The sequence below is a fragment of the Pyrus communis genome, chromosome 14 (genome assembly GCF_041283825.1).
Source record: "Pyrus communis isolate YQ-2024b chromosome 14, ASM4128382v1, whole genome shotgun sequence".
NCBI lineage: Eukaryota > Viridiplantae > Streptophyta > Magnoliopsida > Rosales > Rosaceae > Pyrus > Pyrus communis.
Genome location: NC_142578.1, coordinates 23,799,573 through 23,871,661, shown reverse-complemented (window position 1 = coordinate 23,871,661; position 72,089 = coordinate 23,799,573). Strand labels below are relative to the sequence as shown.

The 72,089-nt window shown below is 37.0% G+C and overlaps 5 protein-coding genes and 2 long non-coding RNA genes across 7 annotated transcripts; 3 read left to right on the top strand and 4 right to left on the bottom strand.

Annotated features, from left to right (window-relative positions):
* Window positions 1–35,177: 35,177 nt before the first annotated feature.
* Window positions 35,178–36,428, top strand: LOC137711878 (uncharacterized). The gene has a single exon (XM_068451035.2). The coding sequence runs from the start codon at window positions 35,593–35,595 to the stop codon at window positions 36,067–36,069; it is 477 nt and encodes a 158-aa protein (XP_068307136.2). The 5' UTR covers window positions 35,178–35,592; the 3' UTR covers window positions 36,070–36,428.
* A 1,309-nt stretch (window positions 36,429–37,737) lies between these two features.
* Window positions 37,738–38,853, top strand: LOC148691440 (uncharacterized). The gene is made up of 2 exons (XR_015956013.1): window positions 37,738–37,806; window positions 38,361–38,853. It is a non-coding gene; the product is annotated as an uncharacterized LOC148691440 (long non-coding RNA).
* A 2,462-nt stretch (window positions 38,854–41,315) lies between these two features.
* LOC137713137 (NDR1/HIN1-like protein 3) lies at window positions 41,316–42,309 on the bottom strand. The gene has a single exon (XM_068452397.2). It carries the CDS (start codon window positions 42,182–42,184, stop codon window positions 41,498–41,500), a length of 687 nt encoding a protein of 228 aa, XP_068308498.2. The 5' UTR covers window positions 42,185–42,309; the 3' UTR covers window positions 41,316–41,497.
* A 5,080-nt stretch (window positions 42,310–47,389) lies between these two features.
* On the bottom strand, window positions 47,390–48,537 carry LOC137712983 (NDR1/HIN1-like protein 1). Its single transcript, XM_068452204.2, has one exon. It carries the CDS (start codon window positions 48,300–48,302, stop codon window positions 47,670–47,672), a length of 633 nt encoding a protein of 210 aa, XP_068308305.1. The 5' UTR covers window positions 48,303–48,537; the 3' UTR covers window positions 47,390–47,669.
* An 8,453-nt stretch (window positions 48,538–56,990) lies between these two features.
* On the top strand, window positions 56,991–58,689 carry LOC137714000 (uncharacterized). Its single transcript, XR_011065351.2, has 3 exons — window positions 56,991–57,325; window positions 57,462–57,520; window positions 58,424–58,689. It is a non-coding gene; the product is annotated as an uncharacterized LOC137714000 (long non-coding RNA).
* A 5,397-nt stretch (window positions 58,690–64,086) lies between these two features.
* On the bottom strand, window positions 64,087–65,217 carry LOC137713525 (uncharacterized protein At1g08160). Its single transcript, XM_068452835.2, has one exon. It carries the CDS (start codon window positions 65,070–65,072, stop codon window positions 64,296–64,298), a length of 777 nt encoding a protein of 258 aa, XP_068308936.2. The 5' UTR covers window positions 65,073–65,217; the 3' UTR covers window positions 64,087–64,295.
* A 2,713-nt stretch (window positions 65,218–67,930) lies between these two features.
* Window positions 67,931–68,800, bottom strand: LOC137713383 (uncharacterized). The gene has a single exon (XM_068452673.2). The coding sequence runs from the start codon at window positions 68,798–68,800 to the stop codon at window positions 67,931–67,933; it is 870 nt and encodes a 289-aa protein (XP_068308774.1).
* Window positions 68,801–72,089: the final 3,289 nt, after the last annotated feature.

Genomic DNA, 72,089 nt, shown 5'->3' with positions numbered 1-72,089 from the left:
ATAACGTGTTTTCCAATACTTACAATTCGGATTGGAGTGATCATTCAACTTCTATGTGGTGGGAACCTCAAAATGTTCAACAAGAAGGATATTGGCAACCACCTCATATTCAATATGCCCAACCAAACTCAAGTTCGTCAATAGATTATAATCAAAAGCTTAATGAATTAATTTGTTTGGTGCAGGGCTCACAAAATCAAGTCAAGGAGGGCCAAAATCAAGACAAAAGGTTGGACCACTTGGAAATGCAAATTGGGCAGATCGCGGAGTTCGTAGGACAGTTTCGAGACCAAGGCGAACTCCCTAGTTCAACCATTGCAAATCCGAAGGGAGAATTTGAAACTGCCAAGGAAATCATGTTGAGAAGTGACAAAGAGGTTGGAACGGACCCTCAACCATCAAAATTAAATCACAAGGAAGAGGAATACACCCAACCCACGGAAAGGGTGGAAACACCTTTACCGGAGGCACCTATTGCTCCTATGCCATCTAATTCAGGTATGGTTGTTCCAAATTTCATTATTTTTAACCCCGTTCCAACAAATATCCCTATTCCTTGCAGATTCATGACTTCCAAGGAAGAAGAAGGTGAAAAAGACATCTTGGAACCCCTTCCAAAGGTGCAAAATAGGGAATTTCATGAAGTCATCAAAGAGGACATATTTGCAACCACAATTCCCAAGGAAGTTGGATTTTATGACACGGGACAAGTCATAACTTTCGAAGGGGTGTTTATTCTTAAGTTCTTATCGGAACACAAAGGTAAGACGCCTCCCCGAATTTCAATTTTCTTTTATACTAATATGTCGTTAATGATTCAGGCATCCACTCTAGAATTTAAACTATTACCGGATCATTTCAAGTATCACCGCCCATTCAAAGACCAATTCCATGCCGTTTGATTTGAAAAAAAAAAAAAAAAAAAAATAGAGATAAAAAGAAAAATAAAGCGGATGTAGCCTTCACAGAGGTTGTTTGCTTGAAGCCCCACTACGTGGCAATACTCTTGAAGCGGAAGGCGTAGGAGCAGAAGGCATCGGAACGGAAGGCATCGAAGCGGAAGGCATCGGAGCAGAAGACATAGGAGCGGAAGGCATCGGAGCGGGAGGCATCGGAGCTAGAGCATTCCAGGCCTCAATACTTGGCCAAACGCTGGATGACCCAGGAAAAAGGTGCCTCTGGAGATAAGCCGCAAGCCTTTGACGGTCACCTTGAATCCGACCTTCAGATTCTTGCAGCTCATCAAGCTTCCTCTTCATGCCCGACGAATAGTTATTTGCAAGCACATGCAAACTTCTATTCTCGCACTTAAGCTGCTGGATCTCTTGCTTAAGACTTTCCACCTCTGCCATCAATGATTCCACCTGACGGGAGCGGACAAGCAGGCGTTGGCCCATGTTGGACACAGAGCTCGCACACTGAACACTAAGAGCGAGGGACTCTTGAACGGCCAACTCATCGGACCGTCCTGACAGCAGCCTACTATCTTTTGGAGTGAGGAGGTTCCTAGCTACTATTGTAGCTGTTGTGGCGTCCTGCATCACGGAGTCTTCACCTGTAAGAGGACTGTTAGAAGATAAGAAAGAAGGGCGACATACGTTACCTTGACGCGGCGCGCCCGTATCACTGCTGAGACTCAATTCTAAGCTAAGGTTCGATGGGTTTGCCATTTTTCAAAAGTGTTCAAAGAGAAGGGGTGGATGGAGTTAAATTTCAAAGGGCCGGAGACGATGTTCAAGAATGGGAATTCTTCAGAGTGTGTTTGTTGGGGTGATCGATACCTCTATAAAAAGCCAAGGCGACGCGTCCACCGATTCAAAAAGCCGGAATTTCCGGCGTAATTTAGGCGACGCTTTCTCGGCTTTTCAGAAGATGCGTTCAACTTTGTCAAAAGATTTCTTCTTTTTAGACAACACGTGGAGGCCATCACCGCAACTACACATCTTTAGCCGACAAGCGCAAAGTTCGGCGACGCTTTCTCTGCTTTTCAGAATACGGGTGCAGCTTTGTCAAAAGGAGCCGCATCCGCACTACTGCGTGTCGTTCAGAAAGCGAAGGGGCGCCTGCTCAGAAATCGAAGAGGCGTCTTCAAAGATCGAAGAGGCGCCACTATTTCAAAAAGCCGGATTTGCGGGATCAAAACGTTTGTCGACGAGGGTAAAAGAACAGTACCACCACTTGATATTATCTCTATATATGTCGACCTTCATCTTTTATGGCAAGGCAAATCTGAAGAAAATGCCCAACTCTTCCTCACCTCTGAGGGCGCACTCCCAGCAAAGCCTTTCGAAATACACATTTTTTTCTTCTTCCCCAAAGATGATACCAGATGCCTGGAGTACAGATGACCCAGGAGGAAACAGCACAACAAATACATGTGCTGATTCATTCACCGCTTCTTCAAAAGCAAAGGTATCTCATATCATCAAGGTCAAAAGCAAAAGTATCTCATATCATGCTATTTCCCTGTCTTTTTCTTTGTCCTTGTTTTTACTCGCATGGCAAAGTAAAAGAAGCAATCAGCCGGCACTTGGAGTCAGTCTTCCGATCTAGAGCCAACTGCCTGGAACCTATTCCTGATTGCTTACCTAGCGTTGCTCTCGAGTAGTCATCTTCAACGGTTGATACACTTCCGGAGAAGGGACCACTTCTGCAAAGGGGAGCGAGTAAGGCAAGTGAAAATGATACATTGAAGCATGTGGAGACAAACATAGGCTGAGTTATCCTCCAACCCTTTTCAATACGAATTGGAAAGATTGAACAAAGAAACAGACCAAAGGGGTAAGCTCAGACCTTCGGGGAAGACCAAAAGAATCCTCCAGCCCAGTAGCACAAAGGAAAATCAACAAGTGGAGGAGACCAAAAGAATCATGCAGCCCAGTTCAAGAGTATGCCTGTGGAATCACCAAGATCAATGCCTCAATGCAATCACCAAGGAGAAGAGGGAATTTACACTCCATAACCAGATTTGCGTCCCTAAACTCTTCTCTTTGTTAATTACATTCTGCCATGTTTAGTATGTTTAAATGCTTTTTGTGTGTTTACTTATGTTTTGTGTGAATCTATGCTTAAAACATTGAGGACAATGTTTGATTTAAGTGTGGGGGGGGTAACTAAAGTGTTTTGATGCAAATTCGTAGGGTTTTATCCACCATAACTTCTAATGTTGTTCCTTGCTATTTTAAGGTGTTTTTAAGTTGTTTTAGAGTGTTTTAGTGTGTTTTGTTTTTATAACTCCGAAAATCACATAAAAATTTGAAAAACATGTTTTAAAAAGCCTAAAAAGAGTGTTTTGAGTCGTTTTTGTGTGTTTGTGTCTTAGGGTACCTTCCAACACAATAATAAGGATTTGGTTTGTAATTGCATGACTGTTAAAAAGAGTTATAAACATAGATGAAAGTTTGATTTACTCTTGGTATATGCTTGGTTATGGTTATAATGTATGACTTCACATGCAATCATAAAAGAAAAATTCGTTTTTGTAACATGCTTGAAGGAAGGAACTCAAACAAACGCTACGACCCTGTGAGACTCGAGCCATTACCTTCTTTGGAGAGTTATTTTCTGTGATTCTTTGTTTTCTAAAGTTGTTGCATGATCTCATTATTCCTTGCTTGGTTGCTACTTAGAATGCAATTGTATCATGATAGAACTAAATGCTAGAACTTATATCCGTTTCATTCAAAGCATGATATTGATTGCATAACATACAATAAGATGAAGTTGTTAGTCAAGCCAAAGCCAAAAGGCCTATCCCTTTTCACATGTATTGTAGGATTACCCCTTTTGAGCCTTTTCAAGCTTATTTTCTTTGTTAACCCCTTGTTCTTAAAGGATAGTGAAGCATGACTTAGAATGAACTCCTTTTGATCAATATACTGCAGAAAATAAGTGTGGGGGAAGATAATAGGGCACGGCCAAAGAATGAAATAAAAAATAAAAAAAAAAAATTTGTTGAAAAGAAAGAAAAAAAAAAGAGTTGAAAAATAAGTGAGAATGATCTCACAAGCATTGGTTATTGAAGGAAGGGTCCAAAAGAGTGAATTTGACCCTAGTTGTTGCATGAATCTTCCCTTGTGTTTAAAAGTTGATTTCTGCCATTAAAAGTGAGTTTAAGTGTCAATTTCATTACTTCGCTTCCTATTACTTTAAGAACCTTTGTTTTACTTTACCTTTCTTTGTTAAACCATTACCCTTAGCCCCGTTACAACCCTCAACTTCTATCTTGATGTTATGTGTTCAATATGTGGAGTTTGGAATTGATATGAGCTTATGGAATCATTGGTTCTCATTCTAAGTAGTAGCATTCCATTCATGAGATCATATTCATGTCATTATCGTAAATCCAGAAAATGCTTTCTTTGTTATAACATATGTGAGATGCTAGTCTTTCATGTTTACATCAATCTCTCACATATAACTAGTGTAGGGTGTGTAGTCAGAAAATCTGTGTGAAAATAGAGTGCATTCTAGTAAGGAATTGAGGAAATTCTCTAAGGCATGTTACTACATTCGAAATGTGTTTTAAATGCTTAATTGTGAACTAGTATGTGGTGACTATGATTAAGAATGTACTTAAGTGTAAAGATGGCTAAAATCTGTGGGAATAATGATTTTTAACTTGTCATGTGCATTGGAAATCCGTGAGACGATTGTTGGAAGGTGTAGGTTGTGTTTTGTTCGTTTTGTCTAGTTTCGTGTTCTTTTGTTGTTTTGTTTTGCTCGAGGACTAGCAAAAGATAAGTGTGGGGGTATTTGATAGGAGCATATTCATGCGACTTAAATGGCTTGTTCTCGTGCATTTACGTTATGTTTCTTTAATTATTTTAGTACTTTAAGCTATTTTCGTGTGTTTGTAGGTCCAAAGGGCTAAAGGAGCAAAAAGATGCATTTTGGAGACTTTTGGAGCACTTTTGGGCTAAGGATGGATAGCTTATGCTTGGCGCCAAAGTGTTGGACGAAATTGAAGACCTAATTGAAGACCAAAGTGTTAGAACCTTGTTCCCTTTAGTTTTAGGACATTTAAACCTTTCCAATTTCCTTAGCCGTGCATAACATTCCAACATTCCACTCCTTCATTTCAGCCACACTCCCACATATCATTACTTATCATCACCACTTATCATATCATAACCACATATCATATCACTTATCACTTATCACTTATCATCATCACTTATCACTTATCACTTATCATCATCACTTATCACTTATCACTTAACATGCATAACACACATCCATTCTAACACATTGTCATTGCACATGCATTTCCTTCATTAATTAACCCACATGCACCCTTTATTCTTTCATCATTGCAGCCACATTCCACATGCATTTGCACATGCATTCCCTCACCAAGAAATCATTCAACACATGCATTCACTCTTTAATCACATGCACCACCAATTCAGCCACTTTCACACACCAACAACACCACTCATTGCACATGCACTCCCACCCTTTAATCACATGCATAAATCAGCCACATGCATCTCCCATCACCATTTCAGAATTCCAGCATTTGCACATGCAACCTAGCTATCATGTTCCCTCTCCCATCCATCCATCTCCCTATAAAAACCATACACACTTCACACAATTCTCATTCATTCTTCCACATTTCAGAAAATCATCCATTCACACCAAGAAACATCCCCTTGGCCGTGAGTTTCCCTACAAATCCAAACACCACTCCTCTTCCATTTCCATCACTCCCCAAACCATTCACACCATCAAACTATCCTTAGACCTTGTGCTACAATAAAGAGGAAAAGAAGAAGGCCTAAACGTTCATACAATTCAAGTTTGAGTTGTTGGAATGTTTAGGTGTTTCTTTGATTTCAATGTTTAAATTCAATTCTCTTTGTTTTGTATGTTTGAGGAATGGAAGAAAAGAGTGCTTAAACGTTCATACAATTCAAGTTTGAGTTGTTGGAATGTTTAGGTGTTCTTTGATTTCAATGTTATGAAGAACTAAACCCCCCTTAGCTAGGGGGTGATTCGAAATATATGTTTATGCTTGCATTTTGATTTGATTACTTCTAATTGCGTTTCATAAGTTGTGGATTCAATTCGTTTAACTGTTTGATTGATAACTTATTTATGTATGTTTATTGAGAGTGCACACTTAATTTTCATGCATGAATTTGACGCTAGAATATAAGTGAGTTTCACCTAATAGTTACGAACTTATATTCACAAGTAGTGGAGGTTGCTTATAAACAATCGCGTTAAACGAATTCTTGGCATAAGTTTCATGCAATCATAGTAACGAATGCCCCGTCAACACTTATAATTTTCATAGAGCGTAATGATTCTTGCTTGTATCTCTATTATGCAATCATGTAGGGGACTTGTAGGGAATGTTTTGGGTTGTCGTATGCAATCATCCAATTCAATAACGTTAGGAAGATTTGAAGGTTAATTAGTGCATCACGGTTAACTTGGAGTGTTGAGAATTAATGATTTATTGAAATGCAATTGGAAATCGTTTTATTATGCAAGTATAACATGTATGGAGATGAACCCCTTAGCTAGCCTTCATTCCATTCAATTCTATTACACATTCACATTTACATTTTGCTTTTACTTACAATCTGTTCTTTTAGTTTAAATTCGTCAAAACCTAAATCCCCCTTTACTTTCTTGTCAATTTAGTTAGAAAGTGTCTTAGTTTATGTTTCTAAGTGTTTTGATTCAATTTATTACATAATTTCGTCCAAATTCATCAAAGTGCTCAAAACTGCCCAGAAAGTGTTTTTAAGGCAGTTTTGAGTGTTTTGGGTGATGTTTGAGTCTTTTGGTTTGTTTTAGTGTTTTAAAGTTTAGTTTTGCATTCTTTGAGTTTAGTTTAGTGTTTTAAACTTTATTTTACGTTTTTGAGTCAGTTTCCAAGTGATTTGCAATCCCTCCTAATCCCCGGTTAAGAACGATCCCTACTTATACATATACTACAATTGACAAAAAGAGGGTTTAATTTGTGTGCGTAAAATATTCGCATCACTGTACCAATGTTGGTCTCGTGGCTTGGGTGGTTTGAAGGTTTTTCGATCGACTGACGAACCTGCTGGAGTTGCGCGAGTAATAATCTTTATTATAGAATGGTGCGTCAAAGTCAAGACGTCGTTTGACTGGGGCCGGGTCTTTTGCTTGTACCTATGGGCCGAGTCTCTCAAACACTTGGTGTCGTAGACCGGTACTGAGTTCCTTTGGCGGTTTTGTAGCGGTCATGGATGGTGAGCCTGAAGTTGGTGCCGAAGATGCCCTCTTTTCAGGTTCAACTCGTGTTTTACAATGGTCGTATAAAACCATTGATTCATCGATGGCCTGCCCTGAGGGCTCCGTAGGTCGTGCATTTAAAAATAAATCAATCTTCAGTCTTGGTTGACTATTCTACTTACGGACATGCTGCACCGAGACGTATTCGGCCTTCCCTTTTCCTTTGTTTTTAGGGGGGATAAGCATCCACTATACCAATTGTTGTCGAGGGGAAGGGATTGACGTCGACCGCCATCTGTTTCTCCGGGAATTTTAGCTTACCCTTCTCGATCCAATTTTGAATCGTGTCTCGGAACACAACGCAGTTATTGGTAGCATGCTTGTTTGAATTATGGTACTTGCAATATGTTTTGCCCTTCAATTCTTCGGCCTTAGGGATGTTGTGTCCTGGGCGAAGTTTGATGATCTTTGCTACCAACAACTGGTCGAAAATTGCATCGGCTTTGGTGATATCGAAAGTATAAACTTTCAATGTTTTACTCATCTCCTCGGCGACCGAGCGGATCTTGGTGTCTTTAGGACTTACTTGAGCTAACGCCTTGCAAACGTATAGTTTATCAATCACTATTTCAGCTGCATCCACACTGGCATATTAGGGATCTTCGTTTTCGGCCAATGCGTAGCTAACCGTGGGATTCTTATATAATGTTCCCCGGGATGGGGACTTCGATATTTTTTCCTCTCGAAGAAAATAATCATACTGCTCAACGTGTTGAGCAAGTTCGTACATATCTCAAATATTTACCCCCAGAAACTTCTTTTTATATTCCACGTCCAGGCCGTTTAGGGCAATTCTGACGAATTCAACTTCAAGAAGAGGTACTCAGCACCAATTCCTAGCCGACTTGAACCTTGTTAAGTATTCCATTGGGGATTTGTCGGACGCTTGAGCCATCCTAGCCAACGATGAAACGGACATTTCCATCCCTGGTCAATATAACTGTTCATGGAATTTCTCGACCAACTCCTCCCAACTCTGGACGGAGTTTGGTGGGAGATTAATGTACCAAGCGAAAGCTGACCCTGTCAGTGAAAAGTTGAAGAGTCGTAGCTTATGGAAGTCACTATTGACGTCTCCACATTGCGCCATGAACCGAGCCACATATTCTAATGAGGATAAGGACGATTCTCTGGCGAACAGACTAAAATCGGGGATCTTGAAGCCTTTAGGGTATTCGAACATTTCTACTTAAGCTGGGTATGGGTGGATGAAATTTGGGAACTTCGGCCTTTTTTTTAGCGCCGAGTCGATCATTCTTTGGACCTTGGTCATATTGACGGATGCTGCTTCTTCTCCCTGGCTTGGTCCGTCATATCTATTGCCTGATCTGCCTCTTTTCTCTAAGTCAATTGGTTGTAGCCGAGCGTATCCTTTCTCGGCTTGTACTAGAACATTCGTAAAAGAAGGCTGCCGAGGTTGGCCGACATGGCCATCTCCGAAGACTTTACTGACCAACAGTTCAAGCATCATAGTCTATGTATCACTGTTGCTTCATATTGCGTCTAGTAAATCATTCATTTTCTGGCCAATCGACTGCTCGACCTGTCAATATTGTTCATCGAGTCATCTTCGAAGAAACGACCTAGTTGGCGAATCAGAACCCTCCCCACCATCTTCATCACAATCTTCCATTATTCCTTCAACAAAAATTCATGCCGTTTGGTTGGGAATTTCTGGGTTACGAGGCTGTCTACCGAGACAAATTTCCTTATCTTGGCGTGTTGCACTTGTAGCCTTGGGTTGTGCAACAATGATCGGATTTTGTGCCTGAGGCAAATTTTTCCTAAGGCTTTGCACTGGTAAGTCAGTTGTTGACTTTCCTATGATTGTTTTCTTCTTTACGGACCGTGTCTCAATGGTCATGAACTCCGAAGGTCTAGCACAAAGTCCCACTGGGCGTCCCAAAATGTTGACCCTAAAAATTACAAAGCCTAATCGGTGCGCAGGCCAAGTAACTAATAAGCTAACTAAGTCCTTTGGTTGAATGTGGGGCGTGCCAACTCGTCGGCCGAGCTCAGTTGAGGAGTAAAATTTGTTGATGTTGTGTTGAGCGCGTTGCTGACTTCTTTATCTTGCGACTACGGCCGAAGAAGGAACAAATCTCGACCTTTGGATTCTCTAGCTTGAAGACAAGGCTGCTAGTTCTGCGAAGTTCACAAATCGTCGGCGCCCGACTCGGTCACAGTGATTATATTCGTAAGAGTATAAGCACGTCGAATCGACACGAGACTGTACGGACACAAGTATTCAAAGGTGATGTATGTCTTGATGGTGAATGTGGTTCGGCCGTCAGAATGCCGAACTCTGAAACTCACTTGTGAGTATCCAATCATAAAATCACTCGGCGTCCAGTATGCCGAATGTCGTAACTCGTAACACCTTACTTCACCGGAAAGGCTAATAAGATGACATCTGCCAATAAGGATTCGAAAACCCTTCTCGACCGAGATTTGGATAGGTAACCAGTCAGCCTCGACGCAGTGTTGTTTATCCAAACTTAAGGTGCTCTTCAGTCGGCTGATTCTACGGCAACAGTGCTGTTTATCCAAACTGAAGGTGTGTTGGCGAGAAAAAGAAAATAAAAAAAATCTCAAGTTTTTTGAGAGGTTTGCGCAGGGCAATTGCGTGTTGAATTGGAGGTCCCGAATTGTTGCATGATGTCTTGTATTTATAGCACCAACTCCTTCTTAAGTTTGAATTAAACTCATATTCGGACTAGGATTTCATGTTTTGTTCCAACTTTGCTTCGAACAACCCTACTCCCACTAGGACTTTGAACTCACTCCTTTTTAGGGCTTTATTCATTGTTGGTTGAGAATCCTAATTGCATTAGGACTTCCTCGATCCCTTTGCTTATCTGAACTACTCCTTCTTGTGATAGGACTCGATCATCCCTGCTGAATGGCCCGGAATCACCAGACAGCCCATAGTACTTTGGGCCGCGCACAAACCTACTCTCGGCCCAACAATATTATTTTGGGTCCAAACAGTTGGTCACACACATTAAGCAAAGAAATGTAATTTGATGAAAAACTAGTTACTTTGTGAAGTTATATATATATATATATATATATATAACGATACTGGGAGTTAGGTGTTGGGTTACAAATAGAAAACAATGCTATTAAACCATAATAGTATTTTGTTCTCCATTTCCTTGTCTAGGTTTCGTTTGCTCTAACTATAATTCCAGATCGGCTAGATTAAAAGAAGAAAAAAAATATTCGTACCCCCAAAAATTTAATCACACATTTACAAACACACATACATGCAAATGAACTGATAATTTTATTATGCAAGTGAACTGATCATTTTATATTGATGAAACATGACCTACGAAAAGTACATGGGTAGGTTGCTCAAAACAAGCATTAACATTTTCATCATGATGATGAGAAGTACATATCAAGTCTAGAGCATCTACCAGCTCTCTATCTGAGATATAGAACATGAACAATCGATAAAGCATTTCATGATGCCAAACATGCTTTGCCCTTTATTCTACGTGATCTTTTGTGTCACTAGCAAAGCAATTTAATTTGGTAAATGGCAAATTTACTCCATCTGTATGTAGGTATCAATATGCTGCCAACAGTTGCCACCCTTTCCTTTCTTTCTTTTTTTATTTTATTTTATAAATTTAAAAAAGTTTCAGTACAACAGTGATTATTCTACCTTTGTTCAAGGAAAGTTGAGGGATAAAAATGTGGGTGAATGTTTACAAACACAGAGTTAATAAAAAGAATTCCAATAATGGATACTAGAAAGTTGGGGAGAGGCAAAATGGGATGAGTAATTCATGCTGGAAAAGTTAGTAAGTTAACAGTTCGGTATATTGGTGTTTTTATTACTTTACGTCTTAGGGTTTCCTAGTAGTATAAGAATCATGATTCATTTCTTATTTAAACTATGATTCAAGATTACTTTCTTATTTGTTTTAAATCAGGCCTTTATGAATTCACCTCTTGTAATTCAAAATTGAATTCTTTACGAGGTGTAGGCTTTGTTTAGAAATGATTTTAGAATGATTAAAAGTGTTTTTAATTAAATTGTTTTTGGAACCAGTCCTTAGTAAAAGGCAAATGAATCCTATAAAAGCATTTGAAGTGCTTCTTGTAAGAAGTACATAATTGGTGCTTCTTCTAAAATGTGTTTTTAAGTGCTTTTAGAACTTAAAAAACTTTAATCAAAAGCACTTTCAGTCATGTTGTAATCTTGACAATTATCATCAATTTTCGTCTTGGGATTTTCTAGTATGATACCAAGTCGGATTCCTTTCCTGTTTTTAATTAGGGTTCAACGTTATTTTCCTCCTTTTATTGCTTTGTTATTTACCTCCTTTTATTGTTTTGTTCTTTTCCTTATAACTATGTCTTGATAAATGCACCTCTTGTGACTCAGTAAGAAAAGTTGCCTTAGCAAGATATAACAATTTCCCTATGAGACGACTTAGCAATTTGTAATTTGCTTTTTTTCATTTTGTAAATGGAATAAGAAATAGTTTTTTCATTTAGTTTTTTTTTCTGTTTGATTTGCTAACAATTAAAACAGGGAATTGATGTTAGCACTTCAAAAATCTCATTCTACACTCCTCACAAGTGTATTTTTCTTTCTAATTAGAAAATTTGGAGTGCTAATTGAGATTTTTGAAGTGCCAATAGTAATTCCCTTAAAACATATGACGCATTTATTCATAAACCTTTTTCTCTTCGGAAAAGGATCCTCGCCAGATCCTTTTCCTAGGGATCCCGCGATCATGACCGTTTATCGTACATCGTGCGGTCAGTTTTCATTAGGTACTATTTATATTTAATTTTAAATTTTGAAATAATTTCTGACCGCATGATGTATGATGAACAATCACGATCGCGAAGTTCCTAGAATCCCTATGAAAAGGATCCGGTGAGAACTGAGAACTCCTTTTCCTTTCTCTTCATGCTACACAATCATTAGATTTTGGCGGGCCTTCTTACCATATTTGCTGTTTGGAAAGCGTGTACTATGTTTATTTTATAGAACCGGCTAATTTCATTACATCGTTGTTAATTCATGTATACTTAATCTAGATACGTAATGTTAGTGGGTTTAACCCTGAATACACTTAAGGTATGGATATTCATATAATTTTTTATTTCGGTATCCCACATATCTCTTGTAAAGCTAAGTTTATTTTTTTAGAACCGACTATTTCCTTTACATCGTCAATGCAAATCTATGTAACCTAGATTCATTAATGTTGGTAAGTTTAATCTTGGATACTCTAAAAATATGGATATTCGTATAATTTCTTATTTGGGTACATATCCCTTGAAAAGTCCTTCATATTAATTAGTCATGTGATTTGATATGCCTTGGTTTCCTTGGCTTAAGCTTACACTGATAGTTTATCAAAGTAAATACTAGTTACTTATGGGGAGCTTTCAGGAATTAGCATGGTTGGTTTCTTGGTGGGTTGTCAAGCTATTAGTCGTTACAATTTTATTTATTCGTGGCAGTAACAAGTGATTATTATTGGTGTTGATTTTTCATTTAGGGTGTTGGCTAACACTTTGATTGCAAAGTGATTGTTCTAGTGTTCTATCTCCATTCGAATGACTTTGTTCCTCCTTCACTGCACACAATAGTTTACATGCTTTGCCTGCATTTCGAGAGATGATTTTCTTTTTCCTCTCACATTTATACCTAATGTTGTCACACTCTTTATGATCAAATAAATATCATATCTATAAAAATCATTCAATTTGGAGACTGTTTAGTCATTCATATGCATCAAACAAATGGGAGCTTCATCATGAGGTATTACTTTGTTACCAAAATCGTCGATTGGTTGACATGCATAAATGACTAAACGATCTCCAAATTAAATGAGTTTTTGCAGATATGATCTTTAGACGATGATACAGAGTATGAACAGTTCCGATTATGAAGTTCGTATGGTGAAGACACGTTAATCATAAGTGGGGGACAAGTAAGTTCCCCCGTAAACAAAAAAACAAGTATTATCTTTCTTTCTTTTTTTAAAGCTAAACATCCTATAAATCAAAAAATCTTTTAAATATTATTTATTATGTGGTTGTTCATTTCTGGTCAATATGTGATATGTAATTAGTTAGGACATTTTCTATGTAAACGGTAACCTTTGTATGTAAACCCAAGTCTATAAATAAGCACTGTAATGATGAGAAGGAAAATATATTTTGGTTTATCCTCCCCTTCTCTCTTGTCTCTCTTGTTCTCAGTATTTCTTATATTTTACTTCTAACACAAAAGGTTTTGTATTCATTATTTATTTTTGCTACATTGAGTAAATCAAACAGTGTACCTTCACATCCTCTCCCCATAGTTTAATGTAGATATTCTATAATTTGTTTAAAAAAAATTACATCTCTAATATTGGTTTTATGAGAACAATATATAACTTATAGGGAATTGTTATTGGCACTTCACAATTCTCAATTTGCACTCAAATCTTTCTATATTTGAAAAGAAAAGTGCATTTGTGAGAAGTGCAAAATAAGATTTTTGGAGCGCAAATAACAGTTCCTAACTTATAAAGACCTGTAATATTGGAGATGTAATTTACAATATGCGATCACAATATCACGAAATATGGAATGAAATAAAGATTTTGTTTTGGGTAACAAAAATAACGATATATTTCATTCACAAGGAAGAATTCAACCTTTCAAGATGCACCTCCGGTACGACACATTTTTAGATAAGTTGCTCACATGAATATACAAGAACAGATTGTCACAAGAATATATGATTTCATCCGTGAATAAAATACATTCACAAGATATTAAGATCACTATGGAAAATGCTAACAATATTAGTCACCACAGTAAATTTCATGGCGCTAAATCGTTGAATAAGTCTTTCATACCCACAGATAAGTGGTTTGTAGGTAATCAGGCAAAGGCTAATTCCTTCCTTCTACTTTCCTGTTGTGATTGAGTTGCAACCAAACTAAATTAAAACATAGATTAAAAAAGCAAGTTGCACTATGATATATAGTTTTTTTTTTTTTTTTACAAATTATAAGATATTACAATTGATCTAAACAACGAAAAATACCAAATTTCGAATTGAAGTGAAGATAGAGCACATGATATATATATAGTTATAATATACGAAACAGGAATGTTGGGAACGCACATATTAGATTAAGGAATGATTCATAACGTAAGGGTTGTGCAAAGGAGAAGCAACTTTTTCTTCTTTGAAAGAGAAATTTAAAGTAAAATCTTCACTGAGAAATCAAAAGAGCACTACTTTTCATGCTTTGTGATTCTTTTTTTGTAAAAGAATAACTTTTCTTTCTTTGATTTTCGTAACCCCAACATTCTCATCTTTGGAAAGCAGAAAGTTGTGCTGGGAGGTTCAATATATATTAAGTAAAAAAAAAAAGTTTTAAAAAATTAAAGGAAAGGATTAAGAAAATATCGATAAGCATCTCCTCTTTAACTTCAAAGATGTTTTGCTACTTTGGAATCACGAAAAGATCATTATCTTCACAACTTTAAATTAAAACCCTTAAGCATACGTATGGAATTTGTCGCTTATGGCTTTTGAAAAGATTAGGGTTTTTGAGACATACTGCATTATGTGGAGGGCAAAAGACTGCCAGCTCTCTTTCTCCCCTTGTTTTTAACCAAATCCAGCTTAATATATAATTATATTCTCTTTAACTTTTTACTAATCTTTTGCAACTTTGTTCCATACTTGAAGGGAAGAAGCCTCCATCTTAGACTGCCTTTGGTTTATTTTTTTTTATTTTTTTTATTTTTATTTTTATTTTTTCGGTGTCACCAGTTTCCCATTTTCCATTTGTCTTCTTTGTCCAACTTTAATTCCACCGCATTTAATTTCCATTTTGGTGCTAATACATACAGTTTTCTATTGGTAGTAATGCACATATTTACTTCTTTAATTAACATGAATGAAGAACTGAAGCTATATAACCATATATATGTTAAATCCTTAAGCCACTGTTTTCGCAACTCTCTTATATGATGTAAATTACAGAACTGTTCATTACCAGGGCCGGCCTAGGCCCAGTATGGGCAAGACGACTGTTCGGGGCCCAAAAAAATTGGGGGCACCAAAATTATTAAGGCGGTATATTTATGTATGTTTTCATAAGAGTATAAATTTATAAAATTTAGTTCAATGACACAGAAATTTAACTAGAAGTGGTGGTTTTGTCATTTGAAAATAATGAGGAGGTTTTGGGTTCAAAACACCACCTGTGCTTATTTACTTTTCAATTTTTACAAATTTCTTTTCATAAGAGTATAAATTTATAAAATTTGGTTAAAGGACCAAGAAGTTTAATTAGAAGCAATGGTTTTTGTTGTTTAAAATTAACGAGAGATCCTAAGTTCGAAATGCTATGTGCATGTTTATTCTTTTCAATTTTTACAAATTTTTGTTTGGTTGTTAACTTATTTTTAGTTACTAACTAGTAGTTATGTGGGTTGTTATTTTTAAATATTCGTTTCAATTCAAGTCTAATCTTCAACAAATAGTAATACGTAGACCAAATTTGCAAATCATATGACGTGTCATCAAAAAGTTTAATTTAGTGCCCATTCATTACTAATACATATCAATGAAAGACTCGAAAACATTATTATTTTTTTAGTCCCACATTGACAAGGTTAGTAAATAAGAAAAAACACCTCACAATTTATACAAAAACACTTTCAAAGTTTAGATGGAAAACTGATAGGAGCATATTCATGCGACTTAAATGGCTTGTTCTCGTGCATTTACGTTATGTTTCTTTAGTTATTTTAGTACTTTAAGCTATTTTCGTGTGTTTGTAGGTCCAAAGGGCTAAAGGAGCAAAAAGATGCATTTTGGAGACTTTTGGAGCACTTTTGGGCTAAGGACGGATAGCTTATGCTTGAAGCCAAAGTGTTGGACGAAATTGAAGACCTAATTGGAGCCAAAGTGTTGGAACCTTGTTCTCTTTAGTTTTAGGACATTTAAACCTTTCCTAATCCCAATCATGCCATGCATAACACACATCCATTCTAACACATTGTCATTGCACATGCATTTCCTTCATTAGTTAACCCACATGCACTTATCACTTATCATCACCACATATCATATCACTTAATCACTTATCACTTATCATCACCACTTAACCACTTATCATATCATAACCACATATCATATCACTTATCACTTATCACTTAACATATCATCCACCTACTTCACCTACAACATCCACCTACTTCACCTACAACATCCACTTCACCTACAACATCCACCTACTTCACCTACAACATCCACCTACTTCACCTACAACATCCACTTCACCTACAACATCCACCTACTTCACCTACAACATCCACCTACTTCACCTACAAATGACATAGCCATATGTTCCCTCCACTACTCCTATAAATACCCTTGCATTCATTCATTCATAGACATCTCATTCACAACACAACACCCCTCAAACACATCCCTTTCTCTCTTAGCCGTGAGTCTCCCTTAGAATCCAAAAAACCATCTTTCCATTTCCATCACTCCTCACTCCATTCCACACTTCCATTCCCCCAAACCAACTATCCTTAGACCTTATGCTACAATAAAGAGGAAGAGAAGAGGGCCTAAACGTTCATACAATTCAAGTTTGAGTTGTTGGAATGTTTAGGTGTTTCTTTGATTTCAATGTTTAATTTTAATTCTCTTTGTTTTGTATGAGGAACTAAAACCCCCTTTAGCTAGGGGGTGATTCGAAATAAATGTTTATGCTTGCATTATGATTTGATTACTTTTAATTACGTTTCATAAGTTGTGAATTCAATTTGTTTAACTATTTGATTGATATCCTATTTATGTATGTTTATTAAGAATGAACGCTTAATTTTCATGCATGAATATGACGCTAGAATATAAGTGAGTTTCACGTAATAGTTATGAACTTATATTCACAAGTAGTGGAGGTTGCTTATAAACAATCGCGTTAAACAAATTCTTGGCATAAGTTTCATGCAATCATAGTAACGAATGCCTCGTCAACACTTATAGTTTTCATGTTGCTTAATGATTCTTGCTTGTATCTCTATTATGCAATTCATGTAGGGAACTTGTGAGGAATGCTTTGGATTGTCGTATGCAATCATCCAATTCATTAACTTAAGGAAAACTTGACGGTTAATTTAAGCGGACCTAATTAACCCGGGGCGTTGAAAATTCATGGTTTATTGAAAAGCAATTAGAAATCGTTTTGTATGCAAGTATAACATGTATAGAGATGAACCCCTTAGCTAGCTTCCCATCCATTCATTTCCGTCAAATCCATATTTACAATTTGTTTTCTTTACAATCTATCCATTTTAGTTTAAATTCGTCCAAAATCAATCCCCCCATATTTCGTTTAAGTCTTAGTCTTAATCTTTCTTATTTTTAGTTTTGAATTCTTCGAGTTTAGTATAGCATTTTAGTTTGTGTTTTTAAAAGCATTTTGAGTCTTTTGATTTGTTTTAATGTTTTAAAGTTTAGTTTTACATTCTTTGAGTCTAGTTTAGTGTTTTATATTATGTTTTTACGTTTTTAAGTCAAATCCAAGTGATTAACAATCCCTCCTAATCCCCGGTCCAGAACGATCCCTACTTGCACCTATACTACAATTGATAAAAAGAGGGTTTAATTTGTGTGCGTATAAAACTCGCATCAAATTTTGGCGCCGTTGCCGGGGATTAGCAACTTTGCTAATCCCTTGGTTCTTTTTTTTTTTTTTTTTTTTTTTTTTTTTTTTTTTTTTTTTGTTTAGTTGTTTTCGTTTTAGTTTCTAAATTAGTGTTGTTTTCTTTGTTTGTTGTTACTTTTCATATTTGATTTAGTTCTCTTTCTTTGATTTTAGGTGCTAAAGAAGTAAGATATGGATTTTGCTAGCATTCAAGCTCAATTGGCAAATCTTACTTCTAAATTGTCGCCGTATGCCGAAAGGACCACAATGCAGAGTGTCCCTACATTTGATGCTTCATATAGGCAAGGATTTCAAGCCAATCAATGTCCACAAAGAGATTGGAGGGATCATTCAAACTCTATATGGTGGGAAGATCAACAAGTTCAACGTGAAGCATATTGGCAACCATATGAGGAGTTCTATTCAAGACCTATGCAGCCACCACAACTTCATATGCAATATGCTCAATTAAATTCAAGTTCGCCAATAGATTATATTCAAATTCTTAATGAAATAAATTCTTTGGCGCAGGGGTCACAAAATCAAGCCAAGGAGGCTCAACAAGAAGCATATTGGCAACCATATGAGGAGTTCAATACAACACCTATGCAGCCACCACAACCTCCCCCACAACAATTCCAATCAAGTTCAAGTATGTCCATGGATAATGATAAAAATTTTCAATTACTAACCTCTTTGACGCAGGACGAACAAAATCAAGACAAGAAGTTGGGTAAATTGGACGAGCAATTTGGGCAGATTATGGAGTTCATGAAACAAATTCAAGAGCAGAGTGAACTCTCCAACTCAACTATTGAAAACTCGAAGGAAGATTTTGAAATCCATAATGCTATCACTTTGGGAAGTGCTATGGAGGTTGGAGCTGACCTAAAAATGTCCAAACATAGCCTAGAAGTGGATGAAGAGCTGCTAATTGAGGAGGAGGAAGAAGACATGCACACGGCAAGGGTAGAACAACCCTTGCCGCAGCCCCCTAAGCCCTCTAAACCACCCACCACCAGTAAGGACGTCCCAATTCCATGTTATTCTGATGTTATTCCACCCAATGTCCCTTTTCCTAGCAGGTTTTTGATTCCCAACCAAGAAGAGAGTAAAAAGGACATCGTGGAAGCCTTCCCAAAGGTGCAAAATGCTATTCAAATTCTTGGTGCAACACAGCAAGTTTTAGATGGTGTTGAATTCTTCAAAGGACTTTGTACACCAAGAAGAATGATTCAAGAGAAGGTAGTGGCTGGAGAAGATGTAGAAGGCATCAAAGAGGACATATTTGAAACCACAATTCCCAAGGAAGTTGGATTTTATGACACGGGACAAGTCATAACTTTCGAAGGGGTGTTTATTCTGGAGTTCATTTTGGAGCACACAGGTAAGCCGCCTCCCCGAATTTCAATTTTCTTTTATACTAACATGTGGTTAATGATTCAGGCACCCAATCTGGAATTTAAACTATTACCGGATCATTTCAAGTATCACCGCCCATTCAAAGATAAATTCCATGCCGTTTGATTTTATTTATGTAAAAAAAAAAAAAAAAAAAAAAAAAAAAAAAAAAAAGATACTAAACATGGAGAAAGATGGAGCCTTCACAGAGGATGTTTACGTGAAGCCCCGCTACGAGGCGTCGAAGCAGAAGGAATAGAAGCGGAAGGCATAGGAGCGGAAGGCGCAGAAGCGGGAGGCATCGGAGCGGAAGCCATCGGAGCTAGAGCATTCCAGGCCTCAATACTTGGCCAAGCGCTGGATGACCCAGGAAAAAGGTGCCTCTGGAGACAAGCCGCAAGCCTTTGACGGTCACTGTGAATTCGACCCTCAGATTCTTGCAGCTCATCAAGCTTTCTCTTCATGCCCGACGAATAGTTATTTGCAAGCACATGCAAACTTCTATTCTCGTACTTAAGCTGCTGGATCTCTTGCTTAAGACTCTCCACCTCTGCCATCAATGATTCCACCTGACGGGAGCGGGCAAGCAGGCGTTGGCCCATGTTGGACACAGAACTCGCACACTGAACACTAAGTGCGAGGGACTCTTGAACGGCCAACTCATCGGACCGTCCTGACAGCAGCCTACTATCTTTTGGAGTGAGGAGGTTCCTAGCTACTATTGTAGCTGTTGTGGCGTCCTGCATCACGGAGTCTTCACCTGTAAGAAGACCGTTAGAAGATAAGAAAGAAGGGCGCCATACGTTACCTTGACGCGGCGCACCCGTATCACTGCTAAGGCTCAATTCCAAGCTAAGGTTCGATGAGTTTGCCATTTTTCAAAAGTGTTCAAAGAAAAGGGATGGAGTTAAATTTCAAAGGGCTGGAGTCGATCTTCAAGAATGGGAAATCTTCAGAGAGTGTTTGTTGTGGTGATCGATAGCTCAATAAAAAAGCCAAGGCGACGCGTCCACCGATTCAAAAAGCCGGAATTTCCGGCGTAATTTTGGCGACGCTTTCTCGGCTTTTCAGAAGACGCGTTCAACTTTGTCAAAAGATTTCTTCTTTTCAGACAACACGTGGAGGCCATCACCGCAACTACATATCTTTAGCCGACAAGCGCAAAGTTCGGCGACGCTTTCTCTGCTTTTCAGAAAACGCGTGCAGCTTTGTCAAAAGGAGCCGCATCTGCACTACCACGTGTCGTTCAGAAAGAGAAGGGGCGTCGTTCAGAAATCGAAGGGGCGCCTGCTCAGAAATCGAAGAGGCGTATTCAAAGATCGAAGAGGCGCCACTATTTCAAAAAGCCGGAATTGCGGGATCAAAACGTTTGTCGACAAGGGTAAAAAGTACCACCACTTGATATTATCTCTATATATGTCGACCTTCGTCTTTTATGGCAGGGCAAACCTGAAGAAAATGCCCAACTCTCCCTCACCTCTGAGGGCGCACTCCCAGCAAAGCCTTTCAAAATACTCAATTCTTTCTTCTTCCCCAAAGATGATACCAGATGCCTGGAGTACATATGACCCAGGAGGAAACGGCGGATTGAAGCATGTGCTGATTCATTCACCGCTTCTTCAAAGCAAAGGTATCTCATATCATCAAGGTCAAAAGCAAAAGTATCTCATATCATGCTCTTTCCCTGTCTTTTTCTTTGTCCTTGTTCTTACTCGCATGGCAAAGTAAAAGAAGCAATCAGCCGGCACTTGGAGTCAATCTTCCGATCTGGAGCCAACTGCCTGGAATCTATTCCTGATTGCTTACCTAGCGTTGCTCTCGAGTAGTCATCTTCAACGGTTGATACACTTCCGGAGAAGGGACCACTTCTGCAAAGGAGAGCGAGTAAGGCAAGTGAAAATGATACATTGAAGCATGTGGAGACAAACATAGGCTGAGTTATCCTCCAACCCTTTTCAATACGAATTGGAAAGATTGAACAAAGAAACAGACCAAAAAGGTAAGCTCAGAACTTCGGGGGAGACCAAAAGAACCATCCTGCTGCCCAGTTCAAGAAGTAGCACAAAGGAAAATCAACGATGGGCGGAAACCAGTTCGAGAGTAAGCCTGTGGAATCATCAAGATCAAGCCTCAATGCAATCAACAAAGAGAAGAGGGAATTTACACTCCATAACCAGATTTGCGTCCCTAAACTCTTCTCTTTGTTAATTACATTCTGCCATGTTTAGTATGTTTAGTTGTTGTTTGTGTGTTTACTTATGTTTTGTGTGAATCTATGCTTAAAACATTGAGGACAATGTTTGATTTAAGTGTGGGGGGTAACTAATGTTGTTAATGCAAATTCGTGGGATTTTATCACCCATAACTTCAAATGTTGTTCCTTGCTGTTTTAAGGTGTTTTTAAGTTGTTTTAGAGTGTTTTAGTATGTTTTGTTTTTATAAAAGCACATAAAAATTTGAAAAATTGTTTTGAAAAGCCTAAAAAGAGTGTTTTGAGTCGTTTTTGTGAGTTTGTGTCTTAGGGTACCTTCCAACACAATGATAAGGATTTGGTTTGTAATTGCATGACTGTTAAAAAGAGTTATAAACATAGAGAAAAGTTTGATTTACTCTTGGTTTATGCTTAGTTATGGTTATAATGTATGACTTCACATGCAATCATAAAAGAAAAATTCGTTTTTGTAACATGCTTGAAGGAAGGAACTCAAACAAACGCTACAACCCTGTGAGACTCGAGCCATTACCTTCTTTGGAGAGTTATTTTCTGTGATTCTTTGTTTTCTAAAGTTGTTGAATGATCTCATTATTCCTTGCTTGGTTGCTACTTAGAATGCAATTGTATCATGATAGAACTAAATGCTAGAACTTATATCCGTTTCATTCAAAGCATGATATTGAGTTGCATAACATATATCAAGATGAAGTTGTGTAGTTGCCACCATAGCCAAATAGCCTTACTTCCCATATTTCGTATATATTGTAAGTCTTAACACCGTTGAGCCTCGTTTAACCTATTTTCTTTGCTAACCATATCACCCCTTACCTAGCCTAGATTAGGACCATCCGTACCCTTGTTCTTAAAAGATAGTGAGCATGACTTAAATGAATTCCTTTTGAGTACATTTTGCAAGAAAATGAGTGTGGGGGAGTAAAAGTTTGTTCTTAAGTTTGTATGTTTTGAGAGTCAAAAGAAAAGAAAAAAAAAATTGTGAAAAACATATGAAAAAGAAAAACAGAAAAGAAGAGAAAAGAAAGAAAGAAAAAAAAAAAAAAAGAGCTTGTTCCCCCTTGTTGTTCAAAAGTTGAGTTTTCATTCAAAAGTGAATTCTACGTTAATTCAAATGCTTTGCTCGCTATTTCTTTAAGAACCTTTGTTTTCCATATACCTTCTTTGTTAGCCAAATACCTTTAGCCCAGTTACACCCCTTTGACTTCTATCTTGATCGTTATGTGTTCAATAATGTGGAGTTTGAAATTGATATGAGCTTATGGAATCACTGGTTCTCATTCTAAGTAGTAGCATTCCATTCATGAGATCATATTCATGTCATTATCGTAAATCCAGAAAATGCTTTCCTTGTTATAACATATGTGAGTGTTCGTCTACATGTTTACATCAATCTTCTCACATATAACTAGTGTAGGGTGTGTAGTCAGAAAATCTGTGTGAAAAACGAGTGCATATCTTGTAAGGATTTGAGCAATTTCTCTAAGGCATGTTACTACATTCGAAATGTGTTTTAAATGCTTAATTGTGAACTAGTATGTGGTGACTATGATTAAGAATGTACTTAAGTGTAATGATGGCAAAAATCTGTGGGAATGATGATTTTTAACTTGTCATGTGCTTTGGAAATCCCTAAGACGGTTGTTGGAAGGTTTAGGTTGTGTTTTACTTGTTTTGTTTCGTTTGGTTTTGTTTTGTTTTTCTTTCTGTTTTGCTCGAGGACTAGCAAAAGATAAGTGTGGGGGTATTTGATAGGAGCATATTCATGCGACTTAAATGGCTTGTTCTCGTGCATTTACGTTATGTTTCTTTAGTTATTTTAGTACTTTAAGCTATTTTCGTGTGTTTGTAGGTCCAAAGGGCTAAAGGAGCAAAAAAGATGCATTTTGGAGACTTTTGGAGCACTTTTGGGCTAAGGACGGATAGCTTATGCTTGAAGCCAAAGTGTTGGACGAAATTGAAGACCTAATTGGAGCCAAAGTGTTGGAACCTTGTTCTCTTTAGTTTTAGGACATTTAAACCTTTCCTAATCCCAATCATGCCATGCATAACACACATCCATTCTAACACATTGTCATTGCACATGCATTTCCTTCATTAGTTAACCCACATGCACTTATCACTTATCATCACCACATATCATATCACTTAATCACTTATCACTTATCATCACCACTTAACCACTTATCATATCATAACCACATATCATATCACTTATCACTTATCACTTAACATATCATCCACCTACTTCACCTACAACATCCACCTACTTCACCTACAACATCCACTTCACCTACAACATCCACCTACTTCACCTACAACATCCACCTACTTCACCTACAACATCCACTTCACCTACAACATCCACCTACTTCACCTACAACATCCACCTACTTCACCTACAAATGACATAGCCATATGTTCCCTCCACTACTCCTATAAATACCCTTGCATTCATTCATTCATAGACATCTCATTCACAACACAACACCCCTCAAACACTTCCATTCTTTCCTTAGCCGTGAGTCCCCCCTCCCTACTAATCCAAACACCAACCATTTTTCCATTTCCATCACTCCTCACTCCATTCCACACTTCCATTCCCCCAAACCAACTATCCTTAGACCTTATGCTACAATAAAGAGGAAGAGAAGAGGGCCTAAACGTTCATACAATTCAAGTTTGAGTTGTTGGAATGTTTAGGTGTTTCTTTGATTTCAATGTTTAATTTTAATTCTCTTTGTTTTGTATGAGGAACTAAACCCCCCCTTAGCTAGGGGGTGATTCGAAATATATGTTTATGTTTGCATTTTGATTTGATTACTTCTAATTGCGTTTCATAAGTTGTGGATTCAATTTGTTTAACCGTTTGATTGATAACTTATTTATGTATGTTTATTGAGAGTGCACACTTAATTTTCATGCATGAATATGACGCTAGAATATAAGTGAGTTTCACCTAATCGTTATGAACTTATATTCACAAGTAGTGAAGGTTGCTTATAAACAATCGCGTTAAACGAATTCTTGGCATAAGTTTCATGCAATCATAGTAACGAATGCCTCGTCAACACTTATAGTTTTCATGATGCTTAATGATTCTTGCTTGTTTCTCTATTATGCAATTCATGTAGGGAACTTGTGAGGAATGCTTTGGGTTGTCGTATGCAATCATCCAATTCATTAACTTAAGGAAAACTTGACGGTTAATTTAAGCGGACCTAATTAACCCGGGGTGTTGAGAATTCATGGTTTATTGAAATGCAATTGGAAATCATTTTATTATGCAAGTGTAACATGTATGGAGATGAACCCCTTAGCTAGCCATACCATCCATTCATTTCCGTCAATTTCATATTTACAATTTGTTTTCTTTACAATCTATCCATTTTAGTTTAAATTCGTCCAAAATCAATCCCCCCATATTTCGTTTAAGTCTTAGTCTTAATCTTTCTTATTTTTAGTTTTGAATTCTTCGAGTTTAGTATAGCATTTTAGTTTGTGTTTTTAAAAGCATTTTGAGTCTTTTGATTTGTTTTAATGTTTTAAAGTTTAGTTTTACATTCTTTGAGTCTAGTTTAGTGTTTTATATTATGTTTTTACGTTTTTAAGTCAAATCCAAGTGATTAACAATCCCTCCTAATCCCCGGTCCAGAACGATCCCTACTTGCACCTATACTACAATTGATAAAAAGAGGGTTTAATTTGTGTGCGTATAAAACTCGCATCAAAAACAAAACTCATCATCTATCTACTTGTAAGTCCGGAGTTTTTTGGTTTTTTTCTCTCGATACAAAATAAATTAGTCCTTCTGTGTTTCTAAATTATTAAGTTTGAAGTGATTTTCTAAGTATAATTTTATCGATGTCTTACGTGTGAAAATAAATAATTTTCTTATATAAAGTTAGGGCACTATTTTTAGCATCGTTCCGGACCTAAAAAATCTTTGGATCGGCCCTGTTCATTACAAAACTAAATGAATTAACTTTGTTGGCCACGATCAAAAATAAAGTTAAGAGAACTGGAAATAATGGGTGTTAATTGCTACCCTACAAAATTCTCAAACCCAAACCGCTAGAGAGAAAAACTAAGAAAAAAATTCCAAGTTGCCGACCTCTGTTTTTGGCTTGGGGTTGGTCAATCCCTCTTGGTTCTCCTATCTTCTAACCATCTTCCTCTTTTAGTTGTGGTTGTTTTTTCGCTCTGGTGAGTATTCATCAGTTGTAGTTGCTTTCTCGCTCTATTGAAAAGAAACTTTCTAACGTCTAGCGGTGATTGTTGTTCATAATTGAGGTGATGTTTTTATACTTCTTATGGAGGAAGCTTAATGTTTGTTGAATGTGACTCATCATTGTTTATTTTTACTCACAATTGCAAAACCATTAGAGGGTGATGCGATGTTTTACTCGTGGTGCCTTTAAAGTAGTTCTACAATGGTTTGGTCCTTGTAATTGTTATCTTTCATGTTGATTAGATGTGGGTCCTTCTTCACTAGGAATTATATTTTATTCTAGATGAGTTTGTAATTGTAAAATTGTGGTGTTTCTTCTGATGTGTGTGATATCTTGGTTACGTTTGGCATACCTAACATGTGTATATTGTTCTTAATAAATTTTCATTTCATCTAAAAAAGGGCTGAAATATATAATTAATTAAGTTTAGATAATGTGTTGACCAATTTAATTATCATCTACTGACTGGAGCATATATTTAGTAGATGGCGCTTTACTGCAGGGGTGAAAAATAATTATGTCTATGTACACTGGTGCAGATTTGGTCTTTACTGATCTTCCTTACACCTAACAAATAACAGTTTAATTCATTAATTCTATTGTTTGTCAAAAAATAAAATAAAATAAAATAAAAGAATGAAATAATGGAGCATATATTTGTATATGGAACTAATTTGCCCTATGTGATGTTAATTAAGCTTGCAATCATTCACTTTTTTAGATGTATACATGATATCCCTGTCAGAAAACACTGAATTATTTAATTAATGAGTTTTCTATTGGAATCTAATTTCTCCCTTAAATGCAGGTAGCAAGATAAAGTAGTTGTTAGAGCAATATCAGAATATATGATTGTATATGGGGATGCATCTTTTTTTTTGGTTGTTAAAATTGTATATGCGGATGTCATTGCACTAAGTGCGTGAGAATGCAGAAGAAATAAACAGTTTTAGTGTGAAACCGTGACAGTGGTTTGTCTCCTCGAAGATATGTATCAGTTTTGCTAATATAAGCAAAATAGATTATGACCGTTTAGGGTTGATTCAGACTTTGTTCTAGAATCACGTGAGTAATATGTATTTTGCATAGAAGCCGAAAACCTTATATGAACTTGAGGTTTTCTGATGTATATATTTATAGAATGAAAACGACGACTGGATTGGCGCGGGGGGTGGGGTGTCCTGATGTATATATTTATAGAATGAAAAGGAAGACGGGATTGGGGTTGGAGGGTGGGGTGTGGTTGTTCAAGCTCTTATTTAGAGGAAATAAGGAGACACTAAAAGTGTGGGGTCTTAAGAGTAAGAAACAGGAGACAGATGCTTAATGAGTATATATTTCCACTAGACGCCTTGATGTTTATAAAAGGACATGGTCGTTGGTGCGAGGCCGTGATTTCTTTAGGGTTTCGGTGTTCTTGTTCATTTTTCGGCGAATCTGCTAAGCGACGACTAACGCCACCACCTAGAATTTGTAGCCCACCGACCTTCTTGGACCATCGTAGGCTGCGAATCAACACCGTTAAGTTTACGACACCCGCAACCTTTACTGGAAAAATTAGTCGTCTTTCGTCCACTTTTGAACTTCGTGGCATGTATAAAACTTTTTCCTCATGTTGAGTTCTACATGTCTGTAAACTTAGGTGGAATTTGGAGTAGTCAGAAACTAGGTTTCTGTTCGTCAAAAACCACTGGGAAAACTCAGTAACATCGATTTATAGAATGAAAACGACGAGGAGATTGGGGTTTTTTTTGTTGTGGGGGGGGGGGGGTGATGTGGTTGTTCAATCTCTATTTTAGAGGAAATAAGGAGACCCTAAAAGTGTGGGGGTCTTAAGAGTAAGAAACAGGACACATTGAAAGTGATGCTTATTGAGTATATATTTCCACTAGATACTTTGATGTTTATAAAAGGATATGGTCATTGGTGCGAGCCCGCAACTTCTCTAGGGTTTCGGCGGTCTTATTCATTTTTCGGCGAATTTGTTAAGTGGCGACTGACGCCACCACCTAGAATTTGTAGTTCACCGACCTTGTTGGACCATCGTAGGCTGCGAATCAATGTTGTGAAGTTTACGACACCCGCAACCTTTATCAGCAAAATTAGTCATCTTTCGTCCACTTTTGGACTTCGTGGTATGCATAAAACTTGTTCCTCGTGTTGAATTTTACATATCTGTAAACTTTGGTGGAATTTGGAGTTGTCGGAAAACTAGGTTTCTGTTCGCCGAAAACCCCAGCGCGCGGTGGCGCGTAGGAAAACTCAGTAACATGGATTTTGGGCAGAAAGATGTTCTCGATGCCATGGGCACATATCCAAGGTCCGTTTGTTGAAACTCGATACGATGATTCGATTATTCAGTTTTTGAGATAATTGTACAACTACTTAATTTTCGTAATTGATGATAATTTGACTGTTGGATCGTCGTGCAGTTTTTTCAAATGCTATTTATTGATTGTTGAACGTTTAAGAACTTGTGGAACAGAAATCTGACATTCAGATCTTCCGAATTTGAGAATCTAGAGTTGTTGACCCTAACGTGGCATACTTTGACGACTATTGACCTTTTAGTTAACTTGCCCTAAATTATTTTGGTGTATCATTTATATATAGAATTTTGAGTTAAGACTTGTGTTTTTTTTCTTAGGCATTGATTGTATTTGAGTGCTTCGATCTTCATGCTAGTTGATAGTAGTTTAGACTTCAGGTGCATTGACTGTAATATTATGTGATAAGTATTTTTGCTATGAAAATCCTCATATTGATATGCTTGTGGACATGACATGAAAGTATAAATGTGTTATTACCCCGCCATCGATATGCTTTGTGAAATGATATATATGTGTATGTTTGAATGATAGCGAACTAAGAGGGCTTGTAGAGAACTGTTATCATTGTATACTTTCTTTCTGGTTCCATGAGTATATTTGGAACCCTAGATTTCTATCTTTCGTTCTAATTTCATGAGTTCTAAAACCCATGTGAATACCTTCATTCTAGGTTTTCCATGAATATGTCTGGGCCTAGAATTCTTTGTGTAACCATGAGCATGTCTGGGACAAAAGCTTTACTTGGATTTGCCATGAGTGTGTCTGGAATTCAGTATGTATATCTTTGTTTCTAGTTCCATGAGTATGTCTGGAATCTTGTAATTGTTTCTGTTATCTGATTCCTTTGAGTAAGTCTGGATTATGGAACTTTATGAAATGTGCCGCTACAGTCCTTTTAGTTTATTATATGTATGAAAAGTGGGTTGAATGCCTATGTGGATTCAATCAAGATTTGTGAATAAGGTTTGCTTATATACAAAAGATTGCGAAGTGATGTTTTTTTAATTTTATTTATTTATTATTATTTTTTTTTTCAACTGAGATCGAATGATGTATAAATCACATATGTCTTATTACTATCACTCACACGATTGCAAGCTTCATAGCTTATCTAAGTTTTTGCTTTGCCCGGTGCACCATTCCCACGGTGTAGAGCTATTTCTTGTAGAGTGCAGGTAGTGGTTAGAGAACGAGGATTTCAAGGGGTGTATCCCTTTATTGTAATTTCGTTTCCACGTGTATATTATTATTATGTAGGAGTCCCATTTGACTTTATGTATTATTGTACTGCAATTTTTTGCTCCCACATGTCTATTCCGGGTGTATCTTGAAATCGGGACATGACATTCATATTATAGACAGTTGAATCTTGGGAGACGGATGCCTCCCAAATTACAAACATAAAAGTAGGGACAAAATTCTGTTTTTAAGAGATTGCATTCGTGCAAGTCTCAATCTCTAAGTTTATTAGTTTTCTTCAACTTTACTCATTTATCTTCTTGTTGATATATTTATAAGTTTGTCGTTATAACATATATTCACTGTTGTAATACTTCTTCGTTTGGATAACGTATGCTATCAAGTTTTGAGTTTTCTTATAACGAACATATAAGTGTTGTTCATATTCTTCTTTAATTAATAAATCTTATTAATCATATTTTTCTGAAATTACTCTAACAGTAGTATCTTTAGTAAACAAATAAATAACAAATCCTAATTTATAGCAGAAAGTGGGTGTCCCTTTTGAAAAACAAAGTTCTCATTTTCACTCCTTGTGGCTGCCATTTAATTAACCCTTCCTTACTGTGCTAACTTTGACCGTATGCGCAATGCATCTTTTTGTGCGGCACAAATGGTTCAACCTTTTTTTCCCACTGTTAGAGCCTATGAAAAGGGACCAAATCGATAATATTGATTATATTTGTATCATGCCACTGAAAAACATGCATGGAGAGCATTTTGGGTTCATTCCCTATGCCAGGGACAAGGAGTAGGCCAAGTTGAGGATCACATTGATATGAATAATTTGACTACAAAAACTACACAAAAAGTTTTTCTCAAATGGCTAGATTGTGTCTTATTATGCGTGGTTTGAATATATTCAGGTATTTATTTAGGGTTTAAGTGATTTGAATTCATTCACAATGAAGTGGATGGTAATCGAAATCAAGACTTCTAGAAAATTAATGAGGTCTTGGTACCATATTAGCGACCAAAAACCTAACCCTGTTGGAAATGGACCCAAAATTCTTATCAAGCTTACAATTTTTATACAAACATCGGGCTTACATGTGTTACTGTGGCTGCCACCTTTGGTAAAATTGTGTAACTTGCGCAAGTAAAATCAACATAAAGCTGCCAATGACACCTTAGTGCAACAGAGAAAATGTCCATGCTTTACTGAGAAAGATAGAAAACTATAAAACTGTGACACTGAGTAAAAAAGCTCATGCTTTGATTGAGACGACTGCATGAATTAAGTTCAAACATCTGTCGTCTTAATTGACGCTTCAAGACTTCAAGTTAAAATAGAAGACAAATCATTTACATTTTCTGAGTAGTCTGAAGTTTGTGGCAATGCATGTTTCATGCAAGGCTTGTGAATGACTGATAGTCGACGTGAGGTTAGGAGGGTGGGCGGCCCAAACACCTTTATGATGGGTTTTCTTGGGTTGAATTAAAAATTAGGTTTGGTCTGAGCCCAAACTTAATTATTATTCTTAATTAAGCCTGGGTTTAAACTTTAAAGCTTGACCCTTTAGCTCTTGTATATTAACATTGAAAGGAAACCGTTATTAATACTCTATAAAAAAATTATTGTGCACTTTTTTTTATAGTGGTAAGATAGAGGACAAAACAGTGCATGCATAATGACCTTTTGCTCTTCAAAATTATGTTACTGCTGTTAAAATTAAGCAAAAAACAATAAAGTTGTATAAATGTTAAGTTAAAAATGTATTACGATCTAGTGATATTTTTCTTCACTTGTAAGTAAGAGGTTTTAGGTTCGATTCTCTCCAAAAGTAAAATTTGAATCACATTATTGCAAGCTCATTATGAGGCTGAGTCACTCCCTCCCCCTTAATATAGATAACATCGTTTACTTAAAAAAGAAGAAGACATTGAATGGGTTGACAATGGTGGATTAGATTGAAAGAGAACACTGAGGGGAAGGGTTACAATATATTGTTATCAAAATCAGAGTACTCTTCTGCTTGAGTTCCAATCATCTTCCTTAAACTAAATTCAAAAAGAAACTGTGAGACCTAAATTTGATGGATGATGATTATTGTTCAAATTCGTCACATACCTAACACAAAATTGTAAAGTGCTGCATCAGCACAGGGCCGACTGAGACAGCCTAATAAACTTCAGTTTATAAGCCTTGTACGATAAGAGACATACTGATTAAGGCACATCCTTCTTAGCTTTTTTTAGGCCAATAAAGCTTATTCTTACCCTACTCGATTTCTTTTTCATGTCTAAGAGCCAATATAGGTTTTCATTTACTTAAGAAACCTTTTATAGAACCACCATAGGGCACAGCTTGAGCAATACATCCACCTAACTTTTTGGAAGCTCTAATCATATAGTTTTCTCAATATATATGTGTTTCATCTGCATTATTCTCTTAGTAATACCTAATAGTGCTAAAGAAATAACATTTTTGTGTCAAATTTAAATACTACGTACATGATGTTGTAAGTAATACATACAGCCAATATTCAAGGAATCAAATTATTAATCATGGCATGTACATATTTCCACTGTGTCCATCCTATGGTATTATTTTCCTTTTTATTTATTTATTGAAATTCGGCTAATTAATCAAATAAGGGCAAAGCTAAAACTGTGCCATAAATTTCCTCTGGAGAAATTCAGTTAAGAGAAAAGACCACACCACACTTTGATAAAAGTACAATGCTAATTATCCAAATTGTACATCAATGTTAAGAAAAGGGCTTAATCAATCTGGTTCCTCTATGATTCATGTAACGAAGTTTGTAATCCTGAGCACAAACTTTATCATTCTAAAAGCCAATGTAGTATTCAAATATGGTACAAATAAAGCGGTCTCCCTTGTTATTATTATTGTTTTTTTTTTTTTAGTTAATTGTAGTTCCTCATCAAAACTTTAACCAATTTAATTGACAAGTCAACATTAATTCAACACAAAAGTACATAATTTGTAAAAGAATTTAGTGATGCTCGCTTACCGCTCAATTTCCATCTTGTACATGATTTTTCGGTTCAAATCTGAAATTAATAATTAACACAAAAAGCCGAGCCAACAAAATTAATGTTATATTGCAGCCCTAATTTCCTTGCACCGAATATCGACCAAGTATTGTTTTGATTCTGCAAAAAAAAACAAGCAAACCAAAGACGAGGTACAAGTGACACCATTCCAAAGGTCCCTCTAAAACTGTAATTTGAGGCCACAAAAAGAGAAAGACCGTTGTTGGCATCTAGAAAAGACAAAGGGGCTAAACTTGGAGACAAAGTTTCCACACACAACTTGAGAGGTAGAGAGGGCTTTCGCAGACTTTAAGAAAAGGGGGAAGCTATCAGAATCAGATGGCCTCTTTTCCATAAGGTCACTGTCCTCTATTCCAATTCCTAATTCCCTCCCTCCTCTTTTTCTTTCCCGTATGAGTGAATTTTTTGCATGAAAGTAAGGGAAATCGCGGATCCAAAAGACCATCGATCTATACATAGATATAGATATTAGATCAGACAAGACCAATGTGTAGTCATTGTATTGATCATCACTCACCCCATAGTCTCTTTGTGCTTTTGTGCTTTTTTAGGGTTTTATCATTTGAAAGTGATGAGATTGAGGGATCCAAGGAGAAGGGTACTTTTGTTCATGTGCTCTGTTGCTGTTACGCTGAAGAAAGGAAGGGGGGGCTACCACTCCAAGTCTCCCACCATGGTACCATGACCAATTGACCATGCATATTGCTTTGTAGTTTTATCTAGGGTTTTTTGTTTGTTTGGTTTTGTTTTTGTTTTTGGTGGGGTGGTCTTTCATGGAAGACTTGGTCAAAAAGTGATGGCCAAGCACACGCGAATAAACCAGAGAATGAGGGTGCATGATGATTAGATTTTGGAGACGATGAATGATGATGCTTTCGATGATTGTTGGGTCGTTTTCCAAAAGCATATAGTTCTTACAAATGTTAGAAAACTCTCTCAAAGTGAGATTTTTCATAAGTTTTCTGTCGACTCATGTTTTTTATTCAATATTTTATAATATTGGCATGAAATTTGTTCCAAAAACATGAGGTGTCGGTGAGTTCATAGAGAATATCACTTTTGAGAGATTATCTTTAGCATTTCTCATAGTTCATACACATACTCCATCTCTACGCATGCTTCTATAAGAGTACTACTGTTTGAATACACGTATAGCACACACTGATTTTGAAAAGCAAAATTAATAATAACTTAATAATGATATTGTTCTTCCATTGATCAAGAATTCAGATTTTTGGAAAGTATCATGATCTTTCAATAAGAATGGTTTCAATTTTTTCAAATGACCGATTAGAAGATAACATAATATACTGAGTTTTACATCAGTCAACAAGTTACACGTTGACATACGCATGCACAATTGTATCTAACAAAAAATAATGTATTGAGTTTCACATTAGTCAACAATTTACATGTTAACATACGCATGCACAATTGTACCTAATAAAAAGCTACTGGACCTAAGGTCCATGGCACAATTTCAAGACCACGGACAAATAACTCTATGATTAATACTAATCAGTATAAGACAAATCTCATTCTGGTGTTGGGTCATTGCTTCCAAAATACTCGGTATAAGAGAGCGTTATACTGAAGAACCAAAGACAATGGGGTGATTGTTTTCTTGGAGTCATCTCACTTGCCACTGGCCCATAAATTCATCCTGGCATTGAAAACCAGGTTGCCCTTTGTTGTCTGGTTCAACCTGATTCACCCAGCCCAAATGTGGCTCATGTCAATATAAATGGAAATGCAAGGCCCAAATGTAGCTCATGTCAATATAAATGGAAATGCAAGGCCCAAATGTAGCTCATGTCAATTTAATTAGAGGTGTGCTATCCACGTATCTCATTTTACTTCTCACACGTCTCTTGATAATTTATGTTCGTTGATCTTCTTCAATTCATCCGATCTGATGGCTGAAAATTAAAAAGGTGTGTGAGAAGTAAAATAGGGTGTGTAGATATCACACCCCTTTAATTCATGCCTAATCATGGAAGTGCTCTTAGAACCAAGATTGAGTTGCCTTTCCTTTGCTCTTTCTTTGCCCCCTGCCTACTTTCTTCGGATCGTTCTGACGATGCTTATTCTTTTTGATATAACCTCGTCTCAAGGGCCGCCTGCATAGCAATCAATCGTCGTTAGCGCTTCCTACTCCTTCGGCTAACACGAGTGCTCCATTCTCCTTGAATATATCTTTCATCATATTTTGAGTCTTCCTTGCTCTTCCGATGTTAGAACTAAATAGGCTATGCTTGGCGAGATCTCAGCTATCGGGCAAAGAATATCTCCAACTATTACAAGGATTTGAGGTGACCACATGTTGCTTAGGACAATCTAAAACTCTTTTTTTTTTTTTTTTTTTACAGAGAGAGTTTTTGCTCTAGGAGTTTCGTTGCAAAGTAAGTGAGAGAAACTTTCAAACACAGGATTTTGTGATATTTAATCTTTACTTTATTGGAGGACGTCTTGAGCGTCTTGAGTTGAAATTGGACCACTGAAAACAAAATCAAACCAAAAGATTTTGGTTTTTTTTTTTTTTTTTTTAATTTGGTTCAATTTTTTTTCTTTTTTTTTTCAGTTCAGTTTTTTCAATTTTAATCCGATGTTCGGTTCAGTTTGATTTTTCTTCAGTTTTTCGATCCCAGCCCTGCTTTCAAAGTATTCTTCATAATTTTGTGAAGTAGGCAACCTTTTAGGTTTTTTCACGTAACTACAAAATGGGAGCAAATTACAAAACACCAGATAAGCCCCCACTCCAACCGCCAACTTAATTTCAAATTTAATGCAAAGTCCAAATCCTCACTCCTTCGACTTCCTCGCCATCACACACTCACTTCCTTTACATTCTGGCCACATTTCTTCTCGCCCCCCTCCACCCACATTTCCAAGAAAAAACATCATTTTCCTTCTCAGCTAACATAGTTTCTTCTTTAACCAAACCTTTATGATTTATCCATTCGTCCACCGGCAACTTTCTCAACCAAAACCTCCATCAACCCATCAAACAGTCAAAACCCCTTCCTCTCTCCCCAAATTTTCCCGGTACGCCGTCAACCATCCGGTAGGTTAAAACATTGAAAAAGAAGAACCTACTTAGCCATTTCCCCAAAGACCTTTAAGAGACATACACACACACACGTACGGGACACATGAATGGTCGTCTTAGCAAGCTCGGGACTGCGCTCACTGTAGTGTTTGCGGTCACTCTCGCTGCCCTCGTAGCGCAGCTCTTCTTCCTCCTCTGGCGGCGAAGGAAGTCCCGGTTTCCGACCCGCATCGGGCCCCACGAAGCTCATCATAGCAACCACCCACCTAGCTCACTGCACCGCAACATCGACGTGGACGTGGACGAGGTGTTCAAGTGGCAGCAGGGACTGTACGGCGTGTCGTCGAGGGTGTTGTTCACGATCGCGGAGGAGGAAGAGAGAGAGGGTCTGGACTCGGAGACGCCTACAACGACGTATTCATCTTGTGCGGAGAAAGAGACGACGACGACGGTGGTACTGGATGTAGCTGTGACTGTGACAGTAGAGGTGGAGGAGGAAACGCCGCCGTTCACGACTCCTTGTGATTCGCCACCGTACTATACTCCTTCGCCTTCTCCTAGTCGTGATTTTGTAGTCTGAACTGTAAAGAAAGTTCTTTTCTCCATGATCCATCAGTGATCCGAAGTTGGATTGTCGGGTCAAAGCAGGATCGGGTTTGGCAGTCCAATAGTTCATTAATGTGGTTGCAACGGTAGCATTGTAGTTAGGTGATCATTGATGGCTGTTGCTTTTAGTATAACAATGGCAGGAAAGCAAAAGTGGGGAACTGCATATGCAGATTTTATAAAGACTTGGTACTAGACGTTGGAGTAAATGTGTGTAGTTTCTGTGGCACCTCATTTCAACTTTACTCTTTTGTATCTTTTTCTTCTATTTTTATGTGGAAACTGTTAACTACGCTTCAAAAAACATCTTTCTTAAAGAGAGTTTGCAATGTATTCTAAAGACGAGCTGATATATCACATATCTTATCATAAATAAAAGGACACTGAAAAATCCTTCTCTCTTTGGTAATGTTATAGTATATGGAAGCTGTTAATGATCCTTCAAAAGTCTTTTTCGATAAATTTTTCATTATATTCGAATACGAACTAATACATTACATGTCATAACGCAAGTAAAAAATCACTATATTTACTCTTTGCTTATATAATAGTACATGTAAAAATCCTCCTCTCTCTGCTAAAGTTATATTAGCATATGAAAAAGTCCCGTTTGTTCCTCATTCTCATGTATCAAGGTAAAAAAAAAAATCCTAGTTACATATAAAAGAGAAATCTTTCACAACCTTTGCAGACTACCCATTGGGCTTTGGGTCGGTGACCCTAACCTTTTTTTTTTTTTTAGTGTGTCAAATATACAATATAGTATACTAAGTGTTATAATACAAATAATTGAATTTTTTTTTTTTAAGTATTCAACCACTTGTATTATGATATTTGGTATACCGGGCTATATTCCCAACACACTGAAAATCTCTCCCCACCTCGACTATATATGTACTCTTTCCCTTTCTTCAGGCTATTTTTCAAGTTTCTATATGTTTCGGTTTTCGATAGAGTAAATTGTAGCAATGGTCACTCAACTAAAAATTCATTACTATTGGTCCCTCAACTTATCAAAATGTCTAGCTATGGTCTTTTTCATCAACTTCGTCAAAATTTTGTCAAAATGAGTTATGTTGCAAGGACCATTGCTACAATTGGGGTCCCTCAACTCATCAAAACGTGTAGCTATGGTCATTTTCGTCAATTTCATTAGAATTTTGTTAAAACGAGTTATGTTGGAATGACCATTGCCACAATTGGGTTACAGTTGAAGAACCATTACTCGAATTGGATTAAAGTAGAGGGATTATTTCTTCAGTTGGATTAAAGTTGGGGGACCAATGGTAATGAATTTTTTGTTGAGAGACCATAGCTGCACGTTTTGATGAGTTGAAAGACGAATGGTAATGAAATTTTAGTTGATGGATCATTACTTTAATTGAATTAAAATTAAAGAATCATTGTTACAATTTACTCTTTGCGATATTGCAGTGCATTGTTTTCGGCTGTGGTGATAATTTCTCCTTCGTTGGCGATCTACCCGTTGTCGACAATAGTGGTGGCTCCTCATGGTAGCAACTACTGTTTTTTATCTTAAGTAGTGCTAAGGATTTTCTTTGGCTGGCCCATTTATTTGGGCCATATATATATATATTGCAAATCCTTTTCTACCTATAAAAACAAATTAATTGATGCTCAAGGTGCTCTCCCTTTCTCCGGTTGAAAAAAAAAAAATATCACTCGTGACTATTCTCTCTCCCTCGCAAAGGTCTTTACCCACAAACTCTGATTACCAACGGCCGGCCCCTTCTATTGGTTGGGGTACGTAGTAATTACTATGTTTGAATTAAAGAAATAAACTTGGAATTTTGATAAAAGTCGGAATTTATAAATTGACATGCACTAATTTCCTTGTTTGGATTCATAAACATAGAAATTTAGAATTTCCGCGTGGAAAAAAAACTTAGAGTTTGGGACCTCCAATTCCCAAGTTCAAATTCCATGTAAATAGGTGTCATTTCCCAATTTCTACGATTGAGAGTTTAAAAATAACAAATTCCGTATTCAATTCCATTGTTCTTTTAGGTTAGCCAAACAAGAAAATTTACAAATTCTAGAAAATAAAATCTCGTCATTTCAATTTCTGTCATTTTTAAAATCCTTAGTAATCTTAAATTTCTTCATCCAAACACAGTGTAAATTTACTTTTCCTACGACTCTCGGTTGTTTTACTTTGCTTGTTTTCCTTTTGATCCTTGTTTTTGGTGATTTTGTATCTGAACTCAGTTTTTGTTTCTCTATGCTCTGTCTCAATCTCCCTAGGAATTGTCTCAATTTTCCAAACTTTTGTCTTAGTTTATGGCGATTCTCATCTCAGATCTGGGATTCATGCTGTCTTCCACTCCAATGGCTATTCCTAGCCGCAAATCACTGTCCACCCTGCCTCGACCACTCGACTCATCTTGTGTTTCCTCCATGGATTTCTTTGGGAGACATGCTTTCGGTTTGGGTGGTTCTTAAAGTGCTTTTAGCACTATCTAGTGATTTTCCCCCATTTTCCGTTTCATCTAATTGGTTTGTTGGGTCTCCTCCTTGGTGGCGACGGCTTCGCGATGGTGGTGCGGCTGCTTGGGTGGTGGCATCTGGTCCCTCCTTCCAAATCTAGGGTTTTATTTTTTTAATGTGTTATGGGCTCTTTTGTTGGGCATTTTCCCTTGTATTTTATTTGGTTGCACTCTTACTTGTTTGGATGTTTTGGATTCTCTATGGACTTTCCTGACCTTGTATTAGTCTTTATTTAATGAATTTCACTTCGTTTCACCAAAAAAGAAGTCCATCAAGTTGTAGAGTTCTAATGATACTGCAACACAATCGGTATATTACTCAAATATCAAGGTTCTAAAATAGGTTAGGCGCTAGTTGGGCGGCGGGCTAGGGTCTAGCACCTAGGAGGCTAGATTTAAGTAAATTTGTCATATTCTGTATAAATAAATGTTTGTTTATACTTAGAATATATATAATTAAATCATAAATTATAAAATAGAATGACATATATATTATAATGTACTAGAACATAATAAAAACATGGGGACACAAGCATATAATGTGTGTTCATTTAAATATTCAACAAGTCTCTTACAATGTATTAAAAAAAATAATCCAAAATGAAAGTTATATATTTTCTGTCTAAGTGAGTCACAACCTAGACGAATATCTAGGCGGGTCTGGGCGGGCGCCTCAGCAAGTCTAGGCGTCATTTCTAAATTTCAAACGCCTAGGCATTAATTGGGACAGTGGCCAACCGCCTAACGCCTAAACGGCTTTCTCCGCCGAAACTCACCACCATGGAGTTTTATTTGAACTAGAATTCTGAATCTTTGAGTGATGAATTCAACCCTTGTTTAAAAACCAACCATGATCCAAGTAATTTAAACCTCACCAAAATCAATTCTTGTCCTCAACCAACTTTGCCTCGGACTCGGCCGCACCACCAGCAAAGCATTACTGAGCCAAGACTCAACCCCCTTCTTGAGCTCACATCTAGCAGCTCGGCCCAAACATCAAATTTAGATTTCAAGCCCAAAGAGTAGCATACTATAGAAAATATGCATATCGTTGGTCATTCTTGGTTTTTCAACTTTTTTTTTTTTTGGTCAAAGGATACTTCATTAACAAAACAAGTACATGCACATTACAGGTTCAAATATAATATCCACATAAGCAAAATAATGGACCTCAAAAGTAACCCAAAAGCCCAACCAAACTTTGAGCCCATAACAGAGAAACAGACACCTAACGGTCCTAACCCTAAAGGTCTTCTTCTAGCACCTTCATCGATATCGCCGCAGCTCTTCCGACGGTCTCGAAACACCACCACCAACCATACCATTACTAGCACCTCAGAGGTAGAAAGAACAAGGATCTCGTCTTCCAGTAGATAACAACAGATCGAAAACGACCACCAGATGGAAGAAGCTTGTGGGGATACCACAAACAACAGTGCTAGATTCGGCAGACAAAGAGAAGGAGGTGGTGTAGTCACCCGAGCCGTTGTAAACACCGGAAAAAAATGGTCATTCTTGAGCTAACAGTGTGCCAGAGGCAAATGACCAAGTGGATCAATGTGAACGTAGTATCAGCAGAAATTTGTTCCTCAATCTCCAATGAGCAGGCAATATTTCAAGCATCTTTTCACGTTATTCCCCAGTTACTACGCTAGGAGTAGTTTGGCAAAATATTATATTATATTATATATCATTTTCGTTGAAGGAGTCACTCACAACAAAATAAATTACTTTCAAATTTGACTTCTCACCAAACTGCGTTTACAAAGTTGTTTTTTATTAACATGAAACATGAGAGGGAAATTGAAGTTTAATTGTCATGTCGACTCGATCTACAGTCCATAACATTATTATGCGGAAGTTCTAGAACGTCTTTTTTATTAGATACAAACGATACTTAATTTAAACTACGAAGGAATGAGCTCAAATTTAAGTGCTTAGAGGGGAAAACACTGTTTTGAAGGTTTCAGGATTTGATCTTTAATTAAGTTATGGCCAAATCAGCTATTTCATTTGGTTTAGATATACGAGTTCAGTTCATTACTTTGATGTTTTAGGCTTAAAAACGATAAGAAAAAGCCCATGTGACAAATCTGATTTCTAATTGTAAGTTAGTTACAATCTGGGGAAAAGTTGATTTAATGGTAGAACACAGCAAGGAGCATCTGTTTTGGTACAAACAGCAAGGAGTACTAATATATTCCACCTACAATGTGTCGCCTTCTCTTTCAGCAAAATTAGCCCGTGTGACATATACTAAGTGGCCGCAGAGGTAACATGAGTTGCCAATGCTCAAGAAAATACTTCCTCTACTTCTCTACATATCCATTTCAGTGTCATTTTTACTCTCTTTCCTCACGTGATTGTTCACATAAGAAGAACGATTTAGAGAAGACACTGAAATCGAAATGTGTAAATTTCTCTTTCCTCATGTGATCGTAGTAGTACTGATAACTTTTGATTGAAGTGAACCTTATATAGTATATATCTCACCAATCAACCGTTCACATTTCCAATTAGATTGCATGCCGTTCGCAATTGATTTCGTCCTTTATTATATGATGTTTTCTTCCAAAGGACAATATTCAATCGTTAAGAATTAGAAATGGCATGAGACTTTAGCGGCAGATTATCTTTTTTTGAAAGAAAAGAAACGTTGAACAAGTTGTAAAAAAAAAAATCAATTTCGTTACCATCATGGAAAGCAAAAGTCTAGCCACTAAAAATAATACATTAATATTTATTTTATGAACATGCGTAACAGGAGTAGGTATCAAATAATAATGCCAAAAACAAAAAACAAAAGAATAGTAGCAAAAATTAAAAAAAAAAAAAAAACTGATGAACAAGAAGATATATGAACTCGATCGATCAATCGTAGGCTGTGTAGATCGATTAGAAGTAATCAACGTCGCACTTGGTAGTCTGGAATGTGCCAACTGAACTTCCGTTCTGATTCATTGGAACCTTCAAGTCGCATTCAATCTTGGGCTTGAACTTGCCAGTCTTGATCCATCCGAATTTGAACCGAATCCGAAGATAAATTTTCAAATCGATCTCGTAAATCCCCGTACTCTTCTGCTGATTGTACTCGGAAAGCACCTTTGAGCCTTGAACCACTTGCTGGCCTTGGAACACGGGGTTCAGCACGTTCGTTTTCTTGTGCCCTTGGTAGAAAGGCGTCGAGGGAACCGTGCTGAACCTCTGATCCTCGTAAAAGGCCCGGGTCTCGATGCGGTCGTAGTAAATACCGATCTTCTTGTTAGGGTTCCGGATGGTGAGGTTGAGGGCGAGATTGTAGTGGAGGGTGTTGTCGTTGGAGAAGTTGAACTGCGTGAGGGTGGCTTCCGTGACGTGGAACTTGACACGGTTAGGGCGGACGATGAGCCAAAAGACGAAGAACGCCAATCCCATGAAGACGACGGCGGTCATGATGAGCTTGAAGACAAGGCCGAAGATGCAGCTGCAGCAGCAGCCGAGGCATCCGCCGCCACCGCGGCCAGGGCGATGGTAGGACTGGGATTTGGGAGGGATTGAGGGGCCGTAGTAGGCCCCGTTTAAATGGGCTTGTTTCTCTGACATGGCGGAGGACGTCGGAGGAGCAACAAACAATTTGTAATGGATATAGAGAGTAGTGAGATGGGTGTGGCTGAGAAGAATGAGAGGTGAAGAAGGTGAAGTGTGAGTATATATAAGGGCGGAATGTGGCAAGGCCGCGTGGGGAGGTGGGTGGAGAAAATCAACTCGACGCGGTTGCTTTAGAAGGCAGAAGGGGTACGTTTTGTGTGTGTGTGGGAAGTCTTTGTTTAAGAGACTATCAGCGTGTGGAGGGATGGTGATTTGTGAGCATTGGGGAATTGAGGTGGTTCGTGGTAGCTTCCGTTGTCATTGCTTGACTTGACTTTTGGCCCAAGGGACAAAGGGGATATTTATGAATGAAGCCTCTTGACCGACTAAGCTCCTTGCAAATTATATCTAAAAATCGTCCGATAAAACATGATTAATTGCAAACAAATAAGTAGATTTCAAGCATTTCGTTAAAAGTCGAGCTCATAAAAATTCACAAGATTACAAGGAACAATGTAACTGCTAAATCTTGTGTTACACTTAAATCATGTGAGAAGAAATTCTCAAATCCTGTTTTGATGTACTAGTCTCCATATACTCGCATTATTGTGTTTTGATATAAAATATGAATTAATTGCAGAGTAATTAGTGGAATTTGGGAATAGGAAATATTTACACTTGTGCTTAAGTTGTTGGCTATATAAAACGTTTTTGTTTATGTTAGGTTACATAAATGCTAATAATAATCTTATTCTTTTTCTTCACCAAGAAAAAAAAATTGAATTGTTTACCAAATCTAATACATATTTTAAACAAAAAGAGCAAAGCAAATGATTTTTTCACACTAGTTTTTATCATCTTTAAAAAATGATCAAGTTGATGATCTTGTAGAACAACTTGCAAATTACAATAGTGTGTTAAGCCATGTAAGCATTTGCATTAAGCTAATTTAAAAGAACAAAGCATAAAAAAGACGGAGAAAAAGAAGCAATAAGCAGTCGATTTACTCAATTCAAATAAAATAGAAAGTGCACCAACGGTCATATTTGACGGCTGGCTTTTTAAAAAAAAGAAAAGAAAAGAAAAGAAAAGAAGCTTATTATTTTTCTAGCCATGTGATAATTAGTCATATTAGTAAAGCAATCTGATCTGGGTGCAGCCACATATACGAAGCACAAAAAATATATATACACAAAAACTATCTCCATTTTTTTGGATTGAGATCCTCTTCGAATCTTACATTTTGGAGTCGACAAATTCAACTATCTGAAAAATTCGATTTATAGCATTCGTTCTCCATTAGTCATATTTTATTGGCTCATTTCACATACAAAACTACACCCTCATCTCTCTCTCCAACGCCCTCATCATTCTTATAAACGGTCCAAATTATAAGATTTCTTGGTTTCATATTGAAATTTGGAGGGGATCTCAATCTTCTCCATTTAGTGTTGAATTTTATGCAAAATATTATATAGATTTGACAATCAGGTAAATTGTGCATTGCCAAGTCTTCCTTCACTTTTTAAAATATTTTGTTCACAGTTGTTTGCGGCCAAGTCCAACTTTGTGAAATCATGACCTGTGATCCATGGCACTAGTTTCGACATTGATTGGGTCGGAATCACATCAGATACATTTCAACGTTGCATCAAAGCTGATCACAAGGAGAAATTTTTTATTGAGATGAGAACGCACATGATAAATTTTGTGTTTTTTTAAGTGGTGGAAAGTTTTATTTTTTAAGTTATTAATTTTTTAACACATATATCTTTCAATTTATATAATAACACATGATATACCACTATATGTGTTGTTTATACTGAAAAATCTCTCGCTTACAAGATAAAATCACACCAAGTTCAAGAAGAATAGGCAGAACATGCGGGAAAGGAAATGCTAAGGGGACCCGCTTTTACAACATCGCCGTCAATTATTGGAAGGCAAGAACAAAGAAAATAATGTTGTCCTCAAACTCAAAAAATCCTTCAATAGTTAATAAAATCAAGGGAAAATAGTGGGCCATCCGAGCCCTCAGCTTTCTTTGTCGCTAGCGATGTAACTGCCCATAAAAAGAAATAAAAGGTCTCTATTTTACAAAGTTGGCGAAAAATAACTGAATAGGTAGTTGGAAAATTCTCTGAAAAGTGAGCTAACAAAAGAAAATTGAATTGGAAAAGAAAAAGAAAGTCACTTAGTATTACAATTAGTGTTATTTTTTTGTACTTATAAGTAAAAGGTATTGAGTTCAATTTTCGTCAAATGTGAATTTAAATTACATTATTGTTAACCAATTATGAAGCTTAACTTATTCTTCAACCCATACGTATAGATAATATCGTTTGTTTAAAAAAAAAAAAAATTTATTGCGTGCTTAACTACATTACTTACAAGTACTTAATACTTATCATTTGATGACTAGATATGTTATAATGACATGTAAAGAGCACATTTGAGCGCCAGATAATTACAATACTATTATGCTATTGACTTTTTTGGATGTGTTAAAAGTTTTTGGAACGATTTCTTAGTAAAAATGCAAGTGAATCCTGGAAAAACACTTGAAAGGTTTCCTAGAAGAAGCACATTAGTAATGCTTCTTTCAAGAGGGCACTTTAAGTGCTTTTAAAACCCAAAAACAATTTTTTTTTTTTTGAAGTGTTTTCAATTATTTTAGAAGTATTTCTAAACGAGCCATAAGTATTTGTAAGCACTGTAGCTAGTCCATCAAATTTGAGTATGCTTAACTTTTAGACTTCAAGCAAGTGGCCCTTTACTATAGTGGTGAAAAGGAGTTGAGCCTTTGCATGACGGTGTGGGTTTGAATTCTGTCAGTGGCTAATCTAACATCTAATATAACAAAATCTATCATTTGACCCCAAAAAAAAAAAAAAAAACTTTTGAACTTAAAAAAAAAAAATTTATCAAAATGGATTCGAAATTTATGATTGTGCAAATGAAAAACAGGGCTTTTGAGATAAATCCATTTTCATGGACCATACTAGGCCCAACCTAGTTTTTCCGAATTTGCCTTAATTCCTAATGATAAGTATGTTGGGCCCAGAAACCGCCCAGCTTGAAACGTACAGATCAAAGGGGTTCAGCCTACAACTGAGGAAGCTGGTCTAGCCGAAACATTTCTCATAGGTAACCAACATCAAGATCAAAGCCTCTCTCTCTCTCTCTCTCTCTCTCTCTCTCTCTCTCACAAAAAGCCGTAGGAAAATCTTGACCTTTGCTGGGACATGTAACATGTTACTCCATTTCCTCATGTTGCAGGCGTTTTATTTTCAGTTTTTAATTCTTAGGTTTTATATTTCAGTCTTCATCGTTTTGAAAACTAAAACTTATTTGCTAACTACTTTTGGTTTTCAATTAAAAGAAAAACTGATAACCCAAGGCCAAAATTGAAAATAATTACAAAACGAATTTTAAGTTTTAAAATAAATTAGCAAGCAATCACTAAGTTGTTGGCATGTGATCCCCCTTTTTTTTTTTTTTCTTTTTTAGTAAACGTTTCGGTGGTTCCTAGATCCTCCTTTACAGGCCCTAAGAAATCCCAAACATTATATTTTCAGATATATTTGTTGCCACTATAAACCCAACTTTCTCTCTCTCTCTCTCTCTCTCTCTCTCTCTCTCTCTCCAAAACTTGACTTATTATGACAAATTTATTGTAAGGTTTAGTTCACTTTCCAGTCTTTCCTACTCTCTCTTAGTACATATATTATCATTTGTTAAAAAAAAAAAAAGAGATCTTTTTTGGAAATCGTTATTGGCTCTCCAAAATTCTCATTCTACACTTCAAACTTTCTATATTTAGAAAGAAAAAGAAAAATACACTTCTGAGAATTGTAAAATGAGATTTTTAAAGTACCAACAACACTTTTTTTTTTTTTTAATAAAAAGATTATACTGTAAGTGTTTTTTAATTCAAAATTATCATGAAGTTAAGCGACACTCTTGTCTCCGCACGCGTCAACAATACGTCAGGCTTACAAACACTCTAACATGCATTGAGCAGTTGCCTTTTTGGAAGAAATTTTTCGTTTTTGACCGAAATACGGATGGTACACCACGTGTTTTTATACAAATGGTGAAAAATTATATTTTTTAACTTAATAACTTTTTAACATAGATATCTCACTATTTGTATGAAAACATGTGGTGTACCATCCCGTATTCCGATCACACTGAAACATCTCTGATTCTTGGAAGCTTCATTAATTATCAAGTTTTTATTTTAAAAAAAAACTAATGAAAATAGCTTGAAAACTTTAAGTTTTAACGATAAGGACAAAATAAAAAGTAAAGTGAATAGTATCATGATTAATTTTTTAACGTAAAAATATAATTTTTTATTAAAATAAACGATACCGAAAACTTTTCATTAAAGTTCTCTTTATTTTACCATAACAAAAGTCCCTTTCCATGCATCCCTCAATTACTAGTGGTAGAAAGAGCAAGTGCTGAGTCAGGGGTTATGAAAAGGACCACCACTACCACTTCCATGTCGATTGTCGAAGATAAAACCACCCCCAGACCCATCCAAAATTTCTAAACTTTACTAAAATAACATTAGGCACTATGGGAGGAGAATTTAAACCCGGTTGTAGTAGCGGAAGCACGCTGTTTTAGCCAATTGGCTAAGTTCGGGTCGACAGTAAAACATATGTTTATAAATTTATCTTTAAATTTTATATAAACTCATGAAACCCATGGCATGCCCCCATCACAACATACTTTCTAGGAGGACCACTCATATGTAGAAGCAAACATTTCATCTCATTCAATATATATGCACTCAATATTCTTCTCCTTTTCATTGGCTTCTGTTTTCTCCAACTTCTCACAAGAAAATGAGATGGACTATGTATAATAAGACCAATCCCATGTGTGAGAATCAGAAAAAATATTGATGAAAAAGTTGGATTCTTTTTTTTTTTTTTTTTTTGAAGTTTAATTTTTTTTTAAATCAATGAGGAATACTTTCACCTAAGTACTATAACTAAGTCAGTGAAAGGAAAGGCTAAGAAGTTTTCATCATTAATTAAATTTCCAAAAGGGAAAAATATAAAAAGAAAATGTGAGAAAGTGAGAGAGAAACAACAAAAAAAATGAGTGAAAAAAAAGCAACAATACAAATTTTAAATGGGTGAATTGAAATGGAAATAAAATAACATGGACACCCCAACCTTCACTTGCACCCAAATTGCTATGTGACCAAAATAAAATGCATAATTATTGATTTCATATGATATTTAATAAAACTATATAATTATACAACTTAAAATTCAATTACCACCGACTGCAATTTTGCTATACGTCTATATCATGAAATCCTCCATATTTATTCTATAGCAAAATATACATGAAAAAGATATTCGAGAAAGACAGATATTCAGAAGCTAAAAATAAAAATAAAAAGGAGAGAAAAAGGAACTCAGCCACCGGCGTTAAACCAATAATTAACGGCACATCAGTTTTGCCTCCAATTTCTTCATACGGTCACTTTGCAGCGCTGCACCAGCTGGTACTTGACGGCGTTGTTACCGACCTCAACTCCGGTGGTCCTGGAACCCAGAGCGATAAAAGCGGGGCACCGGATGTACAAATGGTACCGACTGGAGATGAAGGTGCCGACCTTCCACCTGACCCGGCCGTCCATCTTGATGAGCAAAAGAACCGACCCGGCATTCTGGTCTTGCCCCAGAGCGATGGAGTTGTACGGAGCGATGGGGACGTCGGTGCCGTAGATGAACGGCGACCAGATGTTGACGTCCTTGTGGCCTTGGTATACCGGCGGGATGAGCGTCGGGAACGTGATCTGCTGCGCACGGTAGGTCGCGTAGACGTTGAGCCTGTCGTAGTAGATGCCGATCTTGTCGTTCGGGTTTCGGGAGGAGATGGTGACCTGGAAGCTGGAGGAGAAGACGTTGGAGGCGGAGGTGTTGAAGTTGAAGACGGTGACGTCTTGGAGGACGAAGCGGGGCTTGGAGGGCTGGAGGACGGCCCACACGATGAGGATTGTGACGAGGAGGATGAAGTTGAAGATTAGGATGCCAGCGCAACAGCGGCGGAACATCCTCCGCCGCTTGTTTTCGCGATGCAGTCCACAATCCTTCGTTGACATGGCGGTTGGTGTGGCAGAGAGAGTAGAGAAGATGGTTGAGTTGAGCTTGTAGTCTCTGTCTCTCTGATTATCTTCACAGTTCAGATGAAGCAATAAGCTTTGCTTAGCGATGTGCGTGTGGGTATATTTATATATTAAAATATTTTAGATGGTTTTTCTAACGATGATGATGGAAGTATGTGGTGGATCATGTATGTATGCATGGTGGGAAGCAAATATATAAAAGTAAGTCGGTGTAAATTGTAATGTGCTTAGAGACATTTTATGGTTTCACTAACTATGAGGCAAAATGCATATTTTAATTGCATGAAAAGATAAATTCATATGGAAGATTGAATTTTGAAAATTAAATAACATGGAAGTTTATGATTGATTTATTACTTAAACGTTGATAAACATGCTTATTTTTATTAATGATATATTATTTAATTTGTAAATTTAGTTTCAAAATTTTATCTCTCTAGCATTACTCTTGATAAAAATAACGATATCCATCAATAAAATTTGAGTTATTAATAATAACAGCATTTTAGGTACTATAAATTGCTAAATTGATACGAGATATAAGTCAATAAATTACTCGTTTAAGTATTTTTTTCTTGAGTGGGAGATTTTAGATTGTTTGGTGCCATAGTATCGCAAGGTAGTGGCAATGGGTGACCCAGCTATCTTCAGCACCAAGGCATTATTTATTGAAAAGTTTTTCCTTATTACTCAACCATATCAACGTGTTCATACTAACCAATTAAATTACACAAATACCCCATGTCATCTTGTGCCTCTTGACCAGGCTAATTACTAATTAGAACAACTAATTTAGTTTATTATCATATGATTACATCTAAATAACTTGGATTAGTTGGATGTGGGTTTCAATTTACTTTTACGGCATGGTGTGCCCTAGCTAAGATGCCCATATAGTGAAACAGGTTAGAACAATCGTTTTCTTTGTTTGGATTTATTCAAACAAATTGGAGCTGAAAATGTTTTGTCATGCTTACCCACATGCAGCATTTTGCCCTTCAACAAACGCTTGGTTCATATCCTTCCATCTTCTTCAAAATTTTCATGTGTTCAATTAATCCATAAATACATTAAAGTTTATTTAATTAAACTAGAAGTTCAACTCACTAAGCAAGATCTTGTTGTTAACTCGGAGCCCTAAACTCTATACAATAAGGTAATGTTAGGGAGATCAACATTTTAAGAGTAATGCTATTCATACCATGTTTTTGTACCACATTTTCATACCACTTTAGGTGGTATTTGATGTGAACAGCCATATCATTTGAATTAATTAAAATTTTAAATTTAGTTCATTATTTAATAAACTAATATTTAAGAACAACTAGTTAATTAAATGATGATTGTGATATACGAGGGGTCTTTCTCTATTATTTCCTTGGGTTTTGCGAAATTTTCAAATGATATGACTGTCCACATTAGATGACACATAAGGTGATATAAAAACGTGGTATGAATAGTATTACTCAAATTTTAAACTAAATGATATGGTTGTTGATAATTTGATTATTAATTAACTGTTGATTAACGTGCTTATTTTTCATTAATGATATTATTTTATTTATAAATTTGATTTAAAAATGTGATTTCCCTAATACTATCCTATACAATATAATAACCGTCCATTAATCCTTTCTGCCATCGATCTGCATTGTTAATATAAATAGCAAAATGAGTATGATTGTAAGTAATGACCCTATAATTTAATAATTTATCTGTGCTCGCTTAGTCAAAAAGTGAAGCTCACTACTTTTCCGTCTCCTCAATCAAATTTAGAAAGACAAAGGGCCTAAATAAAAGCTCTCAGAATCGACTTCTATGAAAGAAAGCTTCGATGCTTTAAATTATTACGTAAGTTAGGCTAATCTGAATACTGTTGCATAAAAAAATGATGCGCAAAAACAAACATGAATGCGAAAAAAAATATAATGGTCCGTACGTAAATCATTTTCAATCAAATAATGTATGATTAATTATTTAATTGTAAAGACTAAGTTAGGGTGATCACTAAATTTTGAAAACTAAAGGATATAGAAATTGATAATTGATTTATTACTTAAACGTTGATAATATACTCATTTTTATTGATAACACATCATTTCAATTATGAGTTCAGTAAGTCAGAAAAAGGAAGGATTTTGTTCGTGGGCTAATACTAATTAACAAAGAAAAAAGTGTTTCAAAAAGCAAAGAGCCTTCGCTACCGTCGGATTGAATATAATTACATAGGAAAAGCTTAAGCGACACGTCTCTTGCAACCAGTTGGTCCCACTTATCATGACAGAGGAAACCTCCAGATCAACCAACCAGCAACATGTATTTTTGGATTCCAGAATACCACTTGCCACCAGATCAAGCATAACTGTGATGCAAAAACCAAAAAAATACAAAAAATAAAAAATAAAAAATGCAAAAACAGAATGCATGATTTTGTCATTAATTTCAGGAAAAGGTTTATGCTCTTATATATTTTTCGAGAGGCTAACATAGCAGCGGATGCGGTAGTTAAATTTAGATGTATCATAATAATTTGATGTAGTTTTCATAGTTTTTTTTTAATCAGGTCACAGCGTATATTTATTATGATCGCATGTATGTTAAAATCTCTACAACATCATCACTGTAAGAACAACTCATTTAACAAAAAAAATGCATGATTTTGTTGTGGATGATAAAATTTCATTATCTTTGAATCAATTAGGATTAGGGAGCAAGACTTTCCTTGGTTTAATTAAAAGCTTAAACTTTATAAAGATCCCATTTCTTTCCTACAAAGAAAATTAAGGCCTTTCTTCGATCAGTTCGTTTCCTTAATTGTTATTTTCTCTTTTTCTCTTTTTCAAAGTTCCAAAAATGTTACTTAGAAAACAACAATCGGAGAAAGTTGATTTTATCAGTGGTGAGAAGATTAAAAAAGAATACTTATTTTAATTCATGTGCTAATTTTAGTTAGGGTGGGATTATCTACAAACTTCTTTTTATCTTTTACACACATTCTGTTAATTTATGTTATTTGATCTATTTCAATTCATTCGATCTAATAGTCGAAATTTGAAAAAAGTGCGTGAGAGATAAAAGAGTGTTAAAACCACCAAACCAAACTATCCTCCTATACATTATTGAGGCTAGAAACCAGAAATCGATTATGTCGGTTGGTACAGTATGAAGTATGAAGTAAAAGACTGATGATGTGCTCTTTCACACATATGCTATCCACATCCAATTCTAAGTCTTCCCTCTCAACCACCAATACGACCCACGACACATGTTTCTCAATTTTTCTCTTTGTACTCTCTCTCTCTCTCTCTCTCTCTCTCTCTCTCTCTCTCTCTCTCTCAAATTCTGATGAAAGCTACATGAGGTTGTATAAAATATGTTGGATATAACACTTATCAACGATTGTAGTGTATTCATTCGTTGCATTTCCTTCCCTTCATTTTATTATCTAAAACGTGAGATCTCAAGTTTTTATGTGCTTAAACCAAAATGATTTTTTTTCCTAGCATATAGAAATTAGAAATTTGGTAATATTACTAACATCACCTTGTCTCTAGCTTTTTGGATGTGTTACTACGGAAACAATTTTTATCTAATAATTTTATTGTCTTTTGTAACAGGCCAGAGACCAAGTGAAAAAGGAAAAAAAAAAAAGAATCAAATTTCAAACGATGCACAATCAATTTGCACAAATTAAATAATTCATAAAAGTTGAATATTTTTAGAAGGGCTAATTTGTTTTCTTTCTTGGAGAGTCGCATGGGTGAACTTGATCGTTGCAAGAGTCAAATGTTGGCTAAGTCTAATAAAATCAAACATCAAGATATAAACCTCTTGCAGAAAAGAAGGTGATTGATGATCAAATGTGTACACCAATAAACATACACAGTCAAAAAGATTAAAACATGAAATAATAAAATTGACAAAGTTCTATAGTGTTTCGGAATATAAGATACTTTAAATTGTTAAATCATAATTTTTATATTTTGAATAAAAATTTAATAGTTAAAACATCCAAAATATTTCATATCCTGAATTGTAGAAAATTCCATAAAATCCATCCCTTCATTGTCGTATTGGCATTAGTAAAAGCAGACGACTCTCTTTCTTCTTTTTCATTTTTTTTTATTTTTTTAACAAATGATAGTATTTACACTAAAGGGGGTAAGAGAGTGGGCTAAGTCTTACAATGAACTTGCCATAATAATGTGGTTCAACTTCACTTTTGGTGATAATTGAACCTAATACCTGTCACTTACAAGTGACGAGAAATACCACTAAACCGTAGTACTAATTAAGTGGCCTTTTTTTCTTTCTCTTATTAGACATTTCAAATGACATCAACTTTGTAACAACTGCATCCTTCTCCTAAATTGGCTATGAAATATCAACTTGAACGAAAATTATTTGACATACGAGAAACCGTGCCTAGTATTATTATGTTACACCATATTCGTAAATAAAAAACCCTTCTGATTGCAAACCCCATTTTTAAGTTACGAATTTTCTGCCAAAGAAAACAGCAGTAATATTGCAGCCTTAGTCAAGGACATAGTGGGAAACCTCAAACCCTAATTAGTTGATACAATGGTGTTTTATACCTGACAATTCCCTTGTGTCCCAATTTTGATTGTTTTTCCTAAGTGTTGCATCTCTTATGTACTAGTCGCCAATGAATCCAAGTATATTTTTCTGCAGTGACTGTGCGGAGTAGTGCTATTTGCCCAGTTCTGTAGATGATTCTCAGTTTATCATTAAAACAAGAAGAAAATGCATCGGATAAGACTTTTGCAGAAACTGAAGGCAGCAAAAAAGAAGGCAAGGATATCCCAAATGCACGTAAAAGGTGGGGTGGTTTGTGGCCTATGGCGACTTCTAGATTCTCTACTCAAAGGTATTCTCTTCTGCACTTTCACTGATATACATGCTGATTCTTATCCCCTACTTTGGCAATTACAATGTCCCTACAAGATCTTCCTTGAACCACCAAATCCCAATTGTTCATTAGAATTATTGTTTTGTAAATCACACTTCACCTCCCCATTGTAGTCGATGCAAAGGTCCAAAGCTAAAATAGTAACTTGGATTGTGGAGAAGAAACGTTCTTATAAATCACTGGTTTTATAGATTTTTCCGTCTGCACCTACAAAATTTTCGGCCCTCTGCCACCAACAGAGAGTGAGTGTGTAACACTCCAATAAGGAAGCAACAAGTGGCCCATTCATACAACTTGCACCCAAGGATTGGTTTGTTGTTTTCGTGCGCTTTGCTGCTAAAATGTGACTGGAATCAGTGGCTCTGGTTCTCCTTCGTGACGAAGGTTAATGAAAAAGTTGTAGAATAAAGCATTGGGGAGAGAAAAGGAGAACCTTTGGTTGGTGGGTCATTCAAAAATAAGGGAAAAGTTCCAAAAAATGAGAGAAAAAAGTGGGGAAGAGAAGAGATGGGGGTGAAAGAAAGGGATAATATTCTTGGTACCACACTATTATAACTACAAGATGATGACTTTAATTAATGGAATCGTTATTGGCACTCCAAAAACATTTTATATTTTTTTTAAATACATTTGTAAATAGTGTATAATGAGAATTTTTTAAGTACCACTAATAATTCCCGTAGTTAATTGGGTTGATTAAAAGTGGATTTGAGAGCTTATTGACGGACCCTATTAACAATAAAAAGTGAAATAAATAGTGAGCTGGTGAGCCAATGAGCCTATAGAATCATTTGGATGCATCTGCCAGTTATCCCATGGGAGAAATTTCTTTAAAAAAGGTGTTGGAATATGATGGAAAATGAACTTCAAAGCAAATTTTAAGAAGAGAAAAAGGGGAATGCAAACCATGTTGGGAAGCTCATGAACGTTTCTTACTCTTGAGAAAGGTGGAGAAACATCATCTATGATGAAGGGGAAATGTTCTAGAATTCAACTTTTTCATACTTCCTCACGTGAAGTGAAATCCATAGTATTACCGGAGTCCTTGAAAGCGAACAAATTAGTAAAAAAATTCAAAACTAGCCATTTAAGATTAATCTTCGAAATCTATATTAAAAAAACACTCAATATGTTGCAAATAAGCACAAAAAGGATATTGGATTTTAGACACTTTCCTTGAATTAGAGATGAAGATCATAAGTAATGATGCAAGCAACAACTTTAAATTATGTCTCCTAACATCATCGATGAATTATTAGGAAGCGTAAAGATCAAATGACATGCCATCTAACCAACTTTTTGATGCACTCAAGTTCTTGTGGGTTTTCTTTTACTTTGTGGGTAGTTGTTTCTACTCCCTATTACTTCTATGTGCCTTCAAGGCCACGAAACAGCCTAATATTAGGTGCATTTGTTGAAACATTGTTTTGTGTTTTGACTACAAATGTTGCATAATAATAGGTGTAAACGACTAGAATCGTTTGAATCGTATTTTCCACATGGCATCACATGGACATGGTTCTCATCCTTTGGACCTTCTTGTACTATTTCTTCTTCAAAGCACAAAAGAGATCCTACGTACCTATCTACAAGGTTTAATTTAATATTCTCCAGTATATCTTACAAAATTTAATTTTAATCGAAGTTTTCTCAAGGGCAGTAGTGTTTGTATCTCCAGAAGTATCGAACATTTACCCCTTCCGGTTTGAGTTTGAATCTTCATTCATTTGGCCTCCTTTTGTAACCCCAAAAGGTATGATTCGTTACAACTACATGATATAACACAATTTTATTAGAGAATTATATGGTCTGATATTTGTATTATAGTTTTGCTAAGTGAATTAACCTTTTCCTGCTTTGGTCAAATAATTCTTACTTGAGAAATTTTGTTAACTGCAACTCGTACGTATTATCTCACTCGGATGAAATAAATCTTTAATTTTTAGGTAAACTAAGGCATAGCCAAACCAAATTAAGAAATAATCATCAAGCAAAACAGATTTAACACAAGTAAAGGCTCCTCCAAAATGTGAAAACTATTAGTAATTAAGATCAGTCTTACTCAAGCGAAGTACAATAACTTTGTTTCTTTACTAATTAATTCTCTAATGATAAAGGAAGTAAATGAAAAATGATTGTTCTAATAATTGTCAATAAACGTAACGCATCTCAATTTGAGATCAATCTCCCAAAACTTGGATTTTCTTTATGAATGCTTTTTTTTTTTAATTTTTTTATTCTCCTTTCTTCGGGGAGGGGAAATTCAAACTGAAAACCTTGGGAGTAAGCGAGAATGTTCCCAACCGGCTGAAGCTATAAGCCCATTGCTTTTACCCAACGAGTCTTGCTTCTGTTTTTGCTAAGAGAATTCCAAACTGTTTCTTCACGGGGACATTATAAATTTATAACCTTCCCAGAAAAAGAAATGGAAAGAAAACCCAGATAACACAATTACTTTTACATGCACTAAGTATCGATGTCAATCTCTTTCGATCTCAACCGCAACATACACCAGGGTCCTAATCATGTCCAACTTGGAGATATACAAATATGGACACACTTATCGTTGTCTAGGAATCTTATCATGTTTCTTATATCATATCAAAAGTTAAACTACTATATATAAAATATAATTCCCTTGTCACTTGTATAACAAAGGGTTTCATAAAGTTATTTAGGCCATGGCCAAATAGGTTTCTCCACAATCGCTTCATCCACTGGCTCCTTAATTACTAACCAAGATGCCTATTAAAATCTGATAATTATATAGGAGGAAGGGATTAGACTCTTGCTAGTCCCAGTTCAAAGTATTTATTCCTCGCCGCATAAAAAAGAAAAAAGAAAAAAAAGACGCATGATTTTCTATAATCGGTGATAAGGCGAGCTAATTTCTTAATCAATAAGTACACATGCTCTGAGTTATCACGTGTTTTTTACATCGTCATAGTGATAAATGTATTGATTATACATATAGGATTCATTTGGTGTTTAGAAGTGGGTTGCATTAGATAACTCATAGGATTTGAGGCATGTTGAAGTAAGAAAGAAGAATCTCTTATTTTGTAGGAGTAAGAAATGATAAATTATATAGTGCTGATATTCTAATTTCATGACTAATCTATTTTCTTCTTTCAACTTGAACAAATTTTTTTCTTTTTTTCTTTCAACATGCCTTGAATGTTGAAGCTAGTGATTATCCAAACCATCACAAAGCACCAAAATTAATGATTAGACAATTGAAACTGAAAGAAAAACTGTCATTTTATACATAGTTTATATACTGTATTTATAATATAAAGACTTGAAATAAAACTTATATGGGTTAGATCAATTGACCAAAGTTGTCCTTACATTTTTGTTTTTTTTTTTTGGAACAAACGATATTATCTACATTAAAAAGATGGAGGTGAGCTTAGTCTTATAATGAGTTAGCAACATAACACCTCTCACTTACAAATAAAAAAAAATATCATTATACCGTAGTACTAAGTAGTGTCCTCACTCTATTGAACTCAAGTTTGAATCCCCCTTCACATAAATTAGAATAGTTTAAATATTCTTGATAAATTATATACATATACTAAAACCCAATTTTTCAGTACTGTTTTGCATCGTTAATGAACAGTGAAATGACGGAAATGCCCTTATTCTCTTCTCTGCTCTTCGTTGTTTTTCCTCCTTGGCACAGTAGATTTACTTATTTCTCCACGTTGCCCACGCGTCGATCATCGTCGACTGCTCCGCTTCCCCAACATCTAAAATTTTCCTTCTGTTTCCACTTCTTTCTCTCACAAAGCTGGGCTTTTCATTTGCTTCCGGTAGTCCTCCTTTTGGTACACGAACTCCAGTTCTCTCTCCCTATTTTGCACGAGCCAGAACATATGCTGTCTATCCGTTCCGATTCGAAGAAATTCCTCAAGGGTTGTTCATGTTGTTCTTCTCACAACAAAACTAAAATTCCTTGAATTCGCCTCATCTAAGTCCAATTCCACTCTGCCATACCCAGGAACGCTTGCCTCCATTCTGATTTGAAGAAATTTTAAACCCAGAAAGCTTGGGTTTCCTGGTGAGTTCTCGGACATATTTGTTTCGGTTTCGTTTTTGGGTTCTATTTTTTTTGTTCAAATTTTTGTGATTTTAATTTTAAAAATCTAGGTTTTTTTGTTCAATGGTTTGGTCCATCTTATTGGCCTTCTCACCAGAGATCTCTGCCATCACTGTTCCACCGAACTCGCCAATAGCGACCGCTCTTTCGAACCAGGTACGACTTCTTTCACTTTCTGTTTGTTTCCGGAAAAATGCAGGGCTCGAAAGTGTGTAGAGTTGTAGAAATAAAAAAAAAGTCTCAATCTTTATGTTGTCCTGTACCCAAAGAAAGTGAATTTTTGATTTTGTGTTTCGGCATACCCTTACTGGAATTTTGTGATTTGGAAATTATAGAAGTCAGTACCCAGATAAAATTTCAGATTGGGGTTTTGAACATTGTTCTAGGTTATGGATTAGAACAAAAAGTTGCCTTCTAGAAGAGGCGCAAAGTTACGTAGTTTTCAGTGTATAAATTGGCTTTTAAACATTGTTCTGGGTTATGGGTTATTACCAAAGATTTATCTTCAAGAAAAATTACATTTGATTTACAAGAGGAGATCTTTGAAAATGAGGTCTCAGCTGGCCATGATTCATCGTTATCTTAGAAGAATGGACGCGCTGCCATATTTCTTAAACAATAATGTGTGACTTTTAAGCGGACAATTTTGCTTTTTGTTTTCATGTCAAATCAACTTGCCTCACATATATGGTTCTGTTGTTAACATATATATTTTCATGTCACATCAGCTATGTTATTTCTTTTTGAGCAAACTATTTCAATCACCCTTGAATTCTTGAGTTGTGCAAATTGTACATTAGAGGGAATCCCTTGATATATATTAGTTAGTTCTTACTAAAATTCATGCAAAATGTTTTTGTTATGTTGAAGTAAAAACCTTTTTAAGGTTGTAATTGGTTTTTCACGTGTAAATAATGTGTATCATGTATATACATCATAACTTTCTACATGTTTTATACGGTTTAAAAACCTGCATCAACGCGCGGGTACAAATAGCTAGTATAGAACATAAAACTCAAAACAGTATGATGTGGCATGATTATTTCATTGACTTGGCAGCAATATGATACAACAAGAGGGAGATGACCAAGGGCAATAAAGCATGTATGAGCTGGGTTTGATGCGATACGTGGATAAAAGATCTAAAATGAAGGTAAAAAAGACCAGAGTCCATCAGTACGTAACAAAAATGCCACATTATAAGTAACAGCATAAACATGTAAAGATCTATATAATAACATGTTACGAGTGTAATAATAATGGATTAACAAATACTGAGCCAGACTAATGAATTTTGGTGTTTCAATATAAAACCAATTGATAATATGAGGAGTAACTCAAGTACTTATAAGCCCGTCTAAGGTTCATTCTCTCATCAACATGAGATTCGTCAAAATGTCCCCTCACTTGTGGAGAATTTTCAAACCAAATACGTGGATAACACAAACGGAATGAGATAGAGCAAGTGTGACTGTTGGATTTCACACGTAGAGAACATGCTTTGGTATCATAAAAGCAATCTTCACAAAATCAATGCCTGAAAATTACAAAACCCTTGAAATCTTTTTCACACCAAACTAGAGAGAGAGAGCATTCTTTTATTAATTCAACAAATGTAATTCTCTACTAAATAATCTGGAATCTCCCAGACTTATATACACAACAGTAAACATAATTAATTAGAATTAAACAAGCTTAATTTAAAAACTAAACTCACTAATCAATAACTACATGAGTCAGCAGCTACTATCTAAATCTATGTTTCTCTATGCTAACACTAACCTCAAAACTAAGAAAATGGAGCATCCCGTAGGGTACCCAAACTCATCACACAAATTTAATCAACCAAAGCTAAACCATAACCTTATTCAACCACTTATCTCTTCATTGTAAACCTAATTTGATGTCTCATGCCTTGAATCCTTTATTTTCACTTTAATTTCTCTTGCTCTCTTAAGCCTGCGTAAATCATTGCAACAAGATGTAGGAACTTATTGTCACTTCGTGCAATTGTCTTTCTCGAGACAGGGTTGAATGCAGTGTTCCTTCTTTTATTCCCCACTTTTGGGCTTTTCTTTTTTTTTTGTTCGTGCCTCATTTTTAGCAACTATGTCCTTTTTTTGTCCTCAACTGGCTTCAAAGCAAGCTTCTGATATTCACAGGGCGTTATCCTTCCATTATCCTGTTTCCGTCCGATCAAAAGCATCATTATCCAATAGTAATAGATTGTATTTAGGCTCATCCAGTGCAGTTCTCTTAAATTGTGCATTCCAATGCCATAGCCTTTTTGTACATGGGCGATGTGTAAATGCCACTTGAAATCCGAAAAGCTGGTTAAGAATAAAGCTCTTTTCTGGCAAGCATGACCAACGATACCAATGGAGACATCTTCTTGATCCCTCAGGAACTCCCCATTTTTGTCAGAGGTAGACGAGCCGTATCGGCTTCGGGGGACCCGTCACCGATCGCAAGGGCAAGGAAGAGAACAACGGCAACGGTGATGGCGGTTAAGAGTCATCTTCGCCTCTGAAAATTTTCCCATGCTTTACCCTCTGAAGAATTTCCCATGTTTTATCGTTGCTCTTGGTTTCGACGTCTTATAGTGATTCTGCTTTCCTTCATCCAGTTCAATGAGAACAGGGGATAGAGAGACAGTCGAGGGTTTTAAATTGGGCAAAGAGAAGAATAGAAAAACTTATTCAAGTTTTTGGCCTGTGCCCCCATTGTGGCGTGGGTGACACCATGACTTTTCAAATACGGCTTTTTGTACAAATTCCCATAGATTGCGTCAATTGTTGGAGTGGAAAAATTTGGTTCCTCCAATCCTCTAACAAGTAAACCTTGTAAATATGTTGAGAAGTCCACAACACCATCTTCGCTCGCCATCAATGAGGGAGGAGGAGACCTGCGAAAAAAATACTCCGACACTCAAGTTAGTATTTGTTCAGAATGCTTATAAAATATAGAACGACCTTATACCTCTCTTTTCTCCCTTCATGCTGATGAGATTATTGCCCTTTTATAGGCATTCAAGTCTTGGGCTCCAAGTTTAACTCTCCGTCTAGTTCTCCATGTTCCATGTAGTGGATATTATGTTGCTTCATTGTAGCTCCACTCCTCATGTTTGGTGTGCTACTGACTTATTTAGTAGAGTAATCATTTTTGGCTCCCACAATGTAGCATCACAAGTGCCCTGTGTGCACAATTCAATAACGTATTGACACAGTTAAAAATCAAGTCAGAGCAGTAGCCGCCGTTCTTCTCCGAAGAGAAAACATTTAACATTGTGTAATACAGTGAAGTTGTAACGCTGTCGGAATAGTAGTTTGTTTTATTCTCGTAAGAGAAAACGTGCAATCTAGTGTCGAAGTAGAGTACCTTAACTGGAAAACGGCTAGGAAAGAAGTACATACAAAACAAGACATGTAAACACAAAACTAGAACAAGAGTTTACATTTGATAACTCCACTAGTATCATTGACACGCTCTAATCCCGATGTTCCCCGAACATTAGGGTAGGTACGTGCTAGCCGACATCCGAAGGTAACACAAGACATTTAGGATGCATGAGAACAAGAAATAAATAGGACTTATAAATTTAAATATAATTAAAATATGAATGAGGAACGTGTTCAGAGAATACAACTAATTTGGAACACTAAAAGAAATAATATAAAATTGAATGAATACAAGAATGGGTCTTACACCGAGAGGACTCGAAGATGCCTATGCGGAAGTGCCTTGACACCGGGATTGTATGCCTCGATTCTAAGTCCTGAGGGGGCGCAAAACAAACATGAGTGGACCAAGTTGATATATATAAAAAATAAAACAGTTATCAACATACTAACCTCCAAAGTTTTATGGAAATTCAATAGTATATTCTGTAGTAGGTTTTTCCGAAAACCCTAGCATGCCATAACACTTCTCATGAAACATATCTTATATATAGTGTGCTAGCTAGTGGTATCATATGTAAGTGTCATACGGCCGAAGCCACCAACCTACGCCAGGTCGAAGCCAATATAAGTATATTTCGGTTGAAGCCACCAACCTACGCTCGGCCGAAGCCACTAACCTGCGCCTGGCCAAAACCACCAACCTATGCCTGGCCAAAGCCACCAACCTACGCCCGCAGGCAGAACAATGACCACTAGATATGCACAAAAACATTGAACATAGACTTTCCAAGCATAAGTGTGTGCGTATATATATCTCAAAAACATCTTCATAATATAAAGTCATCCATCATCTATACTATAAAGAAGTGTGTAAAAACATGTTCTAAATAGTATATCGCCATCCATTAGATATCTTACAAAGAACATGGGTTTGATAGAAAATAAGGTATTCCAAAATATTCTAAGTAAGCATGATAATCATACAAGGTAAATCCAATTTACTCATAAAACGTTATCTAAAACATGATCATTAAATCATACTTTTCATGTATGCATTTCTACTATTAAAACATGCATTTTAGAAGGGGTCCACTCATAAATACTCCGTCGTAGAAGAGCCGTACGAAATAGGAATGACAGAATCGCCGCTAATATTCGCACCTAAGCACATAAAGTGTACAATTAATAAAACTTTATTCAAATGATTGAATTTCGAGAAACAGACATCATAAATGGTTCCAGGACGTCGAAATTAGCCTAGAAGAGGTCCCAAACGAAAACCCGAAAAAGTAAAAAAGTCAACGCTAACCGTTGACCGGGTCGGGTCAGCCGGGTTGGGCCTAAAGGGTTTAGGTCTAATGGGTTTTAGGGTTTAGGGTAAACGGGCTGGAGGCCCATGTTCCATTCGGCCCTAAGGCCAGTTCTTGTGGGTTCTACCACACGGGCCTGCTTTGGAAGCCCGACCTAAGGTTTACGGTTAAAAAGGTGTACGGGCCTAAGGCCCTAAAGGAAAAGGCCCAAAGGCCTTTGCATTTTAGAATTAAATAATTAAAATAAATAAATAAAATAAAAAGGTTGGGTTGGGTTTTAAACAGGCCTGAGGCTCGAGTTCTATACACAGCCCAAAAGGGACTGGTTTGACTGGGTTTTGGGTGAGTCGGCCCAACGGCCTGGTTTCGACAGGGAAGAGGATGCTAGAGCTTCCCCAGCTCCGGTCGACGGCAAGATGCTGATCTGCCTACAAACATGAAGGTACAAGAGTGGGGAAGAGGTTTTGTACCTAAGATCCAACGGAAAATGGACGAGGTGGCCGGAATCTTGTGCGAGAGGCACGGGGCTCGCCGGAGAGATTTGGGTGCCTCTGGGTGTCCCGGAGCTTGCAAAGACGAGGGGGAGTGAGAGAGAGTTCACTGAGATGGTGGTGGTGGTGCATCGACGTCGAGGTGGAGGTGTGGGTGTGCGTGGGTGTGATCGGGAAAGGGGGTGAGAGGGAGAGTTTCGAGAGAGAGTGAGAGTTGAGAGTGAGAGATTCGAGAGAGACTCGGGAAAAAAGAGAAAGGTAAGGTGAGTTAGGGGCCTGCCACGTGGCAGCGTGAGGGAGAAAGAAAACCTAGATGGAGGGTCTAGATTAAATTAGGATAAGGGACCTAATTTCACATTTCAATAACTTTTAGGGGAAATGTGGGATTACAAAGAGATTTTGGTGAGGGGTTTTACAATCATGCCAACTGAAATAAAATAAAAACCTTCTTTTAACATTAACATTGTGCTAGAAATGCTTCGGATGAGTCGAACTAACTACATTCTTTCCCAACCACTCCCTTGAATTCTTAATCCATATCGAACAGTATTGTCTATAGTACAACTTGACCAACAATCAACGCCGCATTTACACTACAAGCACATATATAGCATCTGTGAGAGAAGAAATACCAACAAATTTACTTCAAAGAAGAACCTTGTTTGAAACCAAACAGATAAATACTAGCATCGACCTTCCCTCCCTAGAAAAAACCTTGTACGCGTTGATCGACCTTCCCTTCCCTAAGAAGAACCTTGTATACTTCCTGATAACACTGACTACAAATTTATAATCATATCATCACAATACAACAGCTTCATTCACAAAACTAACTTTACAACCAGCCATTCAAGCACAGTAAACTAGACATATGTTTCGATATCATTCACGAGTAATAGGCAAGGGTGTCTTTAGAAGAAAGAGATGAATTTTCCAAAACTAATGCTTGGTGCAAATGTGTATCGGAAAGGCACAATCAACCCTTCAATAACGAATTTATGCGTCCCTACAAATTGAGTTGGTGTAAAGAACAACTTCACCAAGCTACATTAGATACTTCATAGTCTGAACTCTAAAGTTTGAATATACAATGGAAAGGCTTTCAAAACTCATGCTGAGGGTTAGTTATATGCCAGGTGGGGAAAAATAACTCTTAGTTGTCAAACCTATTTACCAATCTCAGTTCAAATCACACTTTCCATCCAAATTCCGTCTGGCTCGAACCAATGTGTGCATCACTTGTAGGTGACTTAGGGTCACATAATGCGTGTATTGGCAAACTTGGATAGAATTCGGATAGATTGAGAACAATAACAGGTTTCACCACATGAGCGACATAGACATATGACTTACACCAGGAGGATGATTTTTTAACCGGAAATGATTTATGCAGTCCCTTTTAACCTCGTACACGAGTGTAGAGGTAAAAAGGAGTGCGGAAATCAATCCCCTTTGCAATCGGCCTATTCTACGCTTAATTTTAATCTATACAAAAGCAAAGTGCAAGGTCCTAAAACATCATCCAACCAAAACCAACACTCTGCCAATTCCTACACAGAAATATGCAAAATAGTACAAACGATGCTATGATTCAGAAAGCAATTCCATTCCATAGCGCAAAATCATAAACAAGGACTAATTTATAACGTTCACCAATTTTTGGGTTAAAAACGAAAGAAAAATAAAATATGAAAAAACCTATTTGTATTATTATACTGATTACTCAGTCTCATAACTCAACTTCGCACGGAGTTGACTGACCCGTCAAAGTCCCGGTCCCATTATTCCGGGCAAACCCGGTGAATTCGACCCGATTGCAGTAGACCTGCAACAACCGCGATCTCGATTGAAACACCCCAGACTTAAACCGAACCCACGCCGCCACCCACACTCCGAACCTCACCGACCCGCGATCCTTCCCGTCGGCGATTCCCCTCGCCACGTTGTCGCCGACGTATTCCCCCACCGTCGCGAGCTTGAAATTGACGCGCGTCTGGTTCCTCTTGGCTGAGACGAAGGGAGGCACCGCCGCCGTGGTGAGCGGAACTCTGCCGTACACGGGCGAGGCCGTGAGGCGGTCGTAGAAGATGGTGAGCTTGTGGTTGGGGTTGGTGGCGAGGAGGGTGAAATCCCACGTGGCGGTTAGCTCGGAGCTAGTCGCGTTGAGCGGAGAGACGCTGGCTGATTCGACCCGGAACTCGGGGAGTTGGGGGCGGAGGACGAGCCAGGAGATGAAGGAGATGATGGACATGACGGCGAACAGAGCGACGGCGGCGATGATGATGCGGCAGAGGACGGTGGGTTTGCGCCTGAAGGGCCCATTGGGCTGAGGGTTGTAGTAGGGAGGTGGTGGGCCCGTGGGATGGTAATTATTGTGGTTGGGGTGCGGCGGTGGGGCTGCATAAGGGTAGGGAGCTGCGGCAGGGTAGCCGGCGGCAAATTGGGCCGGCGGAGCTGGATAGCCGGTGACAGTCTTGTCTTGTCCTTGGGACGAAGAAGCAGCCATTTCAAATGAGAAAGCTTTGGTTTTAGATTAACGGTTAATAATAACAAATATTTTTGACAGATAGTTGGAAGCTGTCATAAATTAATACTTCATTGGGGATGGGAAAAGATTAAATGAAAAACAGTAGCACTTAAACCAAAAGCTGGCATCTCCGGCACGTTGGGTTGAAAGCAACGTATTGAGGAATCTTAGCGCCCCTTCAACACGGCGGCGACACTTATCTTGTCGTCATCTGTCGTCCCCACACGGTCTATCTCGGTTTGTTTTAGGCAACTCTCACGGCTGACCTTGGGCTCATTCAGGCTTGCCATTTGCCCTATCGGTGATGGATTCTATATAAAGCCCAAATTCACGTAAACAAGCCCCAAATAAAATAGTTTGGGTTCCGTTAGATTTTTATTAAGTGTCATGTTTTTTAAACAAAAGATATCATCCACGCGCTTTATTAATATAATATTATTTAAAGGAGCTAAAAACAAACGTAATAGGGTTGCTTTGCTTTTTCGAGCGACGCCCTTGAAAACTAAAGCTCCAACGCGCCTTACATTTATTATTTTGTATAAGCCCAAATAAAATAGTTTGGGATCTGTTAGATTTTTATCAAGTGTTCCCTTTTATTTTTTTTTAATTTTTTAATTTTTTTTTTTTTTTGAAACAAATGATATTATCTATACTAAAGAGATAAAGGAGTGGGTTAAGCTTCACAATAGATTAATTTATTAAGCATTGTTTGATCAACATTTCATTTACAATTTTTAATTTTTAATTTCACTTATTTTGAAAATTCAAAACTCCAAGTAATTACCAAACAAAGTTTTGTTTGTTTGTTTGTCTTTTATTTATTTATTTATTTTTAAGTAAAATGTAAAGACAAAATTATCCTCAGTCTATAATTCTGCTCTGCTAGGTAAAAACAATATGTCTTTGCCATTTAGTATTACGGTTTAGTAATATTTCTCTTCACTTGTAACTGAGAGGTCATATGTTTGATTATCACTAAAGGTAAATTTGAACCACATTATTACTAGCCCATTGTGAGGCTAAGCCCACCCTCATCCACATTAGTGTAGATAATATCGTTTGCTAAAAAAAACAACATGCCTTTAACAAAGCCTTCTATGAGAATAAAGCATGGGCCTCGGAATCTCAAGATCTGCCGTACATTGTCATTATCTCTAGTCAACAATAAATTATGTTTTTTTTCTTTTCAGGAGGGCGTGTTGACCCTAAAAACTACCAAGCCTACGTGGTGCGCATGCTGATTAATTAATAAGCTCACTACGTCATTCGGTTGTGTGCGAGGCATGCTAACTCGTCGGTCGAGCTCGGCCGGGGAGTAGAATGTGTTGATGTCGCGTTGGGCGAGCTGCTGACTTCTTGATCTTGCGACTGTGGCCGAGGAAGGAACACGTCTCAGCCTTTGAGTTCTAGAGCCTGAAGACAAGGCTGCTAGTTTTGCGAAGTTCACAAATCGTCGACACCAGGTTCAGTCTCGGTAATTATATTCGTGAGAGTATAAGTACGCTGAACTGGTATCAGACTATACAGACACAAATACTCGAAAGAGATAAATGTCTTGATGGTAAACGTGGTTCGGCCATTGGAATGCCGAACTCTAAAATGTACTTGTGAATATTCAATCATAAAATAAAACTTAGCGTTCAATGTGCCAAGCCTAATAACCTATAACACCTCACTTCGCCGAGAAGGCTGATGAGATAACCTCTACCAACAAAGACTCGAAAACCCTTATTGGCCGAGACTTAGATAAATAATCAATCGACCTCGAAGCAGTGCTGTCTATCCAAACTAAAGATGCTCATCGGTCAGTTGATTATAAGGCTCCAGTGCTGTCTATCCAAACTGAAGATGTCGCCGGTTGCCTTCACAGTGTTGTTTATCCAAATTGAATATATGTTGGCGGGAAGAAAGGGGAAGAGGACAAATTCTCAGGGTTGTTGAGAAGCTTTGCGCAGGGTAATTTTTTTGAAGTTGTAATAACACCTTTCTTTTTAAAAAATGACTTATGTGCCACAAGTACACTATCACGATGACATCTCGTGCCAATGAAATAAAAATATATGTAAGTTTTTGTCTACATATCTTTATTTTATTTACATGAACAACACACGATGGTGTACCCGTGCTATGTAAGTTATTTTATAATACACATTTTTATGAGTTGTGTGGAACTACAACCTAACACTACTCATCAACAGAATGCATGCATTTGAATGTCCACTATTATATTTCTTAGCTCTCAATACCAAGATGCCCCACTATCTTTCTTTCATAAGTAATGCTATTCATACCATGTTTTTATACCATATTTCTATACCACCTTAGGTGGCATCTGATGTGGACAGCCACATCATTTGAAAATTTTTCAAAACCGAAGGAAATGAAGGAGAAAGACTCCTCATATACCACAATCATCATTTAATTAACTAGTTTTTCTTAAATATTAGTGTATTAAATAATGAACTAAATTAAAAAATTTGATTAATTCAAATGATTTGGCTGTCCACATCAAATGTCACCTAAGATAGTATGAAAATGTGGTACAAAAATATGGTATGAATAACATTACTCTTCTTTCATTGTTTGTGGAAGGGAACTAAGGATATCTTCCAATATTTAACAAAATTAAAGTATCTACAACAATTAGATATCAGAGGCTTCTAAATTCAGAAAAAAACACCACTTCATCTAATATACAACCAATTAATAGATAATCTCCCACAAATGAAGACATGGAAAGAAGATCATCATCAATGAGATCATGAAATAAAAAAACAAAAATCCGACCATTTTGTCGCCTATCATGACATGACTATATATTTCAAGCAGCAGTTGAGTTACCAACCGTCGGTAATGTCGCATTTCTTAGAGCTCCCACCAGGCATGCTTCCACTACTTGCACCCATCGGAAGATTTACCTTCAAATCCGTACATTTCACCCTGAGTATCCCAGCCCTATAGTTTCTACTATACCACCACCCATGTTGCATTGTGTACGTGAGCGACATCCTCAAGTTGAAGCTCACACCCCCTCCTTCCTTCTGCTCCTTCTCCATGTCCTCCACCGACGAGCTCCCCGCCGTGGAGTTGGACATCTCCATTTTCAACTGCATGGTGCCTTTGGACTTGGAGTCCAACCGCATGTCCTGCATGAACGACCCTCCCGACGACAAAAAGTTATCTTTGTGGTACAAGGCAGTTTCCCATTTGTCCACGTACATCCTCAGACCGAAGCTAGGGTTTTCCACGGACATCGTGGCCTCCCATTTGCCCGAGACTACTTTGGTTGCCGGGACCATGTTGAAATTGGAAACGCCGAATGACTCAACTTTGAAAGTGATGTTTTCAGGGCGGACGACTGCAAACATGATGATGCTAGCCAGAAGGGTCCCAGTGAGTAAAAGGAATAATATGATGCAGAAGCAGCGAGCGAAGCTGCTCGCGGCTTCGTCGTGTTGAGAGTAGGTGGTGGCGTAATACGCATTCGGGTTCGCTTGATAAGGGTTGTAACCGGCGTTTGGAGGGTAGCCATGGTAGGCCGGGGGTGGGGGATACCCATTTTGAGGCTGAGCATAGTTCATAGTAGACGGAGGGTACCCGGGCTGGGGGTGGCTAGCAGAGGAGGGGCGAGGCTGGTCGGTCTCTGAGGATTGAGTTGGAGGTTGATCTACTGCGTGGGCTTGACTACTTTGGGCTGTAGAAGCCATGTATGAATTTCTATTATATTTATGTATTTCTATTTCTCTGCCCTCAAGAATCTCCCCGAAGAGAGAGAGAGAGATGAGGTTTGGGGGGGTGGGAGATAGAACAATGTGGTATTGGAGGGAGAATAATTATTGAAGGAAACAACAATGTAAAAATAGGTTCGTAGAGTGTGAAAAGCGCGGAAAGAGCGTGGGACAAGGTAATTAATTAGAAATTCTATGTTAAGCAAATAATTTATGAGTGTCAATGCATTGATATAGCTAGTAGAATTGGAAAATGACAATGGTGTTGACAGCTGAGTACATAGATAATCCAATTTCCAAATATATAGTCAAGCTTTCATTCATGACATACGGAGAAAATCTTGGGTAAGGCTGTCATGTGCGGCTGTGCGGTAGCTCACTCACATAGAGGTCACCTCCACCTGGTCATAGTTTTTGTAAGTCAGCTACTACAAAGGACAATCTCAATCAAGAATTTCTCATTCGACAATGTTATATATGTCATAGCCTCAGACAGTGAGCAACGTTTGAACACTACTACAAGCCATCATAGCTACCAAATGAGGTGGAGCAGCAGACACCAAGTGATGCAGCCGCAACGACAAAATTTAATTCTCTATTTCGGACGTGAAAGTTAATGCCACCCTAGCTTCCCGATAGACTCACAAAATGCATTATTAAAATCAAAATTAACTTCAAGCCAACATGGATCAGGAGCGCACCATTTCCGCTGCTGCACTTGTTGTTTTTCTTTGGTTGGTTGGTTTTTACGATATTGCTCTAGCCATGTTGCCGCTTGGGTCACCATTTTCTACTAGATCCATTCGCTCCCCTTGCCATATTGTTCCTAGATTTCCACAACGACTAGAGCTAACTGACCTTAGGCAGATCACTCGTCATTTGGAATAACTATTCTTTAATTGATAAAGATGTTAGTATTTAAGTGTATTAGCTGAAATATGTTTAGCCATTTCTGATGAGCATCATATTCCAAATGGATGCTCTAGATTAAATCAGAGTTAGTGATATTTTGTGACACTTGTAACTATCTCATAGGATAGATGTCATGGAGGCATATAATTGTTTTATTCTGTTAAAAGAGAGAGAAGCAACAATTCAATGAAATCAGTGAGGCTTCCATCATTGTGAAGTACTTTGCATTATTCATTCCTTCTTCTAGAAATCTTTTTTACATTCCATTGAATCACAGTACAATAAATCACATAATCTAACATGGCCTCAGAGCCAGGTTGCATCATCTGTAATTGGGTGTGATCTGTGACTCCGGTAGTGAAGAACTCAAATTGATCGTCGAGCTCTGTTGCTGAAGGAAATTCAAAAGAAGAAATCTCAGCGACCTTGATATCGAGTCTTATATGGCTGGATCAAGTGGTGTTGATCTTCGAGCACTAGTGTTCAATGGAGACAACTTCGATTTCTGGCAGATTTGAATGAAGACGATATTCCAATCCCATGGACTCTGGGATATAGTCGAGAAGCGCTTTGCTACTCCGACGAAGACTGAGGAGGAACTCACCGCAGCGGAGGACAAGCTATTGAAGGAGAACATCGTCAAAGATGCAAGGCACTTGGAATCATTCAAGGGGTTGTTTCCGATCAATTTTTTCTGAGAATCGCCATCCAAGAGATTGCAAACTCAGCTTGGAATGTCTTGAAGCAAAAGTTTGTGGGAGATAAACAAGTGAGAGTTATGAAACTTCAAGGCTTACAACGAGATTTTGAGTACACTAGAATGGGTGAAAATGAAGCTTTCTCTGCATATGTAGTTAGATTGTTTGATTTAATTAGCCAAATGAGAAGTTATGGTGAAGATATTAGTAATCAAATAATTGTTCAAAAGCTGCTGATTAGTCTACCTAGATCTTATGATAGTATTCCCTCTGTGATTTAAAACACTAAGGATCTAGAGACTGTTGATGCTCAAGATGTTGTTGCTATCCTAAAGGGGTATGAACAAATAATTGATAGGCATGTTGAAACCCAAACTGAGAAAGATTTTGCTAGTCTTTATGTTACTCCAAAAAAAAAAAATAATAATAAGTATAATGGGAATCAAGGGTTTAAACCACAGAAAAATTGGAAGTCAAAAGGCAAGAAGTGGGATAATAGGCCTGCAAATCAAGCTGGAAAAGCAGCAGGTACCATCGAGGGAGCTAAGAATCCTTGTATACACTATGATAAGTTGCAATTTGGTGAATTTTGGTTCAAAGATAAGCCTAGATGCCATAACTGCAATAAATCGGGGCATATGTCAAAAGATTGCCGAGGTAAGAAGGAGAGGGGTAATCAACATGTTAACTTTGTCAGCCAAGTCAATGACACCCCCACCAATGTTTTATGTTTGTAATAATGCCATTGTGAAGAAATGTGAAGACATATGGTATGTGGATAGTGGATGCAGCAACCACATGACTGAAATAGAGGATTTGTTGGTTGACATTGACAAAACAATGATTGCTAAAGTTGAAATGGGCACTAGTCAGTTCATTGATGTCACAGGCAATGGAAACTTAGTAATTGAAACCAAAATGGTGAGAAGATATATCAAGGAGGTAATGTTGGTTCCAAGTTTGAAAGAAAACTTGCTCAGAAGATGGAACATGGTTACTTTCTGGTGTTTGGTGGTACAAATGTTGAGATATATGATGATTGCTCTCTGTCAAACTTGGTAGCCAAGATACCAATAAAAGGAAATATGAGTTTTCCCTTGAAACTTCAACCTGATATGCAGATTGCTCTAAAAGCTGGTGTGTGTCAGTCATCTATGATCTGGCATATGAGGTTAGGACATTTAAATATGGCAGTTTGAGCTAACTCAAAGAACAAGATATGGTGTTGGGATTGCCTGAATTTAAAGTGACAAATGAGATATGTGAAGGATGTGTTATTGGGAAGCATTGTAGAGATGCATTTCCAAATTAAGCCTCATGGAGGGCATCTCTCCTTCTAGAACTTGTTCACTCAGACATCTGTGGACCTATGCAAACTCATACAAAAGCTGTGAATAGGTACTTTCTTACCTTTGTAGATGATTGCACTAGAATATGTTGGGTCTATTTCTTGAGATACAAATCTGAAGGGTTTGGTGTATTCAAGAAGTTTAAGGCCACAGTTGAGTTACAAAGTGGATATCAGTTGAAAAAGATGAGAAGTGATAGAGGAGGGGAGTAGACATCTGTTGAATTCAGAGAGTTTTGTGAAGAAATGGGCATGGAAAGATAGCTAACAGTTACTTACACACCACAACAAAATGGTGTAGCTGAGAGGA

Excerpts from the sequence above, each read along its gene's own strand:
- LOC137711878 (XM_068451035.2), top strand. The coding sequence starts at position 35,593 with ATGAATGGTCGTCTTAGCAAGCTCGGGACTGCGCTCACTGTAGTGTTT.
- LOC137713137 (XM_068452397.2), bottom strand. The coding sequence starts at position 42,184 with ATGTCAGAGAAACAAGCCCATTTAAACGGGGCCTACTACGGCCCCTCA.
- LOC137712983 (XM_068452204.2), bottom strand. The coding sequence starts at position 48,302 with ATGTCAACGAAGGATTGTGGACTGCATCGCGAAAACAAGCGGCGGAGG.
- LOC137713525 (XM_068452835.2), bottom strand. The coding sequence starts at position 65,072 with ATGGCTGCTTCTTCGTCCCAAGGACAAGACAAGACTGTCACCGGCTAT.
- LOC137713383 (XM_068452673.2), bottom strand. The coding sequence starts at position 68,800 with ATGGCTTCTACAGCCCAAAGTAGTCAAGCCCACGCAGTAGATCAACCT.